Genomic DNA, 70,004 nt, shown 5'->3' with positions numbered 1-70,004 from the left:
CAAAACGAGAGGCGTGCAGCAGCTCCATGAGGCCTTCATCGTTGTTCTGCTTTAGTTTCAAGGTAGTAAGCTTTTCAACACTCCTAGGGGCCTTGCTTCAGCACCCGTTTCAGTACCAGAACACTGCGTAGAACCAGGAAGCTCTGCTCCTGCGTGTATGCTGCGTGTCAACCTAGAAATTAGAGACTGACGGCACAAGGCTAGTTTTCCCATTATGAAAGCTCCGTTGATGCGGCCCCGAAGCTACCTGAAAAGCACTGTTGTTACCGTGCTTTTACTTACAGCCGGCATGGTTCATAGAAGCAAATGAGTTTTCTCGAAAGAAACCTTGTGCTTCCAGTTCCTAGTTGGAAGCTCACCCGGCTCCGCTCTATACCAAACTTGAAAGTCAATGGGAGCACTAGCCTCGAAGTAAGGCCCTGATTATCCGGGCAAAACGGGAGGCGTGCAGCAGCTCCATGAGGCCTTCATCGCTGTTCTGCTTTAGTTTCACGGTAGTAAGCTTTCCAACATTCCTAGGGACTTTGCTTAAGCAACCGTTTCGGTACCAGAACACTGCGTAGAGACAGTAAGCTCTGGTCCTGCGTGTATGCTGCGTGTCAACCTAGAAATTGCAGACTGATGGCATAAGGCTTCTTTTCCCATTATGAAAGCTCCGTTCATGCGGCCTCGAAGCTACCTGAAAAGCATTGTTGTTGCCGGGGTTTTCCTCACTGCCGGCATGGTTCTGGGAAGAAAATGAGTTTTCTCCTAAGAAACCTTGGGGTTCCAGTTCCTTGTTGGAAGCTCACCCTGCTCTGCGCTATACCTAAAGTGAAAGTCAACGTGAGCCCAAGCTTCGAAGTAAGGCCCTGATTATCCTTGCAAAACGAGAGGCGTGCAGCAGCTCCATGAGGCCTTCATCGTTGTTCTGCTTTAGTTTCAAGGTAGTAAGCTTTTCAACACTCCTAGGGGCCTTGCTTCAGCACCCGTTTCAGTACCAGAACACTGCGTAGAACCAGGAAGCTCTGCTCCTGCGTGTATGCTGCGTGTCAACCTAGAAATTAGAGACTGACGGCACAAGGCTAGTTTTCCCATTATGAAAGCTCCGTTGATGCGGCCCCGAAGCTACCTGAAAAGCACTGTTGTTACCGTGCTTTTACTTACAGCCGGCATGGTTCATAGAAGCAAATGAGTTTTCTCGAAAGAAACCTTGTGCTTCCACTTCCTAGTTGGAAGCTCACCCGGCTCCGCTCTATACCAAACGTGAAAGTCAATGTGAGCACTAGCCTCGAAGTAAGGCCCTGATTATCCGGGCAAAACGGGAGGCGTGCAGCAGCTCCATGAGGCCTTCATCGCTGTTCTGCTTTAGTTTCACGGTAGTAAGCTTTCCAACATTCCTAGGGACTTTGCTTAAGCAACCGTTTCGGTACCAGAACACTGCGTAGAGACAGTAAGCTCTGGTCCTGCGTGTATGCTGCGTGTCAACCTAGAAATTGCAGACTGATGGCATAAGGCTTCTTTTCCCATTATGAAAGCTCCGTTCATGCGGCCTCGAAGCTACCTGAAAAGCATTGTTGTTGCCGGGGTTTTCCTCACTGCCGGCATGGTTCTGAGAAGAAAATGAGTTTTCTCCTAAGAAACCTTGGGGTTCCAGTTCCTTGTTGGAAGCTCACCCTGCTCTGCGCTATACCTAAAGTGAAAGTCAACGTGAGCCCAAGCTTCGAAGTAAGGCCCTGATTATCCTTGCAAAACGAGAGGCGTGCAGCAGCTCCATGAGGCCTTCATCGTTGTTCTGCTTTAGTTTCAAGGTAGTAAGCTTTTCAACACTCCTAGGGGCCTTGCTTCAGCACCCGTTTCAGTACCAGAACACTGCGTAGAACCAGGAAGCTCTGCTCCTGCGTGTATGCTGCGTGTCAACCTAGAAATTAGAGACTGACGGCACAAGGCTAGTTTTCCCATTATGAAAGCTCCGTTGATGCGGCCCCGAAGCTACCTGAAAAGCACTGTTTTTACCGTGCTTTTACTTACAGCCGGCATGGTTCATAGAAGCAAATGAGTTTTCTCGAAAGAAACCTTGTGCTTCCAGTTCCTAGTTGGAAGCTCACCCGGCTCCGCTCTATACCAAACGTGAAAGTCAATGTGAGCACTAGCCTCGAAGTAAGGCCCTGATTATCCGGGCAAAACGGGAGGCGTGCAGCAGCTCCATGAGGCCTTCATCGCTGTTCTGCTTTAGTTTCACGGTAGTAAGCTTTCCAACATTCCTAGGGACTTTGCTTAAGCAACCGTTTCGGTACCAGAACACTGCGTAGAGACAGTAAGCTCTGGTCCTGCGTGTATGCTGCGTGTCAACCTAGAAATTGGAGACTGATGGCATAAGGCTTCTTTTGCCATTATGAAAGCTCCGTTCATGCGGCCTCGAAGCTACCTGAAAAGCATTGTTGTTGCCGGGGTTTTCCTCACTGCCGGCATGGTTCTGAGAAGAAAATGAGTTTTCTCCTAAGAAACCTTGGGGTTCCAGTTCCTTGTTGGAAGCTCACCCTGCTCTGCGCTATACCTAAAGTGAAAGTCAACGTGAGCCCAAGCTTCGAAGTAAGGCCCTGATTATCCTTGCAAAACGAGAGGCGTGCAGCAGCTCCATGAGGCCTTCATCGTTGTTCTGCTTTAGTTTCAAGGTAGTAAGCTTTTCAACACTCCTAGGGGCCTTGCTTCAGCACCCGTTTCAGTACCAGAACACTGCGTAGAACCAGGAAGCTCTGCTCCTGCGTGTATGCTGCGTGTCAACCTAGAAATTAGAGACTGACGGCACAAGGCTAGTTTTCCCATTATGAAAGCTCCGTTGATGCGGCCCCGAAGCTACCTGAAAAGCACTGTTGTTACCGTGCTTTTACTTACAGCCGGCATGGTTCATAGAAGCAAATGAGTTTTCTCGAAAGAAACCTTGTGCTTCCAGTTCCTAGTTGGAAGCTCACCCGGCTCCGCTCTATACCAAACGTGAAAGTCAATGTGAGCACTAGCCTCGAAGTAAGGCCCTGATTATCCGGGCAAAACGGGAGGCGTGCAGCAGCTCCATGAGGCCTTCATCGCTGTTCTGCTTTAGTTTCACGGTAGTAAGCTTTCCAACATTCCTAGGGACTTTGCTTAAGCAACCGTTTCGGTACCAGAACACTGCGTAGAGACAGTAAGCTCTGGTCCTGCGTGTATGCTGCGTGTCAACCTAGAAATTGGAGACTGATGGCATAAGGCTTCTTTTCCCATTATGAAAGCTCCGTTCATGCGGCCTCGAAGCTACCTGAAAAGCATTGTTGTTGCCGGGGTTTTCCTCACTGCCGGCATGGTTCTGGGAAGAAAATGAGTTTTCTCCTAAGAAACCTTGGGGTTCCAGTTCCTTGTTGGAAGCTCACCCTGCTCTGCGCTATACCTAAAGTGAAAGTCAACGTGAGCCCAAGCTTCGAAGTAAGGCCCTGATTATCCTTGCAAAACGAGAGGCGTGCAGCAGCTCCATGAGGCCTTCATCGTTGTTCTGCTTTAGTTTCAAGGTAGTAAGCTTTTCAACACTCCTAGGGGCCTTGCTTCAGCACCCGTTTCAGTACCAGAACACTGCGTAGAACCAGGAAGCTCTGCTCCTGCGTGTATGCTGCGTGTCAACCTAGAAATTAGAGACTGACGGCACAAGGCTAGTTTTCCCATTATGAAAGCTCCGTTGATGCGGCCCCGAAGCTACCTGAAAAGCACTGTTGTTACCGTGCTTTTACTTACAGCCGGCATGGTTCATAGAAGCAAATGAGTTTTCTCGAAAGAAACCTTGTGCTTCCAGTTCCTAGTTGGAAGCTCACCCGGCTCCGCTCTATACCAAACGTGAAAGTCAATGTGAGCACTAGCCTCGAAGTAAGGCCCTGATTATCCGGGCAAAACGGGAGGCGTGCAGCAGCTCCATGAGGCCTTCATCGCTGTTCTGCTTTAGTTTCACGGTAGTAAGCTTTCCAACATTCCTAGGGACTTTGCTTAAGCAACCGTTTCGGTACCAGAACACTGCGTAGAGACAGTAAGCTCTGGTCCTGCGTGTATGCTGCGTGTCAACCTAGAAATTGGAGACTGATGGCATAAGGCTTCTTTTGCCATTATGAAAGCTCCGTTCATGCGGCCTCGAAGCTACCTGAAAAGCATTGTTGTTGCCGGGGTTTTCCTCACTGCCGGCATGGTTCTGAGAAGAAAATGAGTTTTCTCCTAAGAAACCTTGGGGTTCCAGTTCCTTGTTGGAAGCTCACCCTGCTCTGCGCTATACCTAAAGTGAAAGTCAACGTGAGCCCAAGCTTCGAAGTAAGGCCCTGATTATCCTTGCAAAACGAGAGGCGTGCAGCAGCTCCATGAGGCCTTCATCGTTGTTCTGCTTTAGTTTCAAGGTAGTAAGCTTTTCAACACTCCTAGGGGCCTTGCTTCAGCACCCGTTTCAGTACCAGAACACTGCGTAGAACCAGGAAGCTCTGCTCCTGCGTGTATGCTGCGTGTCAACCTAGAAATTAGAGACTGACGGCACAAGGCTAGTTTTCCCATTATGAAAGCTCCGTTGATGCGGCCCCGAAGCTACCTGAAAAGCACTGTTGTTACCGTGCTTTTACTTACAGCCGGCATGGTTCATAGAAGCAAATGAGTTTTCTCGAAAGAAACCTTGTGCTTCCAGTTCCTAGTTGGAAGCTCACCCGGCTCCGCTCTATACCAAACGTGAAAGTCAATGTGAGCACTAGCCTCGAAGTAAGGCCCTGATTATCCGGGCAAAACGGGAGGCGTGCAGCAGCTCCATGAGGCCTTCATCGCTGTTCTGCTTTAGTTTCACGGTAGTAAGCTTTCCAACATTCCTAGGGACTTTGCTTAAGCAACCGTTTCGGTACCAGAACACTGCGTAGAGACAGTAAGCTCTGGTCCTGCGTGTATGCTGCGTGTCAACCTAGAAATTGGAGACTGATGGCATAAGGCTTCTTTTGCCATTATGAAAGCTCCGTTCATGCGGCCTCGAAGCTACCTGAAAAGCATTGTTGTTGCCGGGGTTTTCCTCACTGCCGGCATGGTTCTGGGAAGAAAATGAGTTTTCTCCTAAGAAACCTTGGGGTTCCAGTTCCTTGTTGGAAGCTCACCCTGCTCTGCGCTATACCTAAAGTGAAAGTCAACGTGAGCCCAAGCTTCGAAGTAAGGCCCTGATTATCCTTGCAAAACGAGAGGCGTGCAGCAGCTCCATGAGGCCTTCATCGTTGTTCTGCTTTAGTTTCAAGGTAGTAAGCTTTTCAACACTCCTAGGGGCCTTGCTTCAGCACCCGTTTCAGTACCAGAACACTGCGTAGAACCAGGAAGCTCTGCTCCTGCGTGTATGCTGCGTGTCAACCTAGAAATTAGAGACTGACGGCACAAGGCTAGTTTTCCCATTATGAAAGCTCCGTTGATGCGGCCCCGAAGCTACCTGAAAAGCACTGTTGTTACCGTGCTTTTACTTACAGCCGGCATGGTTCATAGAAGCAAATGAGTTTTCTCGAAAGAAACCTTGTGCTTCCAGTTCCTAGTTGGAAGCTCACCCGGCTCCGCTCTATACCAAACGTGAAAGTCAATGTGAGCACTAGCCTCGAAGTAAGGCCCTGATTATCCGGGCAAAACGGGAGGCGTGCAGCAGCTCCATGAGGCCTTCATCGCTGTTCTGCTTTAGTTTCACGGTAGTAAGCTTTCCAACATTCCTAGGGACTTTGCTTAAGCAACCGTTTCGGTACCAGAACACTGCGTAGAGACAGTAAGCTCTGGTCCTGCGTGTATGCTGCGTGTCAACCTAGAAATTGGAGACTGATGGCATAAGGCTTCTTTTGCCATTATGAAAGCTCCGTTCATGCGGCCTCGAAGCTACCTGAAAAGCATTGTTGTTGCCGGGGTTTTCCTCACTGCCGGCATGGTTCTGGGAAGAAAATGAGTTTTCTCCTAAGAAACCTTGGGGTTCCAGTTCCTTGTTGGAAGCTCACCCTGCTCTGCGCTATACCTAAAGTGAAAGTCAACGTGAGCCCAAGCTTCGAAGTAAGGCCCTGATTATCCTTGCAAAACGAGAGGCGTGCAGCAGCTCCATGAGGCCTTCATCGTTGTTCTGCTTTAGTTTCAAGGTAGTAAGCTTTTCAACACTCCTAGGGGCCTTGCTTCAGCACCCGTTTCAGTACCAGAACACTGCGTAGAACCAGGAAGCTCTGCTCCTGCGTGTATGCTGCGTGTCAACCTAGAAATTAGAGACTGACGGCACAAGGCTAGTTTTCCCATTATGAAAGCTCCGTTGATGCGGCCCCGAAGCTACCTGAAAAGCACTGTTGTTACCGTGCTTTTACTTACAGCCGGCATGGTTCATAGAAGAAAATGAGTTTTCTCGAAAGAAACCTTGTGCTTCCAGTTCCTAGTTGGAAGCTCACCCGGCTCCGCTCTATACCAAACGTGAAAGTCAATGTGAGCACTAGCCTCGAAGTAAGGCCCTGATTATCCGGGCAAAACGGGAGGCGTGCAGCAGCTCCATGAGGCCTTCATCGCTGTTCTGCTTTAGTTTCACGGTAGTAAGCTTTCCAACATTCCTAGGGACTTTGCTTAAGCAACCGTTTCGGTACCAGAACACTGCGTAGAGACAGTAAGCTCTGGTCCTGCGTGTATGCTGCGTGTCAACCTAGAAATTGGAGACTGATGGCATAAGGCTTCTTTTGCCATTATGAAAGCTCCGTTCATGCGGCCTCGAAGCTACCTGAAAAGCATTGTTGTTGCCGGGGTTTTCCTCACTGCCGGTATGGTTCTGAGAAGAAAATGAGTTTTCTCCTAAGAAACCTTGGGGTTCCAGTTCCTTGTTGGAAGCTCACCCTGCTCTGCGCTATACCTAAAGTGAAAGTCAACGTGAGCCCAAGCTTCGAAGTAAGGCCCTGATTATCCTTGCAAAACGAGAGGCGTGCAGCAGCTCCATGAGGCCTTCATCGTTGTTCTGCTTTAGTTTCAAGGTAGTAAGCTTTTCAACACTCCTAGGGGCCTTGCTTCAGCACCCGTTTCAGTACCAGAACACTGCGTAGAACCAGGAAGCTCTGCTCCTGCGTGTATGCTGCGTGTCAACCTAGAAATTAGAGACTGACGGCACAAGGCTAGTTTTCCCATTATGAAAGCTCCGTTGATGCGGCCCCGAAGCTACCTGAAAAGCACTGTTGTTACCGTGCTTTTACTTACAGCCGGCATGGTTCATAGAAGAAAATGAGTTTTCTCGAAAGAAACCTTGTGCTTCCAGTTCCTAGTTGGAAGCTCACCCGGCTCCGCTCTATACCAAACGTGAAAGTCAATGTGAGCACTAGCCTCGAAGTAAGGCCCTGATTATCCTGGCAAAACGGGAGGCGTGCAGCAGCTCCATGAGGCCTTCATCGCTGTTCTGCTTTAGTTTCACGGTAGTAAGCTTTCCAACATTCCTAGGGACTTTGCTTAAGCAACCGTTTCGGTACCAGAACACTGCGTAGAGACAGTAAGCTCTGGTCCTGCGTGTATGCTGCGTGTCAACCTAGAAATTGCAGACTGATGGCATAAGGCTTCTTTTCCCATTATGGAAGCTCCGTTCATGCGGCCTCGAAGCTACCTGAAAAGCATTGTTGTTGCCGGGGTTTTCCTCACTGCCGGCATGGTTCTGGGAAGAAAATGAGTTTTCTCCTAAGAAACCTTGGGGTTCCAGTTCCTTGTTGGAAGCTCACCCTGCTCTGCGCTATACCTAAAGTGAAAGTCAACGTGAGCCCAAGCTTCGAAGTAAGGCCCTGATTATCCTTGCAAAACGAGAGGCGTGCAGCAGCTCCATGAGGCCTTCATCGTTGTTCTGCTTTAGTTTCAAGGTAGTAAGCTTTTCAACACTCCTAGGGGCCTTGCTTCAGCACCCGTTTCAGTACCAGAACACTGCGTAGAACCAGGAAGCTCTGCTCCTGCGTGTATGCTGCGTGTCAACCTAGAAATTAGAGACTGACGGCACAAGGCTAGTTTTCCCATTATGAAAGCTCCGTTGATGCGGCCCCGAAGCTACCTGAAAAGCACTGTTGTTACCGTGCTTTTACTTACAGCCGGCATGGTTCATAGAAGCAAATGAGTTTTCTCGAAAGAAACCTTGTGCTTCCAGTTCCTAGTTGGAAGCTCACCCGGCTCCGCTCTATACCAAACGTGAAAGTCAATGTGAGCACTAGCCTCGAAGTAAGGCCCTGATTATCCGGGCAAAACGGGAGGCGTGCAGCAGCTCCATGAGGCCTTCATCGCTGTTCTGCTTTAGTTTCACGGTAGTAAGCTTTCCAACATTCCTAGGGACTTTGCTTAAGCAACCGTTTCGGTACCAGAACACTGCGTAGAGACAGTAAGCTCTGGTCCTGCGTGTATGCTGCGTGTCAACCTAGAAATTGGAGACTGATGGCATAAGGCTTCTTTTGCCATTATGAAAGCTCCGTTCATGCGGCCTCGAAGCTACCTGAAAAGCATTGTTGTTGCCGGGGTTTTCCTCACTGCCGGCATGGTTCTGGGAAGAAAATGAGTTTTCTCCTAAGAAACCTTGGGGTTCCAGTTCCTTGTTGGAAGCTCACCCTGCTCTGCGCTATACCTAAAGTGAAAGTCAACGTGAGCCCAAGCTTCGAAGTAAGGCCCTGATTATCCTTGCAAAACGAGAGGCGTGCAGCAGCTCCATGAGGCCTTCATCGTTGTTCTGCTTTAGTTTCAAGGTAGTAAGCTTTTCAACACTCCTAGGGGCCTTGCTTCAGCACCCGTTTCAGTACCAGAACACTGCGTAGAACCAGGAAGCTCTGCTCCTGCGTGTATGCTGCGTGTCAACCTAGAAATTAGAGACTGACGGCACAAGGCTAGTTTTCCCATTATGAAAGCTCCGTTGATGCGGCCCCGAAGCTACCTGAAAAGCACTGTTGTTACCGTGCTTTTACTTACAGCCGGCATGGTTCATAGAAGCAAATGAGTTTTCTCGAAAGAAACCTTGTGCTTCCAGTTCCTAGTTGGAAGCTCACCCGGCTCCGCTCTATACCAAACGTGAAAGTCAATGTGAGCACTAGCCTCGAAGTAAGGCCCTGATTATCCGGGCAAAACGGGAGGCGTGCAGCAGCTCCATGAGGCCTTCATCGCTGTTCTGCTTTAGTTTCACGGTAGTAAGCTTTCCAACATTCCTAGGGACTTTGCTTAAGCAACCGTTTCGGTACCAGAACACTGCGTAGAGACAGTAAGCTCTGGTCCTGCGTGTATGCTGCGTGTCAACCTAGAAATTGGAGACTGATGGCATAAGGCTTCTTTTGCCATTATGAAAGCTCCGTTCATGCGGCCTCGAAGCTACCTGAAAAGCATTGTTGTTGCCGGGGTTTTCCTCACTGCCGGCATGGTTCTGGGAAGAAAATGAGTTTTCTCCTAAGAAACCTTGGGGTTCCAGTTCCTTGTTGGAAGCTCACCCTGCTCTGCGCTATACCTAAAGTGAAAGTCAACGTGAGTCCAAGCTTCGAAGTAAGGCCCTGATTATCCTTGCAAAACGAGAGACGTGCAGCAGCTCCATGAGGCCTTCATCGTTGTTCTGCTTTAGTTTCAAGGTAGTAAGCTTTTCAACACTCCTAGGGGCCTTGCTTCAGCACCCGTTTCAGTACCAGAACACTGCGTAGAACCAGGAAGCTCTGCTCCTGCGTGTATGCTGCGTGTCAACCTAGAAATTAGAGACTGACGGCACAAGGCTAGTTTTCCCATTATGAAAGCTCCGTTGATGCGGCCCCGAAGCTACCTGAAAAGCACTGTTGTTACCGTGCTTTTACTTACAGCCGGCATGGTTCATAGAAGAAAATGAGTTTTCTCGAAAGAAACCTTGTGCTTCCAGTTCCTAGTTGGAAGCTCACCCGGCTCCGCTCTATACCAAACGTGAAAGTCAATGTGAGCACTAGCCTCGAAGTAAGGCCCTGATTATCCTGGCAAAACGGGAGGCGTGCAGCAGCTCCATGAGGCCTTCATCGCTGTTCTGCTTTAGTTTCACGGTAGTAAGCTTTCCAACATTCCTAGGGACTTTGCTTAAGCAACCGTTTCGGTACCAGAACACTGCGTAGAGACAGTAAGCTCTGGTCCTGCGTGTATGCTGCGTGTCAACCTAGAAATTGGAGACTGATGGCATAAGGCTTCTTTTCCCATTATGAAAGCTCCGTTCATGCGGCCTCGAAGCTACCTGAAAAGCATTGTTGTTGCCGGGGTTTTCCTCACTGCCGGCATGGTTCTGGGAAGAAAATGAGTTTTCTCCTAAGAAACCTTGGGGTTCCAGTTCCTTGTTGGAAGCTCACCCTGCTCTGCGCTATACCTAAAGTGAAAGTCAACGTGAGCCCAAGCTTCGAAGTAAGGCCCTGATTATCCTTGCAAAACGAGAGGCGTGCAGCAGCTCCATGAGGCCTTCATCGTTGTTCTGCTTTAGTTTCAAGGTAGTAAGCTTTTCAACACTCCTAGGGGCCTTGCTTCAGCACCCGTTTCAGTACCAGAACACTGCGTAGAACCAGGAAGCTCTGCTCCTGCGTGTATGCTGCGTGTCAACCTAGAAATTAGAGACTGACGGCACAAGGCTAGTTTTCCCATTATGAAAGCTCCGTTGATGCGGCCCCGAAGCTACCTGAAAAGCACTGTTGTTACCGTGCTTTCACTTACAGCCGGCATGGTTCATAGAAGCAAATGAGTTTTCTCGAAAGAAACCTTGTGCTTCCAGTTCCTAGTTGGAAGCTCACCCGGCTCCGCTCTATACCAAACGTGAAAGTCAATGTGAGCACTAGCCTCGAAGTAAGGCCCTGATTATCCTGGCAAAACGGGAGGCGTGCAGCAGCTCCATGAGGCCTTCATCGCTGTTCTGCTTTAGTTTCACGGTAGTAAGCTTTCCAACATTCCTAGGGACTTTGCTTAAGCAACCGTTTCGGTACCAGAACACTGCGTAGAGACAGTAAGCTCTGGTCCTGCGTGTATGCTGCGTGTCAACCTAGAAATTGGAGACTGATGGCATAAGGCTTCTTTTCCCATTATGAAAGCTCCGTTCATGCGGCCTCGAAGCTACCTGAAAAGCATTGTTGTTGCCGGGGTTTTCCTCACTGCCGGCATGGTTCTGGGAAGAAAATGAGTTTTCTCCTAAGAAACCTTGGGGTTCCAGTTCCTTGTTGGAAGCTCACCCTGCTCTGCGCTATACCTAAAGTGAAAGTCAACGTGAGCCCAAGCTTCGAAGTAAGGCCCTGATTATCCTTGCAAAACGAGAGGCGTGCAGCAGCTCCATGAGGCCTTCATCGTTGTTCTGCTTTAGTTTCAAGGTAGTAAGCTTTTCAACACTCCTAGGGGCCTTGCTTCAGCACCCGTTTCAGTACCAGAACACTGCGTAGAACCAGGAAGCTCTGCTCCTGCGTGTATGCTGCGTGTCAACCTAGAAATTAGAGACTGACGGCACAAGGCTAGTTTTCCCATTATGAAAGCTCCGTTGATGCGGCCCCGAAGCTACCTGAAAAGCACTGTTGTTACCGTGCTTTTACTTACAGCCGGCATGGTTCATAGAAGCAAATGAGTTTTCTCGAAAGAAACCTTGTGCTTCCAGTTCCTAGTTGGAAGCTCACCCGGCTCCGCTCTATACCAAACGTGAAAGTCAATGTGAGCACTAGCCTCGAAGTAAGGCCCTGATTATCCGGGCAAAACGGGAGGCGTGCAGCAGCTCCATGAGGCCTTCATCGCTGTTCTGCTTTAGTTTCACGGTAGTAAGCTTTCCAACATTCCTAGGGACTTTGCTTAAGCAACCGTTTCGGTACCAGAACACTGCGTAGAGACAGTAAGCTCTGGTCCTGCGTGTATGCTGCGTGTCAACCTAGAAATTGGAGACTGATGGCATAAGGCTTCTTTTGCCATTATGAAAGCTCCGTTCATGCGGCCTCGAAGCTACCTGAAAAGCATTGTTGTTGCCGGGGTTTTCCTCACTGCCGGCATGGTTCTGGGAAGAAAATGAGTTTTCTCCTAAGAAACCTTGGGGTTCCAGTTCCTTGTTGGAAGCTCACCCTGCTCTGCGCTATACCTAAAGTGAAAGTCAACGTGAGCCCAAGCTTCGAAGTAAGGCCCTGATTATCCTTGCAAAACGAGAGGCGTGCAGCAGCTCCATGAGGCCTTCATCGTTGTTCTGCTTTAGTTTCAAGGTAGTAAGCTTTTCAACACTCCTAGGGGCCTTGCTTCAGCACCCGTTTCAGTACCAGAACACTGCGTAGAACCAGGAAGCTCTGCTCCTGCGTGTATGCTGCGTGTCAACCTAGAAATTAGAGACTGACGGCACAAGGCTAGTTTTCCCATTATGAAAGCTCCGTTGATGCGGCCCCGAAGCTACCTGAAAAGCACTGTTGTTACCGTGCTTTTACTTACAGCCGGCATGGTTCATAGAAGCAAATGAGTTTTCTCGAAAGAAACCTTGTGCTTCCAGTTCCTAGTTGGAAGCTCACCCGGCTCCGCTCTATACCAAACGTGAAAGTCAATGTGAGCACTAGCCTCGAAGTAAGGCCCTGATTATCCGGGCAAAACGGGAGGCGTGCAGCAGCTCCATGAGGCCTTCATCGCTGTTCTGCTTTAGTTTCACGGTAGTAAGCTTTCCAACATTCCTAGGGACTTTGCTTAAGCAACCGTTTCGGTACCAGAACACTGCGTAGAGACAGTAAGCTCTGGTCCTGCGTGTATGCTGCGTGTCAACCTAGAAATTGGAGACTGATGGCATAAGGCTTCTTTTGCCATTATGAAAGCTCCGTTCATGCGGCCTCGAAGCTACCTGAAAAGCATTGTTGTTGCCGGGGTTTTCCTCACTGCCGGCATGGTTCTGGGAAGAAAATGAGTTTTCTCCTAAGAAACCTTGGGGTTCCAGTTCCTTGTTGGAAGCTCACCCTGCTCTGCGCTATACCTAAAGTGAAAGTCAACGTGAGTCCAAGCTTCGAAGTAAGGCCCTGATTATCCTTGCAAAACGAGAGACGTGCAGCAGCTCCATGAGGCCTTCATCGTTGTTCTGCTTTAGTTTCAAGGTAGTAAGCTTTTCAACACTCCTAGGGGCCTTGCTTCAGCACCCGTTTCAGTACCAGAACACTGCGTAGAACCAGGAAGCTCTGCTCCTGCGTGTATGCTGCGTGTCAACCTAGAAATTAGAGACTGACGGCACAAGGCTAGTTTTCCCATTATGAAAGCTCCGTTGATGCGGCCCCGAAGCTACCTGAAAAGCACTGTTGTTACCGTGCTTTTACTTACAGCCGGCATGGTTCATAGAAGAAAATGAGTTTTCTCGAAAGAAACCTTGTGCTTCCAGTTCCTAGTTGGAAGCTCACCCGGCTCCGCTCTATACCAAACGTGAAAGTCAATGTGAGCACTAGCCTCGAAGTAAGGCCCTGATTATCCGGGCAAAACGGGAGGCGTGCAGCAGCTCCATGAGGCCTTCATCGCTGTTCTGCTTTAGTTTCACGGTAGTAAGCTTTCCAACATTCCTAGGGACTTTGCTTAAGCAACCGTTTCGGTACCAGAACACTGCGTAGAGACAGTAAGCTCTGGTCCTGCGTGTATGCTGCGTGTCAACCTAGAAATTGGAGACTGATGGCATAAGGCTTCTTTTCCCATTATGAAAGCTCCGTTCATGCGGCCTCGAAGCTACCTGAAAAGCATTGTTGTTGCCGGGGTTTTCCTCACTGCCGGCATGGTTCTGGGAAGAAAATGAGTTTTCTCCTAAGAAACCTTGGGGTTCCAGTTCCTTGTTGGAAGCTCACCCTGCTCTGCGCTATACCTAAAGTGAAAGTCAACGTGAGCCCAAGCTTCGAAGTAAGGCCCTGATTATCCTTGCAAAACGAGAGGCGTGCAGCAGCTCCATGAGGCCTTCATCGTTGTTCTGCTTTAGTTTCAAGGTAGTAAGCTTTTCAACACTCCTAGGGGCCTTGCTTCAGCACCCGTTTCAGTACCAGAACACTGCGTAGAACCAGGAAGCTCTGCTCCTGCGTGTATGCTGCGTGTCAACCTAGAAATTAGAGACTGACGGCACAAGGCTAGTTTTCCCATTATGAAAGCTCCGTTGATGCGGCCCCGAAGCTACCTGAAAAGCACTGTTGTTACCGTGCTTTCACTTACAGCCGGCATGGTTCATAGAAGCAAATGAGTTTTCTCGAAAGAAACCTTGTGCTTCCAGTTCCTAGTTGGAAGCTCACCCGGCTCCGCTCTATACCAAACGTGAAAGTCAATGTGAGCACTAGCCTCGAAGTAAGGCCCTGATTATCCTGGCAAAACGGGAGGCGTGCAGCAGCTCCATGAGGCCTTCATCGCTGTTCTGCTTTAGTTTCACGGTAGTAAGCTTTCCAACATTCCTAGGGACTTTGCTTAAGCAACCGTTTCGGTACCAGAACACTGCGTAGAGACAGTAAGCTCTGGTCCTGCGTGTATGCTGCGTGTCAACCTAGAAATTGGAGACTGATGGCATAAGGCTTCTTTTGCCATTATGAAAGCTCCGTTCATGCGGCCTCGAAGCTACCTGAAAAGCATTGTTGTTGCCGGGGTTTTCCTCACTGCCGGCATGGTTCTGGGAAGAAAATGAGTTTTCTCCTAAGAAACCTTGGGGTTCCAGTTCCTTGTTGGAAGCTCACCCTGCTCTGCGCTATACCTAAAGTGAAAGTCAACGTGAGCCCAAGCTTCGAAGTAAGGCCCTGATTATCCTTGCAAAACGAGAGGCGTGCAGCAGCTCCATGAGGCCTTCATCGTTGTTCTGCTTTAGTTTCAAGGTAGTAAGCTTTTCAACACTCCTAGGGGCCTTGCTTCAGCACCCGTTTCAGTACCAGAACACTGCGTAGAACCAGGAAGCTCTGCTCCTGCGTGTATGCTGCGTGTCAACCTAGAAATTAGAGACTGACGGCACAAGGCTAGTTTTCCCATTATGAAAGCTCCGTTGATGCGGCCCCGAAGCTACCTGAAAAGCACTGTTGTTACCGTGCTTTTACTTACAGCCGGCATGGTTCATAGAAGCAAATGAGTTTTCTCGAAAGAAACCTTGTGCTTCCAGTTCCTAGTTGGAAGCTCACCCGGCTCCGCTCTATACCAAACGTGAAAGTCAATGTGAGCACTAGCCTCGAAGTAAGGCCCTGATTATCCGGGCAAAACGGGAGGCGTGCAGCAGCTCCATGAGGCCTTCATCGCTGTTCTGCTTTAGTTTCACGGTAGTAAGCTTTCCAACATTCCTAGGGACTTTGCTTAAGCAACCGTTTCGGTACCAGAACACTGCGTAGAGACAGTAAGCTCTGGTCCTGCGTGTATGCTGCGTGTCAACCTAGAAATTGGAGACTGATGGCATAAGGCTTCTTTTGCCATTATGAAAGCTCCGTTCATGCGGCCTCGAAGCTACCTGAAAAGCATTGTTGTTGCCGGGGTTTTCCTCACTGCCGGCATGGTTCTGGGAAGAAAATGAGTTTTCTCCTAAGAAACCTTGGGGTTCCAGTTCCTTGTTGGAAGCTCACCCTGCTCTGCGCTATACCTAAAGTGAAAGTCAACGTGAGCCCAAGCTTCGAAGTAAGGCCCTGATTATCCTTGCAAAACGAGAGGCGTGCAGCAGCTCCATGAGGCCTTCATCGTTGTTCTGCTTTAGTTTCAAGGTAGTAAGCTTTTCAACACTCCTAGGGGCCTTGCTTCAGCACCCGTTTCAGTACCAGAACACTGCGTAGAACCAGGAAGCTCTGCTCCTGCGTGTATGCTGCGTGTCAACCTAGAAATTAGAGACTGACGGCACAAGGCTAGTTTTCCCATTATGAAAGCTCCGTTGATGCGGCCCCGAAGCTACCTGAAAAGCACTGTTGTTACCGTGCTTTTACTTACAGCCGGCATGGTTCATAGAAGCAAATGAGTTTTCTCGAAAGAAACCTTGTGCTTCCAGTTCCTAGTTGGAAGCTCACCCGGCTCCGCTCTATACCAAACGTGAAAGTCAATGTGAGCACTAGCCTCGAAGTAAGGCCCTGATTATCCGGGCAAAACGGGAGGCGTGCAGCAGCTCCATGAGGCCTTCATCGCTGTTCTGCTTTAGTTTCACGGTAGTAAGCTTTCCAACATTCCTAGGGACTTTGCTTAAGCAACCGTTTCGGTACCAGAACACTGCGTAGAGACAGTAAGCTCTGGTCCTGCGTGTATGCTGCGTGTCAACCTAGAAATTGGAGACTGATGGCATAAGGCTTCTTTTCCCATTATGAAAGCTCCGTTCATGCGGCCTCGAAGCTACCTGAAAAGCATTGTTGTTGCCGGGGTTTTCCTCACTGCCGGCATGGTTCTGGGAAGAAAATGAGTTTTCTCCTAAGAAACCTTGGGGTTCCAGTTCCTTGTTGGAAGCTCACCCTGCTCTGCGCTATACCTAAAGTGAAAGTCAACGTGAGTCCAAGCTTCGAAGTAAGGCCCTGATTATCCTTGCAAAACGAGAGACGTGCAGCAGCTCCATGAGGCCTTCATCGTTGTTCTGCTTTAGTTTCAAGGTAGTAAGCTTTTCAACACTCCTAGGGGCCTTGCTTCAGCACCCGTTTCAGTACCAGAACACTGCGTAGAACCAGGAAGCTCTGCTCCTGCGTGTATGCTGCGTGTCAACCTAGAAATTAGAGACTGACGGCACAAGGCTAGTTTTCCCATTATGAAAGCTCCGTTGATGCGGCCCCGAAGCTACCTGAAAAGCACTGTTGTTACCGTGCTTTTACTTACAGCCGGCATGGTTCATAGAAGAAAATGAGTTTTCTCGAAAGAAACCTTGTGCTTCCAGTTCCTAGTTGGAAGCTCACCCGGCTCCGCTCTATACCAAACGTGAAAGTCAATGTGAGCACTAGCCTCGAAGTAAGGCCCTGATTATCCTGGCAAAACGGGAGGCGTGCAGCAGCTCCATGAGGCCTTCATCGCTGTTCTGCTTTAGTTTCACGGTAGTAAGCTTTCCAACATTCCTAGGGACTTTGCTTAAGCAACCGTTTCGGTACCAGAACACTGCGTAGAGACAGTAAGCTCTGGTCCTGCGTGTATGCTGCGTGTCAACCTAGAAATTGGAGACTGATGGCATAAGGCTTCTTTTCCCATTATGAAAGCTCCGTTCATGCGGCCTCGAAGCTACCTGAAAAGCATTGTTGTTGCCGGGGTTTTCCTCACTGCCGGCATGGTTCTGGGAAGAAAATGAGTTTTCTCCTAAGAAACCTTGGGGTTCCAGTTCCTTGTTGGAAGCTCACCCTGCTCTGCGCTATACCTAAAGTGAAAGTCAACGTGAGCCCAAGCTTCGAAGTAAGGCCCTGATTATCCTTGCAAAACGAGAGGCGTGCAGCAGCTCCATGAGGCCTTCATCGTTGTTCTGCTTTAGTTTCAAGGTAGTAAGCTTTTCAACACTCCTAGGGGCCTTGCTTCAGCACCCGTTTCAGTACCAGAACACTGCGTAGAACCAGGAAGCTCTGCTCCTGCGTGTATGCTGCGTGTCAACCTAGAAATTAGAGACTGACGGCACAAGGCTAGTTTTCCCATTATGAAAGCTCCGTTGATGCGGCCCCGAAGCTACCTGAAAAGCACTGTTGTTACCGTGCTTTCACTTACAGCCGGCATGGTTCATAGAAGCAAATGAGTTTTCTCGAAAGAAACCTTGTGCTTCCAGTTCCTAGTTGGAAGCTCACCCGGCTCCGCTCTATACCAAACGTGAAAGTCAATGTGAGCACTAGCCTCGAAGTAAGGCCCTGATTATCCTGGCAAAACGGGAGGCGTGCAGCAGCTCCATGAGGCCTTCATCGCTGTTCTGCTTTAGTTTCACGGTAGTAAGCTTTCCAACATTCCTAGGGACTTTGCTTAAGCAACCGTTTCGGTACCAGAACACTGCGTAGAGACAGTAAGCTCTGGTCCTGCGTGTATGCTGCGTGTCAACCTAGAAATTGGAGACTGATGGCATAAGGCTTCTTTTCCCATTATGAAAGCTCCGTTCATGCGGCCTCGAAGCTACCTGAAAAGCATTGTTGTTGCCGGGGTTTTCCTCACTGCCGGCATGGTTCTGGGAAGAAAATGAGTTTTCTCCTAAGAAACCTTGGGGTTCCAGTTCCTTGTTGGAAGCTCACCCTGCTCTGCGCTATACCTAAAGTGAAAGTCAACGTGAGCCCAAGCTTCGAAGTAAGGCCCTGATTATCCTTGCAAAACGAGAGGCGTGCAGCAGCTCCATGAGGCCTTCATCGTTGTTCTGCTTTAGTTTCAAGGTAGTAAGCTTTTCAACACTCCTAGGGGCCTTGCTTCAGCACCCGTTTCAGTACCAGAACACTGCGTAGAACCAGGAAGCTCTGCTCCTGCGTGTATGCTGCGTGTCAACCTAGAAATTAGAGACTGACGGCACAAGGCTAGTTTTCCCATTATGAAAGCTCCGTTGATGCGGCCCCGAAGCTACCTGAAAAGCACTGTTGTTACCGTGCTTTTACTTACAGCCGGCATGGTTCATAGAAGCAAATGAGTTTTCTCGAAAGAAACCTTGTGCTTCCAGTTCCTAGTTGGAAGCTCACCCGGCTCCGCTCTATACCAAACGTGAAAGTCAATGTGAGCACTAGCCTCGAAGTAAGGCCCTGATTATCCGGGCAAAACGGGAGGCGTGCAGCAGCTCCATGAGGCCTTCATCGCTGTTCTGCTTTAGTTTCACGGTAGTAAGCTTTCCAACATTCCTAGGGACTTTGCTTAAGCAACCGTTTCGGTACCAGAACACTGCGTAGAGACAGTAAGCTCTGGTCCTGCGTGTATGCTGCGTGTCAACCTAGAAATTGGAGACTGATGGCATAAGGCTTCTTTTGCCATTATGAAAGCTCCGTTCATGCGGCCTCGAAGCTACCTGAAAAGCATTGTTGTTGCCGGGGTTTTCCTCACTGCCGGCATGGTTCTGAGAAGAAAATGAGTTTTCTCCTAAGAAACCTTGGGGTTCCAGTTCCTTGTTGGAAGCTCACCCTGCTCTGCGCTATACCTAAAGTGAAAGTCAACGTGAGCCCAAGCTTCGAAGTAAGGCCCTGATTATCCTTGCAAAACGAGAGGCGTGCAGCAGCTCCATGAGGCCTTCATCGTTGTTCTGCTTTAGTTTCAAGGTAGTAAGCTTTTCAACACTCCTAGGGGCCTTGCTTCAGCACCCGTTTCAGTACCAGAACACTGCGTAGAACCAGGAAGCTCTGCTCCTGCGTGTATGCTGCGTGTCAACCTAGAAATTAGAGACTGACGGCACAAGGCTAGTTTTCCCATTATGAAAGCTCCGTTGATGCGGCCCCGAAGCTACCTGAAAAGCACTGTTGTTACCGTGCTTTTACTTACAGCCGGCATGGTTCATAGAAGAAAATGAGTTTTCTCGAAAGAAACCTTGTGCTTCCAGTTCCTAGTTGGAAGCTCACCCGGCTCCGCTCTATACCAAACGTGAAAGTCAATGTGAGCACTAGCCTCGAAGTAAGGCCCTGATTATCCTGGCAAAACGGGAGGCGTGCAGCAGCTCCATGAGGCCTTCATCGCTGTTCTGCTTTAGTTTCACGGTAGTAAGCTTTCCAACATTCCTAGGGACTTTGCTTAAGCAACCGTTTCGGTACCAGAACACTGCGTAGAGACAGTAAGCTCTGGTCCTGCGTGTATGCTGCGTGTCAACCTAGAAATTGGAGACTGATGGCATAAGGCTTCTTTTCCCATTATGGAAGCTCCGTTCATGCGGCCTCGAAGCTACCTGAAAAGCATTGTTGTTGCCGGGGTTTTCCTCACTGCCGGCATGGTTCTGGGAAGAAAATGAGTTTTCTCCTAAGAAACCTTGGGGTTCCAGTTCCTTGTTGGAAGCTCACCCTGCTCTGCGCTATACCTAAAGTGAAAGTCAACGTGAGCCCAAGCTTCGAAGTAAGGCCCTGATTATCCTTGCAAAACGAGAGGCGTGCAGCAGCTCCATGAGGCCTTCATCGTTGTTCTGCTTTAGTTTCAAGGTAGTAAGCTTTTCAACACTCCTAGGGGCCTTGCTTCAGCACCCGTTTCAGTACCAGAACACTGCGTAGAACCAGGAAGCTCTGCTCCTGCGTGTATGCTGCGTGTCAACCTAGAAATTAGAGACTGACGGCACAAGGCTAGTTTTCCCATTATGAAAGCTCCGTTGATGCGGCCCCGAAGCTACCTGAAAAGCACTGTTGTTACCGTGCTTTTACTTACAGCCGGCATGGTTCATAGAAGAAAATGAGTTTTCTCGAAAGAAACCTTGTGCTTCCAGTTCCTAGTTGGAAGCTCACCCGGCTCCGCTCTATACCAAACGTGAAAGTCAATGTGAGCACTAGCCTCGAGGTAAGGCCCTGATTATCCGGGCAAAACGGGAGGCGTGCAGCAGCTCCATGAGGCCTTCATCGCTGTTCTGCTTTAGTTTCACGGTAGTAAGCTTTCCAACATTCCTAGGGACTTTGCTTAAGCAACCGTTTCGGTACCAGAACACTGCGTAGAGACAGTAAGCTCTGGTCCTGCGTGTATGCTGCGTGTCAACCTAGAAATTGCAGACTGATGGCATAAGGCTTCTTTTCCCATTATGAAAGCTCCGTTCATGCGGCCTCGAAGCTACCTGAAAAGCATTGTTGTTGCCGGGGTTTTCCTCACTGCCGGCATGGTTCTGAGAAGAAAATGAGTTTTCTCCTAAGAAACCTTGGGGTTCCAGTTCCTTGTTGGAAGCTCACCCTGCTCTGCGCTATACCTAAAGTGAAAGTCAACGTGAGCCCAAGCTTCGAAGTAAGGCCCTGATTATCCTTGCAAAACGAGAGGCGTGCAGCAGCTCCATGAGGCCTTCATCGTTGTTCTGCTTTAGTTTCAAGGTAGTAAGCTTTTCAACACTCCTAGGGGCCTTGCTTCAGCACCCGTTTCAGTACCAGAACACTGCGTAGAACCAGGAAGCTCTGCTCCTGCGTGTATGCTGCGTGTCAACCTAGAAATTAGAGACTGACGGCACAAGGCTAGTTTTCCCATTATGAAAGCTCCGTTGATGCGGCCCCGAAGCTACCTGAAAAGCACTGTTGTTACCGTGCTTTTACTTACAGCCGGCATGGTTCATAGAAGCAAATGAGTTTTCTCGAAAGAAACCTTGTGCTTCCAGTTCCTAGTTGGAAGCTCACCCGGCTCCGCTCTATACCAAACTTGAAAGTCAATGTGAGCACTAGCCTCGAAGTAAGGCCCTGATTATCCGGGCAAAACGGGAGGCGTGCAGCAGCTCCATGAGGCCTTCATCGCTGTTCTGCTTTAGTTTCACGGTAGTAAGCTTTCCAACATTCCTAGGGACTTTGCTTAAGCAACCGTTTCGGTACCAGAACACTGCGTAGAGACAGTAAGCTCTGGTCCTGCGTGTATGCTGCGTGTCAACCTAGAAATTGGAGACTGATGGCATAAGGCTTCTTTTCCCATTATGAAAGCTCCGTTCATGCGGCCTCGAAGCTACCTGAAAAGCATTGTTGTTGCCGGGGTTTTCCTCACTGCCGGCATGGTTCTGGGAAGAAAATGAGTTTTCTCCTAAGAAACCTTGGGGTTCCAGTTCCTTGTTGGAAGCTCACCCTGCTCTGCGCTATACCTAAAGTGAAAGTCAACGTGAGCCCAAGCTTCGAAGTAAGGCCCTGATTATCCTTGCAAAACGAGAGGCGTGCAGCAGCTCCATGAGGCCTTCATCGTTGTTCTGCTTTAGTTTCAAGGTAGTAAGCTTTTCAACACTCCTAGGGGCCTTGCTTCAGCACCCGTTTCAGTACCAGAACACTGCGTAGAACCAGGAAGCTCTGCTCCTGCGTGTATGCTGCGTGTCAACCTAGAAATTAGAGACTGACGGCACAAGGCTAGTTTTCCCATTATGAAAGCTCCGTTGATGCGGCCCCGAAGCTACCTGAAAAGCACTGTTGTTACCGTGCTTTTACTTACAGCCGGCATGGTTCATAGAAGCAAATGAGTTTTCTCGAAAGAAACCTTGTGCTTCCAGTTCCTAGTTGGAAGCTCACCCGGCTCCGCTCTATACCAAACGTGAAAGTCAATGTGAGCACTAGCCTCGAAGTAAGGCCCTGATTATCCGGGCAAAACGGGAGGCGTGCAGCAGCTCCATGAGGCCTTCATCGCTGTTCTGCTTTAGTTTCACGGTAGTAAGCTTTCCAACATTCCTAGGGACTTTGCTTAAGCAACCGTTTCGGTACCAGAACACTGCGTAGAGACAGTAAGCTCTGGTCCTGCGTGTATGCTGCGTGTCAACCTAGAAATTGCAGACTGATGGCATAAGGCTTCTTTTGCCATTATGAAAGCTCCGTTCATGCGGCCTCGAAGCTACCTGAAAAGCATTGTTGTTGCCGGGGTTTTCCTCACTGCCGGCATGGTTCTGGGAAGAAAATGAGTTTTCTCCTAAGAAACCTTGGGGTTCCAGTTCCTTGTTGGAAGCTCACCCTGCTCTGCGCTATACCTAAAGTGAAAGTCAACGTGAGCCCAAGCTTCGAAGTAAGGCCCTGATTATCCTTGCAAAACGAGAGGCGTGCAGCAGCTCCATGAGGCCTTCATCGTTGTTCTGCTTTAGTTTCAAGGTAGTAAGCTTTTCAACACTCCTAGGGGCCTTGCTTCAGCACCCGTTTCAGTACCAGAACACTGCGTAGAACCAGGAAGCTCTGCTCCTGCGTGTATGCTGCGTGTCAACCTAGAAATTAGAGACTGACGGCACAAGGCTAGTTTTCCCATCATGAAAGCTCCGTTGATGCGGCCCCGAAGCTACCTGAAAAGCACTGTTGTTACCGTGCTTTTACTTACAGCCGGCATGGTTCATAGAAGAAAATGAGTTTTCTCGAAAGAAACCTTGTGCTTCCAGTTCCTAGTTGGAAGCTCACCCGGCTCCGCTCTATACCAAACGTGAAAGTCAATGTGAGCACTAGCCTCGAGGTAAGGCCCTGATTATCCGGGCAAAACGGGAGGCGTGCAGCAGCTCCATGAGGCCTTCATCGCTGTTCTGCTTTAGTTTCACGGTAGTAAGCTTTCCAACATTCCTAGGGACTTTGCTTAAGCAACCGTTTCGGTACCAGAACACTGCGTAGAGACAGTAAGCTCTGGTCCTGCGTGTATGCTGCGTGTCAACCTAGAAATTGCAGACTGATGGCATAAGGCTTCTTTTCCCATTATGAAAGCTCCGTTCATGCGGCCTCGAAGCTACCTGAAAAGCATTGTTGTTGCCGGGGTTTTCCTCACTGCCGGCATGGTTCTGAGAAGAAAATGAGTTTTCTCCTAAGAAACCTTGGGGTTCCAGTTCCTTGTTGGAAGCTCACCCTGCTCTGCGCTATACCTAAAGTGAAAGTCAACGTGAGCCCAAGCTTCGAAGTAAGGCCCTGATTATCCTTGCAAAACGAGAGGCGTGCAGCAGCTCCATGAGGCCTTCATCGTTGTTCTGCTTTAGTTTCAAGGTAGTAAGCTTTTCAACACTCCTAGGGGCCTTGCTTCAGCACCCGTTTCAGTACCAGAACACTGCGTAGAACCAGGAAGCTCTGCTCCTGCGTGTATGCTGCGTGTCAACCTAGAAATTAGAGACTGACGGCACAAGGCTAGTTTTCCCATTATGAAAGCTCCGTTGATGCGGCCCCGAAGCTACCTGAAAAGCACTGTTGTTACCGTGCTTTTACTTACAGCCGGCATGGTTCATAGAAGCAAATGAGTTTTCTCGAAAGAAACCTTGTGCTTCCAGTTCCTAGTTGGAAGCTCACCCGGCTCCGCTCTATACCAAACGTGAAAGTCAATGTGAGCACTAGCCTCGAAGTAAGGCCCTGATTATCCTGGCAAAACGGGAGGCGTGCAGCAGCTCCATGAGGCCTTCTTCGCTGTTCTGCTTTAGTTTCACGGTAGTAAGCTTTCCAACATTCCTAGGGACTTTGCTTAAGCAACCGTTTCGGTACCAGAACACTGCGTAGAGACAGTAAGCTCTGGTCCTGCGTGTATGCTGCGTGTCAACCTAGAAATTGGAGACTGATGGCATAAGGCTTCTTTTGCCATTATGAAAGCTCCGTTCATGCGGCCTCGAAGCTACCTGAAAAGCATTGTTGTTGCCGGGGTTTTCCTCACTGCCGGCATGGTTCTGGGAAGAAAATGAGTTTTCTCCTAAGAAACCTTGGGGTTCCAGTTCCTTGTTGGAAGCTCACCCTGCTCTGCGCTATACCTAAAGTGAAAGTCAACGTGAGCCCAAGCTTCGAAGTAAGGCCCTGATTATCCTTGCAAAACGAGAGGCGTGCAGCAGCTCCATGAGGCCTTCATCGTTGTTCTGCTTTAGTTTCAAGGTAGTAAGCTTTTCAACACTCCTAGGGGCCTTGCTTCTGCACCCGTTTCAGTACCAGAACACTGCGTAGAACCAGGAAGCTCTGCTCCTGCGTGTATGCTGCGTGTCAACCTAGAAATTAGAGACTGACGGCACAAGGCTAGTTTTCCCATTATGAAAGCTCCGTTGATGCGGCCCCGAAGCTACCTGAAAAGCACTGTTGTTACCGTGCTTTTACTTACAGCCGGCATGGTTCATAGAAGAAAATGAGTTTTCTCGAAAGAAACCTTGTGCTTCCAGTTCCTAGTTGGAAGCTCACCCGGCTCCGCTCTATACCAAAGGTGAAAGTCAATGTGAGCACTAGCCGCGAAGTAAGGCCCTGATTATCCGGGCAAAACGGGAGGCGTGCAGCAGCTCCATGAGGCCTTCTTCGCTGTTCTGCTTTAGTTTCACGGTAGTAAGCTTTCCAACATTCCTAGGGACTTTGCTTAAGCAACCGTTTCGGTACCAGAACACTGCGTAGAGACAGTAAGCTCTGGTCCTGCGTGTATGCTGCGTGTCAACCTAGAAATTGCAGACTGATGGCATAAGGCTTCTTTTGCCATTATGAAAGCTCCGTTCATGCGGCCTCGAAGCTACCTGAAAAGCATTGTTGTTGCCGGGGTTTTCCTCACTGCCGGCATGGTTCTGAGAAGAAAATGAGTTTTCTCCTAAGAAACCTTGGGGTTCCAGTTCCTTGTTGGAAGCTCACCCTGCTCTGCGCTATACCTAAAGTGAAAGTCAACGTGAGCCCAAGCTTCGAAGTAAGGCCCTGATTATCCTTGCAAAACGAGAGGCGTGCAGCAGCTCCATGAGGCCTTCATCGTTGTTCTGCTTTAGTTTCAAGGTAGTAAGCTTTTCAACACTCCTAGGGGCCTTGCTTCAGCACCCGTTTCAGTACCAGAACACTGCGTAGAACCAGGAAGCTCTGCTCCTGCGTGTATGCTGCGTGTCAACCTAGAAATTAGAGACTGACGGCACAAGGCTAGTTTTCCCATTATGAAAGCTCCGTTGATGCGGCCCCGAAGCTACCTGAAAAGCACTGTTGTTACCGTGCTTTTACTTACAGCCGGCATGGTTCATAGAAGCAAATGAGTTTTCTCGAAAGAAACCTTGTGCTTCCAGTTCCTAGTTGGAAGCTCACCCGGCTCCGCTCTATACCAAACGTGAAAGTCAATGTGAGCACTAGCCTCGAGGTAAGGCCCTGATTATCCGGGCAAAACGGGAGGCGTGCAGCAGCTCCATGAGGCCTTCATCGCTGTTCTGCTTTAGTTTCACGGTAGTAAGCTTTCCAACATTCCTAGGGACTTTGCTTAAGCAACCGTTTCGGTACCAGAACACTGCGTAGAGACAGTAAGCTCTGGTCCTGCGTGTATGCTGCGTGTCAACCTAGAAATTGCAGACTGATGGCATAAGGCTTCTTTTCCCATTATGAAAGCTCCGTTCATGCGGCCTCAAAGCTACCTGAAAAGCATTGTTGTTGCCGGGGTTTTCCTCACTGCCGGCATGGTTCTGGGAAGAAAATGAGTTTTCTCCTAAGAAACCTTGGGGTTCCAGTTCCTTGTTGGAAGCTCACCCTGCTCTGCGCTATACCTAAAGTGAAAGTCAACGTGAGCCCAAGCTTCGAAGTAAGGCCCTGATTATCCTTGCAAAACGAGAGGCGTGCAGCAGCTCCATGAGGCCTTCATCGTTGTTCTGCTTTAGTTTCAAGGTAGTAAGCTTTTCAACACTCCTAGGGGCCTTGCTTCAGCACCCGTTTCAGTACCAGAACACTGCGTAGAACCAGGAAGCTCTGCTCCTGCGTGTATGCTGCGTGTCAACCTAGAAATTAGAGACTGACGGCACAAGGCTAGTTTTCCCATTATGAAAGCTCCGTTGATGCGGCCCCGAAGCTACCTGAAAAGCACTGTTGTTACCGTGCTTTTACTTACAGCCGGCATGGTTCATAGAAGCAAATGAGTTTTCTCGAAAGAAACCTTGTGCTTCCAGTTCCTAGTTGGAAGCTCACCCGGCTCCGCTCTATACCAAACGTGAAAGTCAATGTGAGCACTAGCCTCGAAGTAAGGCCCTGATTATCCGGGCAAAACGGGAGGCGTGCAGCAGCTCCATGAGGCCTTCATCGCTGTTCTGCTTTAGTTTCACGGTAGTAAGCTTTCCAACATTCCTAGGGACTTTGCTTAAGCAACCGTTTCGGTACCAGAACACTGCGTAGAGACAGTAAGCTCTGGTCCTGCGTGTATGCTGCGTGTCAACCTAGAAATTGGAGACTGATGGCATAAGGCTTCTTTTCCCATTATGAAAGCTCCGTTCATGCGGCCTCGAAGCTACCTGAAAAGCATTGTTGTTGCCGGGGTTTTCCTCACTGCCGGCATGGTTCTGGGAAGAAAATGAGTTTTCTCCTAAGAAACCTTGGGGTTCCAGTTCCTTGTTGGAAGCTCACCCTGCTCTGCGCTATACCTAAAGTGAAAGTCAACGTGAGCCCAAGCTTCGAAGTAAGGCCCTGATTATCCTTGCAAAACGAGAGGCGTGCAGCAGCTCCATGAGGCCTTCATCGTTGTTCTGCTTTAGTTTCAAGGTAGTAAGCTTTTCAACACTCCTAGGGGCCTTGCTTCAGCACCCGTTTCAGTACCAGAACACTGCGTAGAACCAGGAAGCTCTGCTCCTGCGTGTATGCTGCGTGTCAACCTAGAAATTAGAGACTGACGGCACAAGGCTAGTTTTCCCATTATGAAAGCTCCGTTGATGCGGCCCCGAAGCTACCTGAAAAGCACTGTTGTTACCGTGCTTTTACTTACAGCCGGCATGGTTCATAGAAGCAAATGAGTTTTCTCGAAAGAAACCTTGTGCTTCCAGTTCCTAGTTGGAAGCTCACCCGGCTCCGCTCTATACCAAAGGTGAAAGTCAATGTGAGCACTAGCCTCGAAGTAAGGCCCTGATTATCCGGGCAAAACGGGAGGCGTGCAGCAGCTCCATGAGGCCTTCTTCGCTGTTCTGCTTTAGTTTCACGGTAGTAAGCTTTCCAACATTCCTAGGGACTTTGCTTAAGCAACCGTTTCGGTACCAGAACACTGCGTAGAGACAGTAAGCTCTGGTCCTGCGTGTATGCTGCGTGTCAACCTAGAAATTGCAGACTGATGGCATAAGGCTTCTTTTGCCATTATGAAAGCTCCGTTCATGCGGCCTCGAAGCTACCTGAAAAGCATTGTTGTTGCCGGGGTTTTCCTCACTGCCGGCATGGTTCTGAGAAGAAAATGAGTTTTCTCCTAAGAAACCTTGGGGTTCCAGTTCCTTGTTGGAAGCTCACCCTGCTCTGCGCTATACCTAAAGTGAAAGTCAACGTGAGCCCAAGCTTCGAAGTAAGGCCCTGATTATCCTTGCAAAACGAGAGGCGTGCAGCAGCTCCATGAGGCCTTCATCGTTGTTCTGCTTTAGTTTCAAGGTAGTAAGCTTTTCAACACTCCTAGGGGCCTTGCTTCAGCACCCGTTTCAGTACCAGAACACTGCGTAGAACCAGGAAGCTCTGCTCCTGCGTGTATGCTGCGTGTCAACCTAGAAATTAGAGACTGACGGCACAAGGCTAGTTTTCCCATTATGAAAGCTCCGTTGATGCGGCCCCGAAGCTACCTGAAAAGCACTGTTGTTACCGTGCTTTTACTTACAGCCGGCATGGTTCATAGAAGCAAATGAGTTTTCTCGAAAGAAACCTTGTGCTTCCAGTTCCTAGTTGGAAGCTCACCCGGCTCCGCTCTATACCAAACGTGAAAGTCAATGTGAGCACTAGCCTCGAAGTAAGGCCCTGATTATCCGGGCAAAACGGGAGGCGTGCAGCAGCTCCATGAGGCCTTCATCGCTGTTCTGCTTTAGTTTCACGGTAGTAAGCTTTCCAACATTCCTAGGGACTTTGCTTAAGCAACCGTTTCGGTACCAGAACACTGCGTAGAGACAGTAAGCTCTGGTCCTGCGTGTATGCTGCGTGTCAACCTAGAAATTGGAGACTGATGGCATAAGGCTTCTTTTCCCATTATGAAAGCTCCGTTCATGCGGCCTCAAAGCTACCTGAAAAGCATTGTTGTTGCCGGGGTTTTCCTCACTGCCGGCATGGTTCTGGGAAGAAAATGAGTTTTCTCCTAAGAAACCTTGGGGTTCCAGTTCCTTGTTGGAAGCTCACCCTGCTCTGCGCTATACCTAAAGTGAAAGTCAACGTGAGCCCAAGCTTCGAAGTAAGGCCCTGATTATCCTTGCAAAACGAGAGGCGTGCAGCAGCTCCATGAGGCCTTCATCGTTGTTCTGCTTTAGTTTCAAGGTAGTAAGCTTTTCAACACTCCTAGGGGCCTTGCTTCAGCACCCGTTTCAGTACCAGAACACTGCGTAGAACCAGGAAGCTCTGCTCCTGCGTGTATGCTGCGTGTCAACCTAGAAATTAGAGACTGACGGCACAAGGCTAGTTTTCCCATTATGAAAGCTCCGTTGATGCGGCCCCGAAGCTACCTGAAAAGCACTGTTGTTACCGTGCTTTTACTTACAGCCGGCATGGTTCATAGAAGCAAATGAGTTTTCTCGAAAGAAACCTTGTGCTTCCAGTTCCTAGTTGGAAGCTCACCCGGCTCCGCTCTATACCAAACGTGAAAGTCAATGTGAGCACTAGCCTCGAAGTAAGGCCCTGATTATCCGGGCAAAACGGGAGGCGTGCAGCAGCTCCATGAGGCCTTCATCGCTGTTCTGCTTTAGTTTCACGGTAGTAAGCTTTCCAACATTCCTAGGGACTTTGCTTAAGCAACCGTTTCGGTACCAGAACACTGCGTAGAGACAGTAAGCTCTGGTCCTGCGTGTATGCTGCGTGTCAACCTAGAAATTGGAGACTGATGGCATAAGGCTTCTTTTCCCATTATGAAAGCTCCGTTCATGCGGCCTCGAAGCTACCTGAAAAGCATTGTTGTTGCCGGGGTTTTCCTCACTGCCGGCATGGTTCTGGGAAGAAAATGAGTTTTCTCCTAAGAAACCTTGGGGTTCCAGTTCCTTGTTGGAAGCTCACCCTGCTCTGCGCTATACCTAAAGTGAAAGTCAACGTGAGCCCAAGCTTCGAAGTAAGGCCCTGATTATCCTTGCAAAACGAGAGGCGTGCAGCAGCTCCATGAGGCCTTCATCGTTGTTCTGCTTTAGTTTCAAGGTAGTAAGCTTTTCAACACTCCTAGGGGCCTTGCTTCAGCACCCGTTTCAGTACCAGAACACTGCGTAGAACCAGGAAGCTCTGCTCCTGCGTGTATGCTGCGTGTCAACCTAGAAATTAGAGACTGACGGCACAAGGCTAGTTTTCCCATTATGAAAGCTCCGTTGATGCGGCCCCGAAGCTACCTGAAAAGCACTGTTGTTACCGTGCTTTTACTTACAGCCGGCATGGTTCATAGAAGCAAATGAGTTTTCTCGAAAGAAACCTTGTGCTTCCAGTTCCTAGTTGGAAGCTCACCCGGCTCCGCTCTATACCAAACGTGAAAGTCAATGTGAGCACTAGCCTCGAAGTAAGGCCCTGATTATCCGGGCAAAACGGGAGGCGTGCAGCAGCTCCATGAGGCCTTCATCGCTGTTCTGCTTTAGTTTCACGGTAGTAAGCTTTCCAACATTCCTAGGGACTTTGCTTAAGCAACCGTTTCGGTACCAGAACACTGCGTAGAGACAGTAAGCTCTGGTCTTGCGTGTATGCTGCGTGTCAACCTAGAAATTGCAGACTGATGGCATAAGGCTTCTTTTGCCATTATGAAAGCTCCGTTCATGCGGCCTCGAAGCTACCTGAAAAGCATTGTTGTTGCCGGGGTTTTCCTCACTGCCGGCATGGTTCTGGGAAGAAAATGAGTTTTCTCCTAAGAAACCTTGGGGTTCCAGTTCCTTGTTGGAAGCTCACCCTGCTCTGCGCTATACCTAAAGTGAAAGTCAACGTGAGCCCAAGCTTCGAAGTAAGGCCCTGATTATCCTTGCAAAACGAGAGGCGTGCAGCAGCTCCATGAGGCCTTCATCGTTGTTCTGCTTTAGTTTCAAGGTAGTAAGCTTTTCAACACTCCTAGGGGCCTTGCTTCAGCACCCGTTTCAGTACCAGAACACTGCGTAGAACCAGGAAGCTCTGCTCCTGCGTGTATGCTGCGTGTCAACCTAGAAATTAGAGACTGACGGCACAAGGCTAGTTTTCCCATTATGAAAGCTCCGTTGATGCGGCCCCGAAGCTACCTGAAAAGCACTGTTGTTACCGTGCTTTTACTTACAGCCGGCATGGTTCATAGAAGCAAATGAGTTTTCTCGAAAGAAACCTTGTGCTTCCAGTTCCTAGTTGGAAGCTCACCCGGCTCCGCTCTATACCAAACGTGAAAGTCAATGTGAGCACTAGCCTCGAAGTAAGGCCCTGATTATCCGGGCAAAACGGGAGGCGTGCAGCAGCTCCATGAGGCCTTCATCGCTGTTCTGCTTTAGTTTCACGGTAGTAAGCTTTCCAACATTCCTAGGGACTTTGCTTAAGCAACCGTTTCGGTACCAGAACACTGCGTAGAGACAGTAAGCTCTGGTCTTGCGTGTATGCTGCGTGTCAACCTAGAAATTGCAGACTGATGGCATAAGGCTTCTTTTGCCATTATGAAAGCTCCGTTCATGCGGCCTCAAAGCTACCTGAAAAGCATTGTTGTTGCCGGGGTTTTCCTCACTGCCGGCATGGTTCTGGGAAGAAAATGAGTTTTCTCCTAAGAAACCTTGGGGTTCCAGTTCCTTGTTGGAAGCTCACCCTGCTCTGCGCTATACCTAAAGTGAAAGTCAACGTGAGCCCAAGCTTCGAAGTAAGGCCCTGATTATCCTTGCAAAACGAGAGGCGTGCAGCAGCTCCATGAGGCCTTCATCGTTGTTCTGCTTTAGTTTCAAGGTAGTAAGCTTTTCAACACTCCTAGGGGCCTTGCTTCAGCACCCGTTTCAGTACCAGAACACTGCGTAGAACCAGGAAGCTCTGCTCCTGCGTGTATGCTGCGTGTCAACCTAGAAATTAGAGACTGACGGCACAAGGCTAGTTTTCCCATTATGAAAGCTCCGTTGATGCGGCCCCGAAGCTACCTGAAAAGCACTGTTGTTACCGTGCTTTTACTTACAGCCGGCATGGTTCATAGAAGCAAATGAGTTTTCTCGAAAGAAACCTTGTGCTTCCAGTTCCTAGTTGGAAGCTCACCCGGCTCCACTCTATACCAAACGTGAAAGTCAATGTGAGCACTAGCCTCGAAGTAAGGCCCTGATTATCCGGGCAAAACGGGAGGCGTGCAGCAGCTCCATGAGGCCTTCATCGCTGTTCTGCTTTAGTTTCACGGTAGTAAGCTTTCCAACATTCCTAGGGACTTTGCTTAAGCAACCGTTTCGGTACCAGAACACTGCGTAGAGACAGTAAGCTCTGGTCCTGCGTGTATGCTGCGTGTCAACCTAGAAATTGGAGACTGATGGCATAAGGCTTCTTTTGCCATTATGAAAGCTCCGTTCATGCGGCCTCGAAGCTACCTGAAAAGCATTGTTGTTGCCGGGGTTTTCCTCACTGCCGGCATGGTTCTGGGAAAAAATGAGTTTTCTCCTAAGAAACCTTGGGGTTCCAGTTCCTTGTTGGAAGCTCACCCTGCTCTGCGCTATACCTAAAGTGAAAGTCAACGTGAGCCCAAGCTTCGAAGTAAGGCCCTGATTATCCTTGCAAAACGAGAGGCGTGCAGCAGCTCCATGAGGCCTTCATCGTTGTTCTGCTTTAGTTTCAAGGTAGTAAGCTTTTCAACACTCCTAGGGGCCTTGCTTCAGCACCCGTTTTAGTACCAGAACACTGCGTAGAACCAGGAAGCTCTGCTCCTGCGTGTATGCTGCGTGTCAACCTAGAAATTAGAGACTGACGGCACAAGGCTAGTTTTCCCATTATGAAAGCTCCGTTGATGCGGCCCCGAAGCTACCTGAAAAGCACTGTTGTTACCGTGCTTTTACTTACAGCCGGCATGGTTCATAGAAGCAAATGAGTTTTCTCGAAAGAAACCTTGTGCTTCCAGTTCCTAGTTGGAAGCTCACCCGGCTCCGCTCTATACCAAACGTGAAAGTCAATGTGAGCACTAGCCTCGAAGTAAGGCCCTGATTATCCTGGCAAAACGGGAGGCGTGCAGCAGCTCCATGAGGCCTTCATCGCTGTTCTGCTTTAGTTTCACGGTAGTAAGCTTTCCAACATTCCTAGGGACTTTGCTTAAGCAACCGTTTCGGTACCAGAACACTGCGTAGAGACAGTAAGCTCTGGTCCTGCGTGTATGCTGCGTGTCAACCTAGAAATTGCAGACTGATGGCATAAGGCTTCTTTTCCCATTATGAAAGCTCCGTTCATGCGGCCTCGAAGCTACCTGAAAAGCATTGTTGTTGCCGGGGTTTTCCTCACTGCCGGCATGGTTCTGGGAAGAAAATGAGTTTTCTCCTAAGAAACCTTGGGGTTCCAGTTCCTTGTTGGAAGCTCACCCTGCTCTGCGCTATACCTAAAGTGAAAGTCAACGTGAGCCCAAGCTTCGAAGTAAGGCCCTGATTATCCTTGCAAAACGAGAGGCGTGCAGCAGCTCCATGAGGCCTTCATCGTTGTTCTGCTTTAGTTTCAAGGTAGTAAGCTTTTCAACACTCCTAGGGGCCTTGCTTCAGCACCCGTTTCAGTACCAGAACACTGCGTAGAACCAGGAAGCTCTGCTCCTGCGTGTATGCTGCGTGTCAACCTAGAAATTAGAGACTGACGGCACAAGGCTAGTTTTCCCATTATGAAAGCTCCGTTGATGCGGCCCCGAAGCTACCTGAAAAGCACTGTTGTTACCGTGCTTTTACTTACAGCCGGCATGGTTCATAGAAGCAAATGAGTTTTCTCGAAAGAAACCTTGTGCTTCCAGTTCCTAGTTGGAAGCTCACCCGGCTCCGCTCTATACCAAACGTGAAAGTCAATGTGAGCACTAGCCTCGAAGTAAGGCCCTGATTATCCTGGCAAAACGGGAGGCGTGCAGCAGCTCCATGAGGCCTTCATCGCTGTTCTGCTTTAGTTTCACGGTAGTAAGCTTTCCAACATTCCTAGGGACTTTGCTTAAGCAACCGTTTCGGTACCAGAACACTGCGTAGAGACAGTAAGCTCTGGTCCTGCGTGTATGCTGCGTGTCAACCTAGAAATTGGAGACTGATGGCATAAGGCTTCTTTTGCCATTATGAAAGCTCCGTTCATGCGGCCTCGAAGCTACCTGAAAAGCATTGTTGTTGCCGGGGTTTTCCTCACTGCCGGCATGGTTCTGGGAAGAAAATGAGTTTTCTCCTAAGAAACCTTGGGGTTCCAGTTCCTTGTTGGAAGCTCACCCTGCTCTGCGCTATACCTAAAGTGAAAGTCAACGTGAGCCCAAGCTTCGAAGTAAGGCCCTGATTATCCTTGCAAAACGAGAGGCGTGCAGCAGCTCCATGAGGCCTTCATCGTTGTTCTGCTTTAGTTTCAAGGTAGTAAGCTTTTCAACACTCCTAGGGGCCTTGCTTCAGCACCCGTTTCAGTACCAGAACACTGCGTAGAACCAGGAAGCTCTGCTCCTGCGTGTATGCTGCGTGTCAACCTAGAAATTAGAGACTGACGGCACAAGGCTAGTTTTCCCATTATGAAAGCTCCGTTGATGCGGCCCCGAAGCTACCTGAAAAGCACTGTTGTTACCGTGCTTTTACTTACAGCCGGCATGGTTCATAGAAGCAAATGAGTTTTCTCGAAAGAAACCTTGTGCTTCCAGTTCCTAGTTGGAAGCTCACCCGGCTCCGCTCTATACCAAACGTGAAAGTCAATGTGAGCACTAGCCTCGAAGTAAGGCCCTGATTATCCGGGCAAAACGGGAGGCGTGCAGCAGCTCCATGAGGCCTTCATCGCTGTTCTGCTTTAGTTTCACGGTAGTAAGCTTTCCAACATTCCTAGGGACTTTGCTTAAGCAACCGTTTCGGTACCAGAACACTGCGTAGAGACAGTAAGCTCTGGTCCTGCGTGTATGCTGCGTGTCAACCTAGAAATTGGAGACTGATGGCATAAGGCTTCTTTTCCCATTATGAAAGCTCCGTTCATGCGGCCTCAAAGCTACCTGAAAAGCATTGTTGTTGCCGGGGTTTTCCTCACTGCCGGCATGGTTCTGGGAAGAAAATGAGTTTTCTCCTAAGAAACCTTGGGATTCCAGTTCCTTGTTGGAAGCTCACCCTGCTCTGCGCTATACCTAAAGTGAAAGTCAACGTGAGCCCAAGCTTCGAAGTAAGGCCCTGATTATCCTTGCAAAACGAGAGGCGTGCAGCAGCTCCATGAGGCCTTCATCGTTGTTCTGCTTTAGTTTCAAGGTAGTAAGCTTTTCAACACTCCTAGGGGCCTTGCTTCAGCACCCGTTTCAGTACCAGAACACTGCGTAGAACCAGGAAGCTCTGCTCCTGCGTGTATGCTGCGTGTCAACCTAGAAATTAGAGACTGACGGCACAAGGCTAGTTTTCCCATTATGAAAGCTCCGTTGATGCGGCCCCGAAGCTACCTGAAAAGCACTGTTGTTACCGTGCTTTTACTTACAGCCGGCATGGTTCATAGAAGAAAATGAGTTTTCTCGAAAGAAACCTTGTGCTTCCAGTTCCTAGTTGGAAGCTCACCCGGCTCCGCTCTATACCAAACGTGAAAGTCAATGTGAGCACTAGCCTCGAAGTAAGGCCCTGATTATCCGGGCAAAACGGGAGGCGTGCAGCAGCTCCATGAGGCCTTCATCGCTGTTCTGCTTTAGTTTCACGGTAGTAAGCTTTCCAACATTCCTAGGGACTTTGCTTAAGCAACCGTTTCGGTACCAGAACACTGCGTAGAGACAGTAAGCTCTGGTCCTGCGTGTATGCTGCGTGTCAACCTAGAAATTGGAGACTGATGGCATAAGGCTTCTTTTGCCATTATGAAAGCTCCGTTCATGCGGCCTCGAAGCTACCTGAAAAGCATTGTTGTTGCCGGGGTTTTCCTCACTGCCGGCATGGTTCTGGGAAGAAAATGAGTTTTCTCCTAAGAAACCTTGGGGTTCCAGTTCCTTGTTGGAAGCTCACCCTGCTCTGCGCTATACCTAAAGTGAAAGTCAACGTGAGCCCAAGCTTCGAAGTAAGGCCCTGATTATCCTTGCAAAACGAGAGGCGTGCAGCAGCTCCATGAGGCCTTCATCGTTGTTCTGCTTTAGTTTCAAGGTAGTAAGCTTTTCAACACTCCTAGGGGCCTTGCTTCAGCACCCGTTTCAGTACCAGAACACTGCGTAGAACCAGGAAGCTCTGCTCCTGTGTGTATGCTGCGTGTCAACCTAGAAATTAGAGACTGACGGCACAAGGCTAGTTTTCCCATTATGAAAGCTCCGTTGATGCGGCCCCGAAGCTACCTGAAAAGCACTGTTGTTACCGTGCTTTTACTTACAGCCGGCATGGTTCATAGAAGCAAATGAGTTTTCTCGAAAGAAACCTTGTGCTTCCAGTTCCTAGTTGGAAGCTCACCCGGCTCCGCTCTATACCAAACGTGAAAGTCAATGTGAGCACTAGCCTCGAAGTAAGGCCCTGATTATCCGGGCAAAACGGGAGGCGTGCAGCAGCTCCATGAGGCCTTCATCGCTGTTCTGCTTTAGTTTCACGGTAGTAAGCTTTCCAACATTCCTAGGGACTTTGCTTAAGCAACCGTTTCGGTACCAGAACACTGCGTAGAGACAGTAAGCTCTGGTCCTGCGTGTATGCTGCGTGTCAACCTAGAAATTGGAGACTGATGGCATAAGGCTTCTTTTGCCATTATGAAAGCTCCGTTCATGCGGCCTCGAAGCTACCTGAAAAGCATTGTTGTTGCCGGGGTTTTCCTCACTGCCGGCATGGTTCTGGGAAGAAAATGAGTTTTCTCCTAAGAAACCTTGGGGTTCCAGTTCCTTGTTGGAAGCTCACCCTGCTCTGCGCTATACCTAAAGTGAAAGTCAACGTGAGCCCAAGCTTCGAAGTAAGGCCCTGATTATCCTTGCAAAACGAGAGGCGTGCAGCAGCTCCATGAGGCCTTCATCGTTGTTCTGCTTTAGTTTCAAGGTAGTAAGCTTTTCAACACTCCTAGGGGCCTTGCTTCAGCACCCGTTTCAGTACCAGAACACTGCGTAGAACCAGGAAGCTCTGCTCCTGCGTGTATGCTGCGTGTCAACCTAGAAATTAGAGACTGACGGCACAAGGCTAGTTTTCCCATTATGAAAGCTCCGTTGATGCGGCCCCGAAGCTACCTGAAAAGCACTGTTGTTACCGTGCTTTTACTTACAGCCGGCATGGTTCATAGAAGCAAATGAGTTTTCTCGAAAGAAACCTTGTGCTTCCAGTTCCTAGTTGGAAGCTCACCCGGCTCCGCTCTATACCAAACTTGAAAGTCAATGTGAGCACTAGCCTCGAAGTAAGGCCCTGATTATCCGGGCAAAACGGGAGGCGTGCAGCAGCTCCATGAGGCCTTCATCGCTGTTCTGCTTTAGTTTCACGGTAGTAAGCTTTCCAACATTCCTAGGGACTTTGCTTAAGCAACCGTTTCGGTACCAGAACACTGCGTAGAGACAGTAAGCTCTGGTCCTGCGTGTATGCTGCGTGTCAACCTAGAAATTGCAGACTGATGGCATAAGGCTTCTTTTCCCATTATGAAAGCTCCGTTCATGCGGCCTCGAAGCTACCTGAAAAGCATTGTTGTTGCCGGGGTTTTCCTCACTGCCGGCATGGTTTTGGGAAGAAAATGAGTTTTCTCCTAAGAAACCTTGGGGTTCCAGTTCCTTGTTGGAAGCTCACCCTGCTCTGCGCTATACCTAAAGTGAAAGTCAACGTGAGCCCAAGCTTCGAAGTAAGGCCCTGATTATCCTTGCAAAACGAGAGGCGTGCAGCAGCTCCATGAGGCCTTCATCGTTGTTCTGCTTTAGTTTCAAGGTAGTAAGCTTTTCAACACTCCTAGGGGCCTTGCTTCAGCACCCGTTTCAGTACCAGAACACTGCGTAGAACCAGGAAGCTCTGCTCCTGCGTGTATGCTGCGTGTCAACCTAGAAATTAGAGACTGACGGCACAAGGCTAGTTTTCCCATTATGAAAGCTCCGTTGATGCGGCCCCGAAGCTACCTGAAAAGCACTGTTGTTACCGTGCTTTTACTTACAGCCGGCATGGTTCATAGAAGCAAATGAGTTTTCTCGAAAGAAACCTTGTGCTTCCACTTCCTAGTTGGAAGCTCACCCGGCTCCGCTCTATACCAAACGTGAAAGTCAATGTGAGCACTAGCCTCGAAGTAAGGCCCTGATTATCCGGGCAAAACGGGAGGCGTGCAGCAGCTCCATGAGGCCTTCATCGCTGTTCTGCTTTAGTTTCACGGTAGTAAGCTTTCCAACATTCCTAGGGACTTTGCTTAAGCAACCGTTTCGGTACCAGAACACTGCGTAGAGACAGTAAGCTCTGGTCCTGCGTGTATGCTGCGTGTCAACCTAGAAATTGGAGACTGATGGCATAAGGCTTCTTTTGCCATTATGAAAGCTCCGTTCATGCGGCCTCGAAGCTACCTGAAAAGCATTGTTGTTGCCGGGGTTTTCCTCACTGCCGGCATGGTTCTGAGAAGAAAATGAGTTTTCTCCTAAGAAACCTTGGGGTTCCAGTTCCTTGTTGGAAGCTCACCCTGCTCTGCGCTATACCTAAAGTGAAAGTCAACGTGAGCCCAAGCTTCGAAGTAAGGCCCTGATTATCCTTGCAAAACGAGAGGCGTGCAGCAGCTCCATGAGGCCTTCATCGTTGTTCTGCTTTAGTTTCAAGGTAGTAAGCTTTTCAACACTCCTAGGGGCCTTGCTTCAGCACCCGTTTCAGTACCAGAACACTGCGTAGAACCAGGAAGCTCTGCTCCTGCGTGTATGCTGCGTGTCAACCTAGAAATTAGAGACTGACGGCACAAGGCTAGTTTTCCCATTATGAAAGCTCCGTTGATGCGGCCCCGAAGCTACCTGAAAAGCACTGTTGTTACCGTGCTTTTACTTACAGCCGGCATGGTTCATAGAAGCAAATGAGTTTTCTCGAAAGAAACCTTGTGCTTCCAGTTCCTAGTTGGAAGCTCACCCGGCTCCGCTCTATACCAAACGTGAAAGTCAATGTGAGCACTAGCCTCGAAGTAAGGCCCTGATTATCCGGGCAAAACGGGAGGCGTGCAGCAGCTCCATGAGGCCTTCATCGCTGTTCTGCTTTAGTTTCACGGTAGTAAGCTTTCCAACATTCCTAGGGACTTTGCTTAAGCAACCGTTTCGGTACCAGAACACTGCGTAGAGACAGTAAGCTCTGGTCCTGCGTGTATGCTGCGTGTCAACCTAGAAATTGGAGACTGATGGCATAAGGCTTCTTTTGCCATTATGAAAGCTCCGTTCATGCGGCCTCGAAGCTACCTGAAAAGCATTGTTGTTGCCGGGGTTTTCCTCACTGCCGGCATGGTTCTGGGAAGAAAATGAGTTTTCTCCTAAGAAACCTTGGGGTTCCAGTTCCTTGTTGGAAGCTCACCCTGCTCTGCGCTATACCTAAAGTGAAAGTCAACGTGAGCCCAAGCTTCGAAGTAAGGCCCTGATTATCCTTGCAAAACGAGAGGCGTGCAGCAGCTCCATGAGGCCTTCATCGTTGTTCTGCTTTAGTTTCAAGGTAGTAAGCTTTTCAACACTCCTAGGGGCCTTGCTTCAGCACCCGTTTCAGTACCAGAACACTGCGTAGAACCAGGAAGCTCTGCTCCTGCGTGTATGCTGCGTGTCAACCTAGAAATTAGAGACTGACGGCACAAGGCTAGTTTTCCCATTATGAAAGCTCCGTTGATGCGGCCCCGAAGCTACCTGAAAAGCACTGTTGTTACCGTGCTTTTACTTACAGCCGGCATGGTTCATAGAAGCAAATGAGTTTTCTCGAAAGAAACCTTGTGCTTCCAGTTCCTAGTTGGAAGCTCACCCGGCTCCGCTCTATACCAAACTTGAAAGTCAATGTGAGCACTAGCCTCGAAGTAAGGCCCTGATTATCCGGGCAAAACGGGAGGCGTGCAGCAGCTCCATGAGGCCTTCATCGCTGTTCTGCTTTAGTTTCACGGTAGTAAGCTTTCCAACATTCCTAGGGACTTTGCTTAAGCAACCGTTTCGGTACCAGAACACTGCGTAGAGACAGTAAGCTCTGGTCCTGCGTGTATGCTGCGTGTCAACCTAGAAATTGGAGACTGATGGCATAAGGCTTCTTTTGCCATTATGAAAGCTCCGTTCATGCGGCCTCGAAGCTACCTGAAAAGCATTGTTGTTGCCGGGGTTTTCCTCACTGCCGGCATGGTTCTGGGAAGAAAATGAGTTTTCTCCTAAGAAACCTTGGGGTTCCAGTTCCTTGTTGGAAGCTCACCCTGCTCTGCGCTATACCTAAAGTGAAAGTCAACGTGAGCCCAAGCTTCGAAGTAAGGCCCTGATTATCCTTGCAAAACGAGAGGCGTGCAGCAGCTCCATGAGGCCTTCATCGTTGTTCTGCTTTAGTTTCAAGGTAGTAAGCTTTTCAACACTCCTAGGGGCCTTGCTTCAGCACCCGTTTCAGTACCAGAACACTGCGTAGAACCAGGAAGCTCTGCTCCTGCGTGTATGCTGCGTGTCAACCTAGAAATTAGAGACTGACGGCACAAGGCTAGTTTTCCCATTATGAAAGCTCCGTTGATGCGGCCCCGAAGCTACCTGAAAAGCACTGTTGTTACCGTGCTTTTACTTACAGCCGGCATGGTTCATAGAAGCAAATGAGTTTTCTCGAAAGAAACCTTGTGCTTCCAGTTCCTAGTTGGAAGCTCACCCGGCTCCGCTCTATACCAAACTTGAAAGTCAATGTGAGCACTAGCCTCGAAGTAAGGCCCTGATTATCCGGGCAAAACGGGAGGCGTGCAGCAGCTCCATGAGGCCTTCATCGCTGTTCTGCTTTAGTTTCACGGTAGTAAGCTTTCCAACATTCCTAGGGACTTTGCTTAAGCAACCGTTTCGGTACCAGAACACTGCGTAGAGACAGTAAGCTCTGGTCCTGCGTGTATGCTGCGTGTCAACCTAGAAATTGCAGACTGATGGCATAAGGCTTCTTTTCCCATTATGAAAGCTCCGTTCATGCGGCCTCGAAGCTACCTGAAAAGCATTGTTGTTGCCGGGGTTTTCCTCACTGCCGGCATGGTTCTGGGAAGAAAATGAGTTTTCTCCTAAGAAACCTTGGGGTTCCAGTTCCTTGTTGGAAGCTCACCCTGCTCTGCGCTATACCTAAAGTGAAAGTCAACGTGAGCCCAAGCTTCGAAGTAAGGCCCTGATTATCCTTGCAAAACGAGAGGCGTGCAGCAGCTCCATGAGGCCTTCATCGTTGTTCTGCTTTAGTTTCAAGGTAGTAAGCTTTTCAACACTCCTAGGGGCCTTGCTTCAGCACCCGTTTCAGTACCAGAACACTGCGTAGAACCAGGAAGCTCTGCTCCTGCGTGTATGCTGCGTGTCAACCTAGAAATTAGAGACTGACGGCACAAGGCTAGTTTTCCCATTATGAAAGCTCCGTTGATGCGGCCCCGAAGCTACCTGAAAAGCACTGTTGTTACCGTGCTTTTACTTACAGCCGGCATGGTTCATAGAAGCAAATGAGTTTTCTCGAAAGAAACCTTGTGCTTCCACTTCCTAGTTGGAAGCTCACCCGGCTCCGCTCTATACCAAACGTGAAAGTCAATGTGAGCACTAGCCTCGAAGTAAGGCCCTGATTATCCGGGCAAAACGGGAGGCGTGCAGCAGCTCCATGAGGCCTTCATCGCTGTTCTGCTTTAGTTTCACGGTAGTAAGCTTTCCAACATTCCTAGGGACTTTGCTTAAGCAACCGTTTCGGTACCAGAACACTGCGTAGAGACAGTAAGCTCTGGTCCTGCGTGTATGCTGCGTGTCAACCTAGAAATTGGAGACTGATGGCATAAGGCTTCTTTTGCCATTATGAAAGCTCCGTTCATGCGGCCTCGAAGCTACCTGAAAAGCATTGTTGTTGCCGGGGTTTTCCTCACTGCCGGCATGGTTCTGGGAAGAAAATGAGTTTTCTCCTAAGAAACCTTGGGGTTCCAGTTCCTTGTTGGAAGCTCACCCTGCTCTGCGCTATACCTAAAGTGAAAGTCAACGTGAGCCCAAGCTTCGAAGTAAGGCCCTGATTATCCTTGCAAAACGAGAGGCGTGCAGCAGCTCCATGAGGCCTTCATCGTTGTTCTGCTTTAGTTTCAAGGTAGTAAGCTTTTCAACACTCCTAGGGGCCTTGCTTCAGCACCCGTTTCAGTACCAGAACACTGCGTAGAACCAGGAAGCTCTGCTCCTGCGTGTATGCTGCGTGTCAACCTAGAAATTAGAGACTGACGGCACAAGGCTAGTTTTCCCATTATGAAAGCTCCGTTGATGCGGCCCCGAAGCTACCTGAAAAGCACTGTTGTTACCGTGCTTTTACTTACAGCCGGCATGGTTCATAGAAGCAAATGAGTTTTCTCGAAAGAAACCTTGTGCTTCCAGTTCCTAGTTGGAAGCTCACCCGGCTCCGCTCTATACCAAACGTGAAAGTCAATGTGAGCACTAGCCTCGAAGTAAGGCCCTGATTATCCGGGCAAAACGGGAGGCGTGCAGCAGCTCCATGAGGCCTTCATCGCTGTTCTGCTTTAGTTTCACGGTAGTAAGCTTTCCAACATTCCTAGGGACTTTGCTTAAGCAACCGTTTCGGTACCAGAACACTGCGTAGAGACAGTAAGCTCTGGTCCTGCGTGTATGCTGCGTGTCAACCTAGAAATTGCAGACTGATGGCATAAGGCTTCTTTTCCCATTATGAAAGCTCCGTTCATGCGGCCTCGAAGCTACCTGAAAAGCATTGTTGTTGCCGGGGTTTTCCTCACTGCCGGCATGGTTCTGGGAAGAAAATGAGTTTTCTCCTAAGAAACCTTGGGGTTCCAGTTCCTTGTTGGAAGCTCACCCTGCTCTGCGCTATACCTAAAGTGAAAGTCAACGTGAGCCCAAGCTTCGAAGTAAGGCCCTGATTATCCTTGCAAAACGAGAGGCGTGCAGCAGCTCCATGAGGCCTTCATCGTTGTTCTGCTTTAGTTTCAAGGTAGTAAGCTTTTCAACACTCCTAGGGGCCTTGCTTCAGCACCCGTTTCAGTACCAGAACACTGCGTAGAACCAGGAAGCTCTGCTCCTGCGTGTATGCTGCGTGTCAACCTAGAAATTAGAGACTGACGGCACAAGGCTAGTTTTCCCATTATGAAAGCTCCGTTGATGCGGCCCCGAAGCTACCTGAAAAGCACTGTTGTTACCGTGCTTTTACTTACAGCCGGCATGGTTCATAGAAGAAAATGAGTTTTCTCGAAAGAAACCTTGTGCTTCCAGTTCCTAGTTGGAAGCTCACCCGGCTCCGCTCTATACCAAACTTGAAAGTCAATGTGAGCACTAGCCTCGAAGTAAGGCCCTGATTATCCGGGCAAAACGGGAGGCGTGCAGCAGCTCCATGAGGCCTTCATCGCTGTTCTGCTTTAGTTTCACGGTAGTAAGCTTTCCAACATTCCTAGGGACTTTGCTTAAGCAACCGTTTCGGTACCAGAACACTGCGTAGAGACAGTAAGCTCTGGTCCTGCGTGTATGCTGCGTGTCAACCTAGAAATTGGAGACTGATGGCATAAGGCTTCTTTTCCCATTATGAAAGCTCCGTTCATGCGGCCTCGAAGCTACCTGAAAAGCATTGTTGTTGCCGGGGTTTTCCTCACTGCCGGCATGGTTCTGGGAAGAAAATGAGTTTTCTCCTAAGAAACCTTGGGGTTCCAGTTCCTTGTTGGAAGCTCACCCTGCTCTGCGCTATACCTAAAGTGAAAGTCAACGTGAGCCCAAGCTTCGAAGTAAGGCCCTGATTATCCTTGCAAAACGAGAGGCGTGCAGCAGCTCCATGAGGCCTTCATCGTTGTTCTGCTTTAGTTTCAAGGTAGTAAGCTTTTCAACACTCCTAGGGGCCTTGCTTCAGCACCCGTTTCAGTACCAGAACACTGCGTAGAACCAGGAAGCTCTGCTCCTGCGTGTATGCTGCGTGTCAACCTAGAAATTAGAGACTGACGGCACAAGGCTAGTTTTCCCATTATGAAAGCTCCGTTGATGCGGCCCCGAAGCTACCTGAAAAGCACTGTTGTTACCGTGCTTTTACTTACAGCCGGCATGGTTCATAGAAGCAAATGAGTTTTCTCGAAAGAAACCTTGTGCTTCCAGTTCCTAGTTGGAAGCTCACCCGGCTCCGCTCTATACCAAACGTGAAAGTCAATGTGAGCACTAGCCTCGAAGTAAGGCCCTGATTATCCTGGCAAAACGGGAGGCGTGCAGCAGCTCCATGAGGCCTTCATCGCTGTTCTGCTTTAGTTTCACGGTAGTAAGCTTTCCAACATTCCTAGGGACTTTGCTTAAGCAACCGTTTCGGTACCAGAACACTGCGTAGAGACAGTAAGCTCTGGTCCTGCGTGTATGCTGCGTGTCAACCTAGAAATTGCAGACTGATGGCATAAGGCTTCTTTTGCCATTATGAAAGCTCCGTTCATGCGGCCTCGAAGCTACCTGAAAAGCATTGTTGTTGCCGGGGTTTTCCTCACTGCCGGCATGGTTCTGGGAAGAAAATGAGTTTTCTCCTAAGAAACCTTGGGGTTCCAGTTCCTTGTTGGAAGCTCACCCTGCTCTGCGCTATACCTAAAGTGAAAGTCAACGTGAGCCCAAGCTTCGAAGTAAGGCCCTGATTATCCTTGCAAAACGAGAGGCGTGCAGCAGCTCCATGAGGCCTTCATCGTTGTTCTGCTTTAGTTTCAAGGTAGTAAGCTTTTCAACACTCCTAGGGGCCTTGCTTCAGCACCCGTTTCAGTACCAGAACACTGCGTAGAACCAGGAAGCTCTGCTCCTGCGTGTATGCTGCGTGTCAACCTAGAAATTAGAGACTGACGGCACAAGGCTAGTTTTCCCATTATGAAAGCTCCGTTGATGCGGCCCCGAAGCTACCTGAAAAGCACTGTTGTTACCGTGCTTTTACTTACAGCCGGCATGGTTCATAGAAGCAAATGAGTTTTCTCGAAAGAAACCTTGTGCTTCCAGTTCCTAGTTGGAAGCTCACCCGGCTCCGCTCTATACCAAACGTGAAAGTCAATGTGAGCACTAGCCTCGAAGTAAGGCCCTGATTATCCGGGCAAAACGGGAGGCGTGCAGCAGCTCCATGAGGCCTTCATCGCTGTTCTGCTTTAGTTTCACGGTAGTAAGCTTTCCAACATTCCTAGGGACTTTGCTTAAGCAACCGTTTCGGTACCAGAACACTGCGTAGAGACAGTAAGCTCTGGTCCTGCGTGTATGCTGCGTGTCAACCTAGAAATTGGAGACTGATGGCATAAGGCTTCTTTTGCCATTATGAAAGCTCCGTTCATGCGGCCTCGAAGCTACCTGAAAAGCATTGTTGTTGCCGGGGTTTTCCTCACTGCCGGCATGGTTCTGAGAAGAAAATGAGTTTTCTCCTAAGAAACCTTGGGGTTCCAGTTCCTTGTTGGAAGCTCACCCTGCTCTGCGCTATACCTAAAGTGAAAGTCAACGTGAGCCCAAGCTTCGAAGTAAGGCCCTGATTATCCTTGCAAAACGAGAGGCGTGCAGCAGCTCCATGAGGCCTTCATCGTTGTTCTGCTTTAGTTTCAAGGTAGTAAGCTTTTCAACACTCCTAGGGGCCTTGCTTCAGCACCCGTTTCAGTACCAGAACACTGCGTAGAACCAGGAAGCTCTGCTCCTGCGTGTATGCTGCGTGTCAACCTAGAAATTAGAGACTGACGGCACAAGGCTAGTTTTCCCATTATGAAAGCTCCGTTGATGCGGCCCCGAAGCTACCTGAAAAGCACTGTTGTTACCGTGCTTTTACTTACAGCCGGCATGGTTCATAGAAGCAAATGAGTTTTCTCGAAAGAAACCTTGTGCTTCCAGTTCCTAGTTGGAAGCTCACCCGGCTCCGCTCTATACCAAACTTGAAAGTCAATGTGAGCACTAGCCTCGAAGTAAGGCCCTGATTATCCTGGCAAAACGGGAGGCGTGCAGCAGCTCCATGAGGCCTTCATCGCTGTTCTGCTTTAGTTTCACGGTAGTAAGCTTTCCAACATTCCTAGGGACTTTGCTTAAGCAACCGTTTCGGTACCAGAACACTGCGTAGAGACAGTAAGCTCTGGTCCTGCGTGTATGCTGCGTGTCAACCTAGAAATTGCAGACTGATGGCATAAGGCTTCTTTTCCCATTATGGAAGCTCCGTTCATGCGGCCTCGAAGCTACCTGAAAAGCATTGTTGTTGCCGGGGTTTTCCTCACTGCCGGCATGGTTCTGGGAAGAAAATGAGTTTTCTCCTAAGAAACCTTGGGGTTCCAGTTCCTTGTTGGAAGCTCACCCTGCTCTGCGCTATACCTAAAGTGAAAGTCAACGTGAGCCCAAGCTTCGAAGTAAGGCCCTGATTATCCTTGCAAAACGAGAGGCGTGCAGCAGCTCCATGAGGCCTTCATCGTTGTTCTGCTTTAGTTTCAAGGTAGTAAGCTTTTCAACACTCCTAGGGGCCTTGCTTCAGCACCCGTTTCAGTACCAGAACACTGCGTAGAACCAGGAAGCTCTGCTCCTGCGTGTATGCTGCGTGTCAACCTAGAAATTAGAGACTGACGGCACAAGGCTAGTTTTCCCATTATGAAAGCTCCGTTGATGCGGCCCCGAAGCTACCTGAAAAGCACTGTTGTTACCGTGCTTTCACTTACAGCCGGCATGGTTCATAGAAGCAAATGAGTTTTCTCGAAAGAAACCTTGTGCTTCCAGTTCCTAGTTGGAAGCTCACCCGGCTCCGCTCTATACCAAACGTGAAAGTCAATGTGAGCACTAGCCTCGAAGTAAGGCCCTGATTATCCTGGCAAAACGGGAGGCGTGCAGCAGCTCCATGAGGCCTTCATCGCTGTTCTGCTTTAGTTTCACGGTAGTAAGCTTTCCAACATTCCTAGGGACTTTGCTTAAGCAACCGTTTCGGTACCAGAACACTGCGTAGAGACAGTAAGCTCTGGTCCTGCGTGTATGCTGCGTGTCAACCTAGAAATTGGAGACTGATGGCATAAGGCTTCTTTTCCCATTATGAAAGCTCCGTTCATGCGGCCTCGAAGCTACCTGAAAAGCATTGTTGTTGCCGGGGTTTTCCTCACTGCCGGCATGGTTCTGGGAAGAAAATGAGTTTTCTCCTAAGAAACCTTGGGGTTCCAGTTCCTTGTTGGAAGCTCACCCTGCTCTGCGCTATACCTAAAGTGAAAGTCAACGTGAGCCCAAGCTTCGAAGTAAGGCCCTGATTATCCTTGCAAAACGAGAGGCGTGCAGCAGCTCCATGAGGCCTTCATCGTTGTTCTGCTTTAGTTTCAAGGTAGTAAGCTTTTCAACACTCCTAGGGGACTTGCTTCAGCACCCGTTTCAGTACCAGAACACTGCGTAGAACCAGGAAGCTCTGCTCCTGCGTGTATGCTGCGTGTCAACCTAGAAATTAGAGACTGACGGCACAAGGCTAGTTTTCCCATTATGAAAGCTCCGTTGATGCGGCCCCGAAGCTACCTGAAAAGCACTGTTGTTACCGTGCTTTTACTTACAGCCGGCATGGTTCATAGAAGAAAATGAGTTTTCTCGAAAGAAACCTTGTGCTTCCAGTTCCTAGTTGGAAGCTCACCCGGCTCCGCTCTATACCAAACGTGAAAGTCAATGTGAGCACTAGCCTCGAAGTAAGGCCCTGATTATCCGGGCAAAACGGGAGGCGTGCAGCAGCTCCATGAGGCCTTCATCGCTGTTCTGCTTTAGTTTCACGGTAGTAAGCTTTCCAACATTCCTAGGGACTTTGCTTAAGCAACCGTTTCGGTACCAGAACACTGCGTAGAGACAGTAAGCTCTGGTCCTGCGTGTATGCTGCGTGTCAACCTAGAAATTGGAGACTGATGGCATAAGGCTTCTTTTCCCATTATGAAAGCTCCGTTCATGCGGCCTCGAAGCTACCTGAAAAGCATTGTTGTTGCCGGGGTTTTCCTCACTGCCGGCATGGTTCTGGGAAGAAAATGAGTTTTCTCCTAAGAAACCTTGGGGTTCCAGTTCCTTGTTGGAAGCTCACCCTGCTCTGCGCTATACCTAAAGTGAAAGTCAACGTGAGCCCAAGCTTCGAAGTAAGGCCCTGATTATCCTTGCAAAACGAGAGGCGTGCAGCAGCTCCATGAGGCCTTCATCGTTGTTCTGCTTTAGTTTCAAGGTAGTAAGCTTTTCAACACTCCTAGGGGCCTTGCTTCAGCACCCGTTTCAGTACCAGAACACTGCGTAGAACCAGGAAGCTCTGCTCCTGCGTGTATGCTGCGTGTCAACCTAGAAATTAGAGACTGACGGCACAAGGCTAGTTTTCCCATTATGAAAGCTCCGTTGATGCGGCCCCGAAGCTACCTGAAAAGCACTGTTGTTACCGTGCTTTTACTTACAGCCGGCATGGTTCATAGAAGAAAATGAGTTTTCTCGAAAGAAACCTTGTGCTTCCAGTTCCTAGTTGGAAGCTCACCCGGCTCCGCTCTATACCAAACTTGAAAGTCAATGTGAGCACTAGCCTCGAAGTAAGGCCCTGATTATCCGGGCAAAACGGGAGGCGTGCAGCAGCTCCATGAGGCCTTCATCGCTGTTCTGCTTTAGTTTCACGGTAGTAAGCTTTCCAACATTCCTAGGGACTTTGCTTAAGCAACCGTTTCGGTACCAGAACACTGCGTAGAGACAGTAAGCTCTGGTCCTGCGTGTATGCTGCGTGTCAACCTAGAAATTGGAGACTGATGGCATAAGGCTTCTTTTCCCATTATGAAAGCTCCGTTCATGCGGCCTCGAAGCTACCTGAAAAGCATTGTTGTTGCCGGGGTTTTCCTCACTGCCGGCATGGTTCTGGGAAGAAAATGAGTTTTCTCCTAAGAAACCTTGGGGTTCCAGTTCCTTGTTGGAAGCTCACCCTGCTCTGCGCTATACCTAAAGTGAAAGTCAACGTGAGCCCAAGCTTCGAAGTAAGGCCCTGATTATCCTTGCAAAACGAGAGGCGTGCAGCAGCTCCATGAGGCCTTCATCGTTGTTCTGCTTTAGTTTCAAGGTAGTAAGCTTTTCAACACTCCTAGGGGCCTTGCTTCAGCACCCGTTTCAGTACCAGAACACTGCGTAGAACCAGGAAGCTCTGCTCCTGCGTGTATGCTGCGTGTCAACCTAGAAATTAGAGACTGACGGCACAAGGCTAGTTTTCCCATTATGAAAGCTCCGTTGATGCGGCCCCGAAGCTACCTGAAAAGCACTGTTGTTACCGTGCTTTTACTTACAGCCGGCATGGTTCATAGAAGCAAATGAGTTTTCTCGAAAGAAACCTTGTGCTTCCAGTTCCTAGTTGGAAGCTCACCCGGCTCCGCTCTATACCAAACGTGAAAGTCAATGTGAGCACTAGCCTCGAAGTAAGGCCCTGATTATCCTGGCAAAACGGGAGGCGTGCAGCAGCTCCATGAGGCCTTCATCGCTGTTCTGCTTTAGTTTCACGGTAGTAAGCTTTCCAACATTCCTAGGGACTTTGCTTAAGCAACCGTTTCGGTACCAGAACACTGCGTAGAGACAGTAAGCTCTGGTCCTGCGTGTATGCTGCGTGTCAACCTAGAAATTGCAGACTGATGGCATAAGGCTTCTTTTGCCATTATGAAAGCTCCGTTCATGCGGCCTCGAAGCTACCTGAAAAGCATTGTTGTTGCCGGGGTTTTCCTCACTGCCGGCATGGTTCTGGGAAGAAAATGAGTTTTCTCCTAAGAAACCTTGGGGTTCCAGTTCCTTGTTGGAAGCTCACCCTGCTCTGCGCTATACCTAAAGTGAAAGTCAACGTGAGCCCAAGCTTCGAAGTAAGGCCCTGATTATCCTTGCAAAACGAGAGGCGTGCAGCAGCTCCATGAGGCCTTCATCGTTGTTCTGCTTTAGTTTCAAGGTAGTAAGCTTTTCAACACTCCTAGGGGCCTTGCTTCAGCACCCGTTTCAGTACCAGAACACTGCGTAGAACCAGGAAGCTCTGCTCCTGCGTGTATGCTGCGTGTCAACCTAGAAATTAGAGACTGACGGCACAAGGCTAGTTTTCCCATTATGAAAGCTCCGTTGATGCGGCCCCGAAGCTACCTGAAAAGCACTGTTGTTACCGTGCTTTTACTTACAGCCGGCATGGTTCATAGAAGCAAATGAGTTTTCTCGAAAGAAACCTTGTGCTTCCAGTTCCTAGTTGGAAGCTCACCCGGCTCCGCTCTATACCAAACGTGAAAGTCAATGTGAGCACTAGCCTCGAAGTAAGGCCCTGATTATCCGGGCAAAACGGGAGGCGTGCAGCAGCTCCATGAGGCCTTCATCGCTGTTCTGCTTTAGTTTCACGGTAGTAAGCTTTCCAACATTCCTAGGGACTTTGCTTAAGCAACCGTTTCGGTACCAGAACACTGCGTAGAGACAGTAAGCTCTGGTCCTGCGTGTATGCTGCGTGTCAACCTAGAAATTGGAGACTGATGGCATAAGGCTTCTTTTGCCATTATGAAAGCTCCGTTCATGCGGCCTCGAAGCTACCTGAAAAGCATTGTTGTTGCCGGGGTTTTCCTCACTGCCGGCATGGTTCTGAGAAGAAAATGAGTTTTCTCCTAAGAAACCTTGGGGTTCCAGTTCCTTGTTGGAAGCTCACCCTGCTCTGCGCTATACCTAAAGTGAAAGTCAACGTGAGCCCAAGCTTCGAAGTAAGGCCCTGATTATCCTTGCAAAACGAGAGGCGTGCAGCAGCTCCATGAGGCCTTCATCGTTGTTCTGCTTTAGTTTCAAGGTAGTAAGCTTTTCAACACTCCTAGGGGCCTTGCTTCAGCACCCGTTTCAGTACCAGAACACTGCGTAGAACCAGGAAGCTCTGCTCCTGCGTGTATGCTGCGTGTCAACCTAGAAATTAGAGACTGACGGCACAAGGCTAGTTTTCCCATTATGAAAGCTCCGTTGATGCGGCCCCGAAGCTACCTGAAAAGCACTGTTGTTACCGTGCTTTTACTTACAGCCGGCATGGTTCATAGAAGCAAATGAGTTTTCTGGAAAGAAACCTTGTGCTTCCAGTTCCTAGTTGGAAGCTCACCCGGCTCCGCTCTATACCAAACTTGAAAGTCAATGTGAGCACTAGCCTCGAAGTAAGGCCCTGATTATCCTGGCAAAACGGGAGGCGTGCAGCAGCTCCATGAGGCCTTCATCGCTGTTCTGCTTTAGTTTCACGGTAGTAAGCTTTCCAACATTCCTAGGGACTTTGCTTAAGCAACCGTTTCGGTACCAGAACACTGCGTAGAGACAGTAAGCTCTGGTCCTGCGTGTATGCTGCGTGTCAACCTAGAAATTGCAGACTGATGGCATAAGGCTTCTTTTCCCATTATGGAAGCTCCGTTCATGCGGCCTCGAAGCTACCTGAAAAGCATTGTTGTTGCCGGGGTTTTCCTCACTGCCGGCATGGTTCTGGGAAGAAAATGAGTTTTCTCCTAAGAAACCTTGGGGTTCCAGTTCCTTGTTGGAAGCTCACCCTGCTCTGCGCTATACCTAAAGTGAAAGTCAACGTGAGCCCAAGCTTCGAAGTAAGGCCCTGATTATCCTTGCAAAACGAGAGGCGTGCAGCAGCTCCATGAGGCCTTCATCGTTGTTCTGCTTTAGTTTCAAGGTAGTAAGCTTTTCAACACTCCTAGGGGCCTTGCTTCAGCACCCGTTTCAGTACCAGAACACTGCGTAGAACCAGGAAGCTCTGCTCCTGCGTGTATGCTGCGTGTCAACCTAGAAATTAGAGACTGACGGCACAAGGCTAGTTTTCCCATTATGAAAGCTCCGTTGATGCGGCCCCGAAGCTACCTGAAAAGCACTGTTGTTACCGTGCTTTCACTTACAGCCGGCATGGTTCATAGAAGCAAATGAGTTTTCTCGAAAGAAACCTTGTGCTTCCAGTTCCTAGTTGGAAGCTCACCCGGCTCCGCTCTATACCAAACGTGAAAGTCAATGTGAGCACTAGCCTCGAAGTAAGGCCCTGATTATCCTGGCAAAACGGGAGGCGTGCAGCAGCTCCATGAGGCCTTCATCGCTGTTCTGCTTTAGTTTCACGGTAGTAAGCTTTCCAACATTCCTAGGGACTTTGCTTAAGCAACCGTTTCGGTACCAGAACACTGCGTAGAGACAGTAAGCTCTGGTCCTGCGTGTATGCTGCGTGTCAACCTAGAAATTGGAGACTGATGGCATAAGGCTTCTTTTCCCATTATGAAAGCTCCGTTCATGCGGCCTCGAAGCTACCTGAAAAGCATTGTTGTTGCCGGGGTTTTCCTCACTGCCGGCATGGTTCTGGGAAGAAAATGAGTTTTCTCCTAAGAAACCTTGGGGTTCCAGTTCCTTGTTGGAAGCTCACCCTGCTCTGCGCTATACCTAAAGTGAAAGTCAACGTGAGCCCAAGCTTCGAAGTAAGGCCCTGATTATCCTTGCAAAACGAGAGGCGTGCAGCAGCTCCATGAGGCCTTCATCGTTGTTCTGCTTTAGTTTCAAGGTAGTAAGCTTTTCAACACTCCTAGGGGACTTGCTTCAGCACCCGTTTCAGTACCAGAACACTGCGTAGAACCAGGAAGCTCTGCTCCTGCGTGTATGCTGCGTGTCAACCTAGAAATTAGAGACTGACGGCACAAGGCTAGTTTTCCCATTATGAAAGCTCCGTTGATGCGGCCCCGAAGCTACCTGAAAAGCACTGTTGTTACCGTGCTTTTACTTACAGCCGGCATGGTTCATAGAAGAAAATGAGTTTTCTCGAAAGAAACCTTGTGCTTCCAGTTCCTAGTTGGAAGCTCACCCGGCTCCGCTCTATACCAAACGTGAAAGTCAATGTGAGCACTAGCCTCGAAGTAAGGCCCTGATTATCCGGGCAAAACGGGAGGCGTGCAGCAGCTCCATGAGGCCTTCATCGCTGTTCTGCTTTAGTTTCACGGTAGTAAGCTTTCCAACATTCCTAGGGACTTTGCTTAAGCAACCGTTTCGGTACCAGAACACTGCGTAGAGACAGTAAGCTCTGGTCCTGCGTGTATGCTGCGTGTCAACCTAGAAATTGGAGACTGATGGCATAAGGCTTCTTTTCCCATTATGAAAGCTCCGTTCATGCGGCCTCGAAGCTACCTGAAAAGCATTGTTGTTGCCGGGGTTTTCCTCACTGCCGGCATGGTTCTGGGAAGAAAATGAGTTTTCTCCTAAGAAACCTTGGGGTTCCAGTTCCTTGTTGGAAGCTCACCCTGCTCTGCGCTATACCTAAAGTGAAAGTCAACGTGAGTCCAAGCTTCGAAGTAAGGCCCTGATTATCCTTGCAAAACGAGAGACGTGCAGCAGCTCCATGAGGCCTTCATCGTTGTTCTGCTTTAGTTTCAAGGTAGTAAGCTTTTCAACACTCCTAGGGGCCTTGCTTCAGCACCCGTTTCAGTACCAGAACACTGCGTAGAACCAGGAAGCTCTGCTCCTGCGTGTATGCTGCGTGTCAACCTAGAAATTAGAGACTGACGGCACAAGGCTAGTTTTCCCATTATGAAAGCTCCGTTGATGCGGCCCCGAAGCTACCTGAAAAGCACTGTTGTTACCGTGCTTTTACTTACAGCCGGCATGGTTCATAGAAGAAAATGAGTTTTCTCGAAAGAAACCTTGTGCTTCCAGTTCCTAGTTGGAAGCTCACCCGGCTCCGCTCTATACCAAACGTGAAAGTCAATGTGAGCACTAGCCTCGAAGTAAGGCCCTGATTATCCTGGCAAAACGGGAGGCGTGCAGCAGCTCCATGAGGCCTTCATCGCTGTTCTGCTTTAGTTTCACGGTAGTAAGCTTTCCAACATTCCTAGGGACTTTGCTTAAGCAACCGTTTCGGTACCAGAACACTGCGTAGAGACAGTAAGCTCTGGTCCTGCGTGTATGCTGCGTGTCAACCTAGAAATTGGAGACTGATGGCATAAGGCTTCTTTTCCCATTATGAAAGCTCCGTTCATGCGGCCTCGAAGCTACCTGAAAAGCATTGTTGTTGCCGGGGTTTTCCTCACTGCCGGCATGGTTCTGGGAAGAAAATGAGTTTTCTCCTAAGAAACCTTGGGGTTCCAGTTCCTTGTTGGAAGCTCACCCTGCTCTGCGCTATACCTAAAGTGAAAGTCAACGTGAGCCCAAGCTTCGAAGTAAGGCCCTGATTATCCTTGCAAAACGAGAGGCGTGCAGCAGCTCCATGAGGCCTTCATCGTTGTTCTGCTTTAGTTTCAAGGTAGTAAGCTTTTCAACACTCCTAGGGGCCTTGCTTCAGCACCCGTTTCAGTACCAGAACACTGCGTAGAACCAGGAAGCTCTGCTCCTGCGTGTATGCTGCGTGTCAACCTAGAAATTAGAGACTGACGGCACAAGGCTAGTTTTCCCATTATGAAAGCTCCGTTGATGCGGCCCCGAAGCTACCTGAAAAGCACTGTTGTTACCGTGCTTTCACTTACAGCCGGCATGGTTCATAGAAGCAAATGAGTTTTCTCGAAAGAAACCTTGTGCTTCCAGTTCCTAGTTGGAAGCTCACCCGGCTCCGCTCTATACCAAACGTGAAAGTCAATGTGAGCACTAGCCTCGAAGTAAGGCCCTGATTATCCTGGCAAAACGGGAGGCGTGCAGCAGCTCCATGAGGCCTTCATCGCTGTTCTGCTTTAGTTTCACGGTAGTAAGCTTTCCAACATTCCTAGGGACTTTGCTTAAGCAACCGTTTCGGTACCAGAACACTGCGTAGAGACAGTAAGCTCTGGTCCTGCGTGTATGCTGCGTGTCAACCTAGAAATTGGAGACTGATGGCATAAGGCTTCTTTTGCCATTATGAAAGCTCCGTTCATGCGGCCTCGAAGCTACCTGAAAAGCATTGTTGTTGCCGGGGTTTTCCTCACTGCCGGCATGGTTCTGGGAAGAAAATGAGTTTTCTCCTAAGAAACCTTGGGGTTCCAGTTCCTTGTTGGAAGCTCACCCTGCTCTGCGCTATACCTAAAGTGAAAGTCAACGTGAGCCCAAGCTTCGAAGTAAGGCCCTGATTATCCTTGCAAAACGAGAGGCGTGCAGCAGCTCCATGAGGCCTTCATCGTTGTTCTGCTTTAGTTTCAAGGTAGTAAGCTTTTCAACACTCCTAGGGGCCTTGCTTCAGCACCCGTTTCAGTACCAGAACACTGCGTAGAACCAGGAAGCTCTGCTCCTGCGTGTATGCTGCGTGTCAACCTAGAAATTAGAGACTGACGGCACAAGGCTAGTTTTCCCATTATGAAAGCTCCGTTGATGCGGCCCCGAAGCTACCTGAAAAGCACTGTTGTTACCGTGCTTTTACTTACAGCCGGCATGGTTCATAGAAGCAAATGAGTTTTCTCGAAAGAAACCTTGTGCTTCCAGTTCCTAGTTGGAAGCTCACCCGGCTCCGCTCTATACCAAACGTGAAAGTCAATGTGAGCACTAGCCTCGAAGTAAGGCCCTGATTATCCGGGCAAAACGGGAGGCGTGCAGCAGCTCCATGAGGCCTTCATCGCTGTTCTGCTTTAGTTTCACGGTAGTAAGCTTTCCAACATTCCTAGGGACTTTGCTTAAGCAACCGTTTCGGTACCAGAACACTGCGTAGAGACAGTAAGCTCTGGTCCTGCGTGTATGCTGCGTGTCAACCTAGAAATTGGAGACTGATGGCATAAGGCTTCTTTTGCCATTATGAAAGCTCCGTTCATGCGGCCTCGAAGCTACCTGAAAAGCATTGTTGTTGCCGGGGTTTTCCTCACTGCCGGCATGGTTCTGAGAAGAAAATGAGTTTTCTCCTAAGAAACCTTGGGGTTCCAGTTCCTTGTTGGAAGCTCACCCTGCTCTGCGCTATACCTAAAGTGAAAGTCAACGTGAGCCCAAGCTTCGAAGTAAGGCCCTGATTATCCTTGCAAAACGAGAGGCGTGCAGCAGCTCCATGAGGCCTTCATCGTTGTTCTGCTTTAGTTTCAAGGTAGTAAGCTTTTCAACACTCCTAGGGGCCTTGCTTCAGCACCCGTTTCAGTACCAGAACACTGCGTAGAACCAGGAAGCTCTGCTCCTGCGTGTATGCTGCGTGTCAACCTAGAAATTAGAGACTGACGGCACAAGGCTAGTTTTCCCATTATGAAAGCTCCGTTGATGCGGCCCCGAAGCTACCTGAAAAGCACTGTTGTTACCGTGCTTTTACTTACAGCCGGCATGGTTCATAGAAGCAAATGAGTTTTCTCGAAAGAAACCTTGTGCTTCCAGTTCCTAGTTGGAAGCTCACCCGGCTCCGCTCTATACCAAACTTGAAAGTCAATGTGAGCACTAGCCTCGAAGTAAGGCCCTGATTATCCTGGCAAAACGGGAGGCGTGCAGCAGCTCCATGAGGCCTTCATCGCTGTTCTGCTTTAGTTTCACGGTAGTAAGCTTTCCAACATTCCTAGGGACTTTGCTTAAGCAACCGTTTCGGTACCAGAACACTGCGTAGAGACAGTAAGCTCTGGTCCTGCGTGTATGCTGCGTGTCAACCTAGAAATTGGAGACTGATGGCATAAGGCTTCTTTTCCCATTATGAAAGCTCCGTTCATGCGGCCTCGAAGCTACCTGAAAAGCATTGTTGTTGCCGGGGTTTTCCTCACTGCCGGCATGGTTCTGGGAAGAAAATGAGTTTTCTCCTAAGAAACCTTGGGGTTCCAGTTCCTTGTTGGAAGCTCACCCTGCTCTGCGCTATACCTAAAGTGAAAGTCAACGTGAGCCCAAGCTTCGAAGTAAGGCCCTGATTATCCTTGCAAAACGAGAGGCGTGCAGCAGCTCCATGAGGCCTTCATCGTTGTTCTGCTTTAGTTTCAAGGTAGTAAGCTTTTCAACACTCCTACGGGACTTGCTTCAGCACCCGTTTCAGTACCAGAACACTGCGTAGAACCAGGAAGCTCTGCTCCTGCGTGTATGCTGCGTGTCAACCTAGAAATTAGAGACTGACGGCACAAGGCTAGTTTTCCCATTATGAAAGCTCCGTTGATGCGGCCCCGAAGCTAACTGAAAAGCACTGTTGTTACCGTGCTTTTACTTACAGCCGGCATGGTTCATAGAAGAAAATGAGTTTTCTCGAAAGAAACCTTGTGCTTCCAGTTCCTAGTTGGAAGCTCACCCGGCTCCGCTCTATACCAAACGTGAAAGTCAATGTGAGCACTAGCCTCGAAGTAAGGCCCTGATTATCCGGGCAAAACGGGAGGCGTGCAGCAGCTCCATGAGGCCTTCATCGCTGTTCTGCTTTAGTTTCACGGTAGTAAGCTTTCCAACATTCCTAGGGACTTTGCTTAAGCAACCGTTTCGGTACCAGAACACTGCGTAGAGACAGTAAGCTCTGGTCCTGCGTGTATGCTGCGTGTCAACCTAGAAATTGGAGACTGATGGCATAAGGCTTCTTTTCCCATTATGAAAGCTCCGTTCATGCGGCCTCGAAGCTACCTGAAAAGCATTGTTGTTGCCGGGGTTTTCCTCACTGCCGGCATGGTTCTGGGAAGAAAATGAGTTTTCTCCTAAGAAACCTTGGGGTTCCAGTTCCTTGTTGGAAGCTCACCCTGCTCTGCGCTATACCTAAAGTGAAAGTCAACGTGAGTCCAAGCTTCGAAGTAAGGCCCTGATTATCCTTGCAAAACGAGAGACGTGCAGCAGCTCCATGAGGCCTTCATCGTTGTTCTGCTTTAGTTTCAAGGTAGTAAGCTTTTCAACACTCCTAGGGGCCTTGCTTCAGCACCCGTTTCAGTACCAGAACACTGCGTAGAACCAGGAAGCTCTGCTCCTGCGTGTATGCTGCGTGTCAACCTAGAAATTAGAGACAGACGGCACAAGGCTAGTTTTCCCATTATGAAAGCTCCGTTGATGCGGCCCCGAAGCTACCTGAAAAGCACTGTTGTTACCGTGCTTTTACTTACAGCCGGCATGGTTCATAGAAGCAAATGAGTTTTCTCGAAAGAAACCTTGTGCTTCCAGTTCCTAGTTGGAAGCTCACCCGGCTCCGCTCTATACCAAACGTGAAAGTCAATGTGAGCACTAGCCTCGAAGTAAGGCCCTGATTATCCTGGCAAAACGGGAGGCGTGCAGCAGCTCCATGAGGCCTTCATCGCTGTTCTGCTTTAGTTTCACGGTAGTAAGCTTTCCAACATTCCTAGGGACTTTGCTTAAGCAACCGTTTCGGTACCAGAACACTGCGTAGAGACAGTAAGCTCTGGTCCTGCGTGTATGCTGCGTGTCAACCTAGAAATTGGAGACTGATGGCATAAGGCTTCTTTTCCCATTATGGAAGCTCCGTTCATGCGGCCTCGAAGCTACCTGAAAAGCATTGTTGTTGCCGGGGTTTTCCTCACTGCCGGCATGGTTCTGGGAAGAAAATGAGTTTTCTCCTAAGAAACCTTGGGGTTCCAGTTCCTTGTTGGAAGCTCACCCTGCTCTGCGCTATACCTAAAGTGAAAGTCAACGTGAGCCCAAGCTTCGAAGTAAGGCCCTGATTATCCTTGCAAAACGAGAGGCGTGCAGCAGCTCCATGAGGCCTTCATCGTTGTTCTGCTTTAGTTTCAAGGTAGTAAGCTTTTCAACACTCCTAGGGGCCTTGCTTCAGCACCCGTTTCAGTACCAGAACACTGCGTAGAACCAGGAAGCTCTGCTCCTGCGTGTATGCTGCGTGTCAACCTAGAAATTAGAGACTGACGGCACAAGGCTAGTTTTCCCATTATGAAAGCTCCGTTGATGCGGCCCCGAAGCTACCTGAAAAGCACTGTTGTTACCGTGCTTTCACTTACAGCCGGCATGGTTCATAGAAGCAAATGAGTTTTCTCGAAAGAAACCTTGTGCTTCCAGTTCCTAGTTGGAAGCTCACCCGGCTCCGCTCTATACCAAACGTGAAAGTCAATGTGAGCACTAGCCTCGAAGTAAGGCCCTGATTATCCTGGCAAAACGGGAGGCGTGCAGCAGCTCCATGAGGCCTTCATCGCTGTTCTGCTTTAGTTTCACGGTAGTAAGCTTTCCAACATTCCTAGGGACTTTGCTTAAGCAACCGTTTCGGTACCAGAACACTGCGTAGAGACAGTAAGCTCTGGTCCTGCGTGTATGCTGCGTGTCAACCTAGAAATTGGAGACTGATGGCATAAGGCTTCTTTTCCCATTATGAAAGCTCCGTTCATGCGGCCTCGAAGCTACCTGAAAAGCATTGTTGTTGCCGGGGTTTTCCTCACTGCCGGCATGGTTCTGGGAAGAAAATGAGTTTTCTCCTAAGAAACCTTGGGGTTCCAGTTCCTTGTTGGAAGCTCACCCTGCTCTGCGCTATACCTAAAGTGAAAGTCAACGTGAGCCCAAGCTTCGAAGTAAGGCCCTGATTATCCTTGCAAAACGAGAGGCGTGCAGCAGCTCCATGAGGCCTTCATCGTTGTTCTGCTTTAGTTTCAAGGTAGTAAGCTTTTCAACACTCCTAGGGGCCTTGCTTCAGCACCCGTTTCAGTACCAGAACACTGCGTAGAACCAGGAAGCTCTGCTCCTGCGTGTATGCTGCGTGTCAACCTAGAAATTAGAGACTGACGGCACAAGGCTAGTTTTCCCATTATGAAAGCTCCGTTGATGCGGCCCCGAAGCTACCTGAAAAGCACTGTTGTTACCGTGCTTTTACTTACAGCCGGCATGGTTCATAGAAGAAAATGAGTTTTCTCGAAAGAAACCTTGTGCTTCCAGTTCCTAGTTGGAAGCTCACCCGGCTCTGCTCTATACCAAACGTGAAAGTCAATGTGAGCACTAGCCTCGAAGTAAGGCCCTGATTATCCTGGCAAAACGGGAGGCGTGCAGCAGCTCCATGAGGCCTTCATCGCTGTTCTGCTTTAGTTTCACGGTAGTAAGCTTTCCAACATTCCTAGGGACTTTGCTTAAGCAACCGTTTCGGTACCAGAACACTGCGTAGAGACAGTAAGCTCTGGTCCTGCGTGTATGCTGCGTGTCAACCTAGAAATTGGAGACTGATGGCATAAGGCTTCTTTTCCCATTATGAAAGCTCCGTTCATGCGGCCTCGAAGCTACCTGAAAAGCATTGTTGTTGCCGGGGTTTTCCTCACTGCCGGCATGGTTCTGGGAAGAAAATGAGTTTTCTCCTAAGAAACCTTGGGGTTCCAGTTCCTTGTTGGAAGCTCACCCTGCTCTGCGCTATACCTAAAGTGAAAGTCAACGTGAGCCCAAGCTTCGAAGTAAGGCCCTGATTATCCTTGCAAAACGAGAGGCGTGCAGCAGCTCCATGAGGCCTTCATCGTTGTTCTGCTTTAGTTTCAAGGTAGTAAGCTTTTCAACACTCCTAGGGGCCTTGCTTCAGCACCCGTTTCAGTACCAGAACACTGCGTAGAACCAGGAAGCTCTGCTCCTGCGTGTATGCTGCGTGTCAACCTAGAAATTAGAGACTGACGGCACAAGGCTAGTTTTCCCATTATGAAAGCTCCGTTGATGCGGCCCCGAAGCTACCTGAAAAGCACTGTTGTTACCGTGCTTTCACTTACAGCCGGCATGGTTCATAGAAGCAAATGAGTTTTCTCGAAAGAAACCTTGTGCTTCCAGTTCCTAGTTGGAAGCTCACCCGGCTCCGCTCTATACCAAACGTGAAAGTCAATGTGAGCACTAGCCTCGAAGTAAGGCCCTGATTATCCTGGCAAAACGGGAGGCGTGCAGCAGCTCCATGAGGCCTTCATCGCTGTTCTGCTTTAGTTTCACGGTAGTAAGCTTTCCAACATTCCTAGGGACTTTGCTTAAGCAACCGTTTCGGTACCAGAACACTGCGTAGAGACAGTAAGCTCTGGTCCTGCGTGTATGCTGCGTGTCAACCTAGAAATTGGAGACTGATGGCATAAGGCTTCTTTTCCCATTATGAAAGCTCCGTTCATGCGGCCTCGAAGCTACCTGAAAAGCATTGTTGTTGCCGGGGTTTTCCTCACTGCCGGCATGGTTCTGGGAAGAAAATGAGTTTTCTCCTAAGAAACCTTGGGGTTCCAGTTCCTTGTTGGAAGCTCACCCTGCTCTGCGCTATACCTAAAGTGAAAGTCAACGTGAGCCCAAGCTTCGAAGTAAGGCCCTGATTATCCTTGCAAAACGAGAGGCGTGCAGCAGCTCCATGAGGCCTTCATCGTTGTTCTGCTTTAGTTTCAAGGTAGTAAGCTTTTCAACACTCCTAGGGGCCTTGCTTCAGCACCCGTTTCAGTACCAGAACACTGCGTAGAACCAGGAAGCTCTGCTCCTGCGTGTATGCTGCGTGTCAACCTAGAAATTAGAGACTGACGGCACAAGGCTAGTTTTCCCATTATGAAAGCTCCGTTGATGCGGCCCCGAAGCTACCTGAAAAGCACTGTTGTTACCGTGCTTTTACTTACAGCCGGCATGGTTCATAGAAGCAAATGAGTTTTCTCGAAAGAAACCTTGTGCTTCCAGTTCCTAGTTGGAAGCTCACCCGGCTCCGCTCTATACCAAACGTGAAAGTCAATGTGAGCACTAGCCTCGAAGTAAGGCCCTGATTATCCGGGCAAAACGGGAGGCGTGCAGCAGCTCCATGAGGCCTTCATCGCTGTTCTGCTTTAGTTTCACGGTAGTAAGCTTTCCAACATTCCTAGGGACTTTGCTTAAGCAACCGTTTCGGTACCAGAACACTGCGTAGAGACAGTAAGCTCTGGTCCTGCGTGTATGCTGCGTGTCAACCTAGAAATTGGAGACTGATGGCATAAGGCTTCTTTTGCCATTATGAAAGCTCCGTTCATGCGGCCTCGAAGCTACCTGAAAAGCATTGTTGTTGCCGGGGTTTTCCTCACTGCCGGCATGGTTCTGAGAAGAAAATGAGTTTTCTCCTAAGAAACCTTGGGGTTCCAGTTCCTTGTTGGAAGCTCACCCTGCTCTGCGCTATACCTAAAGTGAAAGTCAACGTGAGCCCAAGCTTCGAAGTAAGGCCCTGATTATCCTTGCAAAACGAGAGGCGTGCAGCAGCTCCATGAGGCCTTCATCGTTGTTCTGCTTTAGTTTCAAGGTAGTAAGCTTTTCAACACTCCTAGGGGCCTTGCTTCAGCACCCGTTTCAGTACCAGAACACTGCGTAGAACCAGGAAGCTCTGCTCCTGCGTGTATGCTGCGTGTCAACCTAGAAATTAGAGACTGACGGCACAAGGCTAGTTTTCCCATTATGAAAGCTCCGTTGATGCGGCCCCGAAGCTACCTGAAAAGCACTGTTGTTACCGTGCTTTTACTTACAGCCGGCATGGTTCATAGAAGCAAATGAGTTTTCTCGAAAGAAACCTTGTGCTTCCAGTTCCTAGTTGGAAGCTCACCCGGCTCCGCTCTATACCAAACTTGAAAGTCAATGTGAGCACTAGCCTCGAAGTAAGGCCCTGATTATCCTGGCAAAACGGGAGGCGTGCAGCAGCTCCATGAGGCCTTCATCGCTGTTCTGCTTTAGTTTCACGGTAGTAAGCTTTCCAACATTCCTAGGGACTTTGCTTAAGCAACCGTTTCGGTACCAGAACACTGCGTAGAGACAGTAAGCTCTGGTCCTGCGTGTATGCTGCGTGTCAACCTAGAAATTGGAGACTGATGGCATAAGGCTTCTTTTCCCATTATGGAAGCTCCGTTCATGCGGCCTCGAAGCTACCTGAAAAGCATTGTTGTTGCCGGGGTTTTCCTCACTGCCGGCATGTTTCTGGGAAGAAAATGAGTTTTCTCCTAAGAAACCTTGGGGTTCCAGTTCCTTGTTGGAAGCTCACCCTGCTCTGCGCTATACCTAAAGTGAAAGTCAACGTGAGCCCAAGCTTCGAAGTAAGGCCCTGATTATCCTTGCAAAACGAGAGGCGTGCAGCAGCTCCATGAGGCCTTCATCGTTGTTCTGCTTTAGTTTCAAGGTAGTAAGCTTTTCAACACTCCTAGGGGCCTTGCTTCAGCACCCGTTTCAGTACCAGAACACTGCGTAGAACCAGGAAGCTCTGCTCCTGCGTGTATGCTGCGTGTCAACCTAGAAATTAGAGACTGACGGCACAAGGCTAGTTTTCCCATTATGAAAGCTCCGTTGATGCGGCCCCGAAGCTACCTGAAAAGCACTGTTGTTACCGTGCTTTCACTTACAGCCGGCATGGTTCATAGAAGCAAATGAGTTTTCTCGAAAGAAACCTTGTGCTTCCAGTTCCTAGTTGGAAGCTCACCCGGCTCCGCTCTATACCAAACGTGAAAGTCAATGTGAGCACTAGCCTCGAAGTAAGGCCCTGATTATCCTGGCAAAACGGGAGGCGTGCAGCAGCTCCATGAGGCCTTCATCGCTGTTCTGCTTTAGTTTCACGGTAGTAAGCTTTCCAACATTCCTAGGGACTTTGCTTAAGCAACCGTTTCGGTACCAGAACACTGCGTAGAGACAGTAAGCTCTGGTCCTGCGTGTATGCTGCGTGTCAACCTAGAAATTGGAGACTGATGGCATAAGGCTTCTTTTCCCATTATGAAAGCTCCGTTCATGCGGCCTCGAAGCTACCTGAAAAGCATTGTTGTTGCCGGGGTTTTCCTCACTGCCGGCATGGTTCTGGGAAGAAAATGAGTTTTCTCCTAAGAAACCTTGGGGTTCCAGTTCCTTGTTGGAAGCTCACCCTGCTCTGCGCTATACCTAAAGTGAAAGTCAACGTGAGCCCAAGCTTCGAAGTAAGGCCCTGATTATCCTTGCAAAACGAGAGGCGTGCAGCAGCTCCATGAGGCCTTCATCGTTGTTCTGCTTTAGTTTCAAGGTAGTAAGCTTTTCAACACTCCTAGGGGACTTGCTTCAGCACCCGTTTCAGTACCAAAACACTGCGTAGAACCAGGAAGCTCTGCTCCTGCGTGTATGCTGCGTGTCAACCTAGAAATTAGAGACTGACGGCACAAGGCTAGTTTTCCCATTATGAAAGCTCCGTTGATGCGGCCCCGAAGCTACCTGAAAAGCACTGTTGTTACCGTGCTTTTACTTACAGCCGGCATGGTTCATAGAAGCAAATGAGTTTTCTCGAAAGAAACCTTGTGCTTCCAGTTCCTAGTTGGAAGCTCACCCGGCTCCGCTCTATACCAAACTTGAAAGTCAATGTGAGCACTAGCCTCGAAGTAAGGCCCTGATTATCCTGGCAAAACGGGAGGCGTGCAGCAGCTCCATGAGGCCTTCATCGCTGTTCTGCTTTAGTTTCACGGTAGTAAGCTTTCCAACATTCCTAGGGACTTTGCTTAAGCAACCGTTTCGGTACCAGAACACTGCGTAGAGACAGTAAGCTCTGGTCCTGCGTGTATGCTGCGTGTCAACCTAGAAATTGGAGACTGATGGCATAAGGCTTCTTTTGCCATTATGAAAGCTCCGTTCATGCGGCCTCGAAGCTACCTGAAAAGCATTGTTGTTGCCGGGGTTTTCCTCACTGCCGGCATGGTTCTGGGAAGAAAATGAGTTTTCTCCTAAGAAACCTTGGGGTTCCAGTTCCTTGTTGGAAGCTCACCCTGCTCTGCGCTATACCTAAAGTGAAAGTCAACGTGAGCCCAAGCTTCGAAGTAAGGCCCTGATTATCCTTGCAAAACGAGAGGCGTGCAGCAGCTCCATGAGGCCTTCATCGTTGTTCTGCTTTAGTTTCAAGGTAGTAAACTTTTCAACACTCCTAGGGGCCTTGCTTCAGCACCCGTTTCAGTACCAGAACACTTCGTAGAACCAGGAAGCTCTGCTCCTGCGTGTATGCTGCGTGTCAACCTAGAAATTAGAGACTGACGGCACAAAGCTAGTTTTCCCATTATGAAAGCTCCGTTGATGCGGCCCCGAAGCTACCTGAAAAGCACTGTTGTTACCGTGCTTTCACTTACAGCCGGCATGGTTCATAGAAGCAAATGAGTTTTCTCGAAAGAAACCTTGTGCTTCCAGTTCCTAGTTGGAAGCTCACCCGGCTCCGCTCTATACCAAACGTGAAAGTCAATGTGAGCACTAGCCTCGAAGTAAGGCCCTGATTATCCTGGCAAAACGGGAGGCGTGCAGCAGCTCCATGAGGCCTTCATCGCTGTTCTGCTTTAGTTTCACGGTAGTAAGCTTTCCAACATTCCTAGGGACTTTGCTTAAGCAACCGTTTCGGTACCAGAACACTGCGTAGAGACAGTAAGCTCTGGTCCTGCGTGTATGCTGCGTGTCAACCTAGAAATTGGAGACTGATGGCATAAGGCTTCTTTTCCCATTATGAAAGCTCCGTTCATGCGGCCTCGAAGCTACCTGAAAAGCATTGTTGTTGCCGGGGTTTTCCTCACTGCCGGCATGGTTCTGGGAAGAAAATGAGTTTTCTCCTAAGAAACCTTGGGGTTCCAGTTCCTTGTTGGAAGCTCACCCTGCTCTGCGCTATACCTAAAGTGAAAGTCAACGTGAGCCCAAGCTTCGAAGTAAGGCCCTGATTATCCTTGCAAAACGGGAGGCGTGCAGCAGCTCCATGAGGCCTTCATCGTTGTTCTGCTTTAGTTTCAAGGTAGTAAGCTTTTCAAGACTCCTAGGGGACTTGCTTCAGCACCCGTTTCAGTACCAGAACACTGCGTAGAACCAGGAAGCTCTGCTCCTGCGTGTATGCTGCGTGTCAACCTAGAAATTAGAGACTGACGGCACAAGGCTAGTTTTCCCATTATGAAAGCTCCGTTGATGCGGCCCCGAAGCTACCTGAAAAGCACTGTTGTTACCGTTCTTTTACTTACAGCCGGCATGGTTCATAGAAGAAAATGAGTTTTCTCGAAAGAAACCTTGTGCTTCCAGTTCCTAGTTGGAAGCTCACCCGGCTCCGCTCTATACCAAACGTGAAAGTCAATGTGAGCACTAGCCTCGAAGTAAGGCCCTGATTATCCGGGCAAAACGGGAGGCGTGCAGCAGCTCCATGAGGCCTTCATCGCTGTTCTGCTTTAGTTTCACGGTAGTAAGCTTTCCAACATTCCTAGGGACTTTGCTTAAGCAACCGTTTCGGTACCAGAACACTGCGTAGAGACAGTAAGCTCTGGTCCTGCGTGTATGCTGCGTGTCAACCTAGAAATTGGAGACTGATGGCATAAGGCTTCTTTTCCCATTATGAAAGCTCCGTTCATGCGGCCTCGAAGCTACCTGAAAAGCATTGTTGTTGCCGGGGTTTTCCTCACTGCCGGCATGGTTCTGGGAAGAAAATGAGTTTTCTCCTAAGAAACCTTGGGGTTCCAGTTCCTTGTTGGAAGCTCACCCTGCTCTGCGCTATACCTAAAGTGAAAGTCAACGTGAGTCCAAGCTTCGAAGTAAGGCCCTGATTATCCTTGCAAAACGAGAGACGTGCAGCAGCTCCATGAGGCCTTCATCGTTGTTCTGCTTTAGTTTCAAGGTAGTAAGCTTTTCAACACTCCTAGGGGCCTTGCTTCAGCACCCGTTTCAGTACCAGAACACTGCGTAGAACCAGGAAGCTCTGCTCCTGCGTGTATGCTGCGTGTCAACCTAGAAATTAGAGACTGACGGCACAAGGCTAGTTTTCCCATTATGAAAGCTCCGTTGATGCGGCCCCGAAGCTACCTGAAAAGCACTGTTGTTACCGTGCTTTTACTTACAGCCGGCATGGTTCATAGAAAAAAATGAGTTTTCTCGAAAGAAACCTTGTGCTTCCAGTTCCTAGTTGGAAGCTCACCCGGCTCCGCTCTATACCAAACGTGAAAGTCAATGTGAGCACTAGCCTCGAAGTAAGGCCCTGATTATCCTGGCAAAACGGGAGGCGTGCAGCAGCTCCATGAGGCCTTCATCGCTGTTCTGCTTTAGTTTCACGGTAGTAAGCTTTCCAACATTCCTAGGGACTTTGCTTAAGCAACCGTTTCGGTACCAGAACACTGCGTAGAGACAGTAAGCTCTGGTCCTGCGTGTATGCTGCGTGTCAACCTAGAAATTGGAGACTGATGGCATAAGGCTTCTTTTCCCATTATGGAAGCTCCGTTCATGCGGCCTCGAAGCTACCTGAAAAGCATTGTTGTTGCCGGGGTTTTCCTCACTGCCGGCATGGTTCTGGGAAGAAAATGAGTTTTCTCCTAAGAAACCTTGGGGTTCCAGTTCCTTGTTGGAAGCTCACCCTGCTCTGCGCTATACCTAAAGTGAAAGTCAACGTGAGCCCAAGCTTCGAAGTAAGGCCCTGATTATCCTTGCAAAACGAGAGGCGTGCAGCAGCTCCATGAGGCCTTCATCGTTGTTCTGCTTTAGTTTCAAGGTAGTAAGCTTTTCAACACTCCTAGGGGCCTTGCTTCAGCACCCGTTTCAGTACCAGAACACTGCGTAGAACCAGGAAGCTCTGCTCCTGCGTGTATGCTGCGTGTCAACCTAGAAATTAGAGACTGACGGCACAAGGCTAGTTTTCCCATTATGAAAGCTCCGTTGATGCGGCCCCGAAGCTACCTGAAAAGCACTGTTGTTACCGTGCTTTCACTTACAGCCGGCATGGTTCATAGAAGCAAATGAGTTTTCTCGAAAGAAACCTTGTGCTTCCAGTTCCTAGTTGGAAGCTCACCCGGCTCCGCTCTATACCAAACGTGAAAGTCAATGTGAGCACTAGCCTCGAAGTAAGGCCCTGATTATCCGGGCAAAACGGGAGGCGTGCAGCAGCTCCATGAGGCCTTCATCGCTGTTCTGCTTTAGTTTCACGGTAGTAAGCTTTCCAACATTCCTAGGGACTTTGCTTAAGCAACCGTTTCGGTACCAGAACACTGCGTAGAGACAGTAAGCTCTGGTCCTGCGTGTATGCTGCGTGTCAACCTAGAAATTGGAGACTGATGGCATAAGGCTTCTTTTCCCATTATGAAAGCTCCGTTCATGCGGCCTCGAAGCTACCTGAAAAGCATTGTTGTTGCCGGGGTTTTCCTCACTGCCGGCATGGTTCTGGGAAGAAAATGAGTTTTCTCCTAAGAAACCTTGGGGTTCCAGTTCCTTGTTGGAAGCTCACCCTGCTCTGCGCTATACCTAAAGTGAAAGTCAACGTGAGCCCAAGCTTCGAAGTAAGGCCCTGATTATCCTTGCAAAACGAGAGGCGTGCAGCAGCTCCATGAGGCCTTCATCGTTGTTCTGCTTTAGTTTCAAGGTAGTAAGCTTTTCAACACTCCTAGGGGCCTTGCTTCAGCACCCGTTTCAGTACCAGAACACTGCGTAGAACCAGGAAGCTCTGCTCCTGCGTGTATGCTGCGTGTCAACCTAGAAATTAGAGACTGACGGCACAAGGCTAGTTTTCCCATTATGAAAGCTCCGTTGATGCGGCCCCGAAGCTACCTGAAAAGCACTGTTGTTACCGTGCTTTCACTTACAGCCGGCATGGTTCATAGAAGCAAATGAGTTTTCTCGAAAGAAACCTTGTGCTTCCAGTTCCTAGTTGGAAGCTCACCCGGCTCCGCTCTATACCAAACGTGAAAGTCAATGTGAGCACTAGCCTCGAAGTAAGGCCCTGATTATCCTGGCAAAACGGGAGGCGTGCAGCAGCTCCATGAGGCCTTCATCGCTGTTCTGCTTTAGTTTCACGGTAGTAAGCTTTCCAACATTCCTAGGGACTTTGCTTAAGCAACCGTTTCGGTACCAGAACACTGCGTAGAGACAGTAAGCTCTGGTCCTGCGTGTATGCTGCGTGTCAACCTAGAAATTGGAGACTGATGGCATAAGGCTTCTTTTCCCATTATGAAAGCTCCGTTCATGCGGCCTCGAAGCTACCTGAAAAGCATTGTTGTTGCCGGGGTTTTCCTCACTGCCGGCATGGTTCTGGGAAGAAAATGAGTTTTCTCCTAAGAAACCTTGGGGTTCCAGTTCCTTGTTGGAAGCTCACCCTGCTCTGCGCTATACCTAAAGTGAAAGTCAACGTGAGCCCAAGCTTCGAAGTAAGGCCCTGATTATCCTTGCAAAACGAGAGGCGTGCAGCAACTCCATGAGGCCTTCATCGTTGTTCTGCTTTAGTTTCAAGGTAGTAAGCTTTTCAACACTCCTAGGGGACTTGCTTCAGCACCCGTTTCAGTACCAGAACACTGCGTAGAACCAGGAAGCTCTGCTCCTGCGTGTATGCTGCGTGTCAACCTAGAAATTAGAGACTGACGGCACAAGGCTAGTTTTCCCATTATGAAAGCTCCGTTGATGCGGCCCCGAAGCTACCTGAAAAGCACTGTTGTTACCGTGCTTTTACTTACAGCCGGCATGGTTCATAGAAGAAAATGAGTTTTCTCGAAAGAAACCTTGTGCTTCCAGTTCCTAGTTGGAAGCTCACCCGGCTCCGCTCTATACCAAACGTGAAAGTCAATGTGAGCACTAGCCTCGAAGTAAGGCCCTGATTATCCGGGCAAAACGGGAGGCGTGCAGCAGCTCCATGAGGCCTTCATCGCTGTTCTGCTTTAGTTTCACGGTAGTAAGCTTTCCAACATTCCTAGGGACTTTGCTTAAGCAACCGTTTCGGTACCAGAACACTGCGTAGAGACAGTAAGCTCTGGTCCTGCGTGTATGCTGCGTGTCAACCTAGAAATTGGAGACTGATGGCATAAGGCTTCTTTTCCCATTATGAAAGCTCCGTTCATGCGGCCTCGAAGCTACCTGAAAAGCATTGTTGTTGCCGGGGTTTTCCTCACTGCCGGCATGGTTCTGGGAAGAAAATGAGTTTTCTCCTAAGAAACCTTGGGGTTCCAGTTCCTTGTTGGAAGCTCACCCTGCTCTGCGCTATACCTAAAGTGAAAGTCAACGTGAGCCCAAGCTTCGAAGTAAGGCCCTGATTATCCTTGCAAAACGAGAGGCGTGCAGCAGCTCCATGAGGCCTTCATCGTTGTTCTGCTTTAGTTTCAAGGTAGTAAGCTTTTCAACACTCCTAGGGGCCTTGCTTCAGCACCCGTTTCAGTACCAGAACACTGCGTAGAACCAGGAAGCTCTGCTCCTGCGTGTATGCTGCGTGTCAACCTAGAAATTAGAGACTGACGGCACAAGGCTAGTTTTCCCATTATGAAAGCTCCGTTGATGCGGCCCCGAAGCTACCTGAAAAGCACTGTTGTTACCGTGCTTTTACTTACAGCCGGCATGGTTCATAGAAGAAAATGAGTTTTCTCGAAAGAAACCTTGTGCTTCCAGTTCCTAGTTGGAAGCTCACCCGGCTCCGCTCTATACCAAACGTGAAAGTCAATGTGAGCACTAGCCTCGAAGTAAGGCCCTGATTATCCGGGCAAAACGGGAGGCGTGCAGCAGCTCCATGAGGCCTTCATCGCTGTTCTGCTTTAGTTTCACGGTAGTAAGCTTTCCAACATTCCTAGGGACTTTGCTTAAGCAACCGTTTCGGTACCAGAACACTGCGTAGAGACAGTAAGCTCTGGTCCTGCGTGTATGCTGCGTGTCAACCTAGAAATTGGAGACTGATGGCATAAGGCTTCTTTTCCCATTATGAAAGCTCCGTTCATGCGGCCTCGAAGCTACCTGAAAAGCATTGTTGTTGCCGGGGTTTTCCTCACTGCCGGCATGGTTCTGGGAAGAAAATGAGTTTTCTCCTAAGAAACCTTGGGGTTCCAGTTCCTTGTTGGAAGCTCACCCTGCTCTGCGCTATACCTAAAGTGAAAGTCAACGTGAGCCCAAGCTTCGAAGTAAGGCCCTGATTATCCTTGCAAAACGAGAGGCGTGCAGCA

Source organism: Eubalaena glacialis, chromosome 10 (genome assembly GCF_028564815.1).
Source record: "Eubalaena glacialis isolate mEubGla1 chromosome 10, mEubGla1.1.hap2.+ XY, whole genome shotgun sequence".
NCBI classification, from domain to species: Eukaryota; Metazoa; Chordata; class Mammalia; order Artiodactyla; family Balaenidae; genus Eubalaena; species Eubalaena glacialis.
The sequence above is the reverse complement of the archived record's forward strand: the minus strand, read 5'-3'. Positions refer to the sequence as shown.